Source organism: Coregonus lavaretus (genome assembly GCF_964263955.1).
Source record: "Coregonus lavaretus genome assembly, chromosome: 17".
Classification (NCBI taxonomy): Eukaryota; Metazoa; Chordata; class Actinopteri; order Salmoniformes; family Salmonidae; genus Coregonus; species Coregonus lavaretus.
Window position 1 is genome coordinate 12125800 of NC_140004.1, and position 72089 is coordinate 12197888.

General features: G+C 42.6%; 3 protein-coding genes across 4 annotated transcripts in view; 2 read left to right on the top strand and 1 right to left on the bottom strand.

Annotated features, from left to right (window-relative positions):
* Positions 1–11379, bottom strand: part of LOC311145175 (annexin A1-like) — an 18945-nt gene extending 7566 nt beyond the window's left edge. The window contains exons 1-3 of one of the 2 annotated variants that reach the window (XR_014614566.1): positions 10457–10676; positions 9688–9759; positions 9166–9256 (exon numbers count right to left, since the gene is read on the bottom strand). Coding sequence is in view for 1 of the 2 variants with exons in the window: in XM_084181384.1 (XP_084037510.1) it covers positions 9166–9256; positions 9688–9747 (151 nt within the window). In the remaining variant the exon portion in view is untranslated. Of the gene's footprint in view, positions 1–9165; positions 9257–9687; positions 9760–10456 lie in introns of both variants that reach the window. The other variant, XM_084181384.1, reaches the window with a different exon arrangement.
* A 14229-nt stretch (positions 11380–25608) lies between these two features.
* On the top strand, positions 25609–55840 carry LOC311145025 (uncharacterized protein; the record flags this gene model as incomplete). The annotated part of the gene is made up of 17 exons (XM_084181230.1): positions 25609–25711; positions 27285–27479; positions 32398–32516; positions 36942–37034; positions 37113–37235; positions 43029–43121; positions 43491–43551; positions 43626–43777; positions 44020–44202; positions 44868–45034; positions 47735–47856; positions 50355–50446; positions 50602–50701; positions 50843–51035; positions 54720–54900; positions 55221–55478; positions 55835–55840. The coding sequence occupies 17 exons, from the start codon at positions 25609–25611 to the stop codon at positions 55838–55840; spliced, it is 2241 nt and encodes a 746-aa protein (XP_084037356.1).
* Positions 55841–58248, top strand: LOC311145176 (kinesin-like protein klp-20). Its single transcript, XM_084181385.1, has 4 exons — positions 55841–55995; positions 56172–56374; positions 56872–56950; positions 57419–58248. The coding sequence occupies exons 1-4, from the start codon at positions 55879–55881 to the stop codon at positions 57467–57469; spliced, it is 450 nt and encodes a 149-aa protein (XP_084037511.1). The 5' UTR covers positions 55841–55878; the 3' UTR covers positions 57470–58248.
* The last annotated feature ends 13841 nt before the right edge of the window (positions 58249–72089 follow it).

The window sequence follows — 72089 nt, forward strand, 5'->3', positions numbered from 1 at the left end:
AGGTAACCCTGACTACTCACCAGCAAGAAACAATGAAAACACTGACCCGGACATGTTCACACTAGTGTTGTCATGATACCAGATGTTTTACTTCGATATCGATACCAGGTTTAGTATCACGATACTCAATACCGAAACGATACTCTATCCCAAAACGATACTCAATACCACGGATACCCCCGTATGGCTCAGTTGGTAGAGCATGGCGCTTGCAACGCCAGGGTTGTGGGTTTGATTCCCACAGGGGACCAGTAAAAAAGAAAAAAATAAGTATGAAAATGTATGTACTCACTACTGTAAGTCGCTCTGGATAAGAGCGTCTGCTAAATGACTAAAATGCAGAAAGCGTATTAGCTAAAGTCATAACCACTGGGCGTAATTATTATTATTTTTAAACATTGAATAATAAATAACTGGTAGAACTAAAATAACAAATAGAATATCTTCAAATTTCTTTATGCAAAACCATATGATACTTTTTTATACATATCAGGGTTAATTTGCTCATCTAGGGCCATATTAGGTCAAATGACATCCATTAGCCCAATGATTCATTATAGCTAAAATAATTGTATGTATTAAATGAATAGTTGAGTTCCAAAACGACAAACAAAAAAACACTTTGAAGCTCATTTCTGAAGCTTCTATATTGCAATAGTCTACTACACACTACAGAAATATAATGGATTTTACACAGCATACTACGATTCCCAGAGTGCATTTCACATCCCATGGTGCAATGCTCCGCCCAGGGCTGCAGTAGTCTAAATATATTGCTGTCACGTTATGAGTGCCTTTCATATTACTTTTGGGTTGTAAGCATACTATAATGCCCACATTAATGTCATGTTGAATATACTGTACACCCCTTCAAATTACTGGATTCGGCTATTTCAGCCACACCAGTTGCTGACAGGTGTATAAAATCGAGCATACAGCCATAAAATCTCCATAGACAAACATTGGCAGTAGAATGGCCTTACTGAAGAGCTCAGTGACTCAACGTGGCACAGTCATAGGATGCCACCTTTCCAACAAGTCAGTTCATCAAATTTCTGCCCTGCTAGAACTGCCCCGGTCAACTGTAAGTGCTGTTATTGTGAAGTGGAAACGTCTAAGCGCAACAGACTCAGCCGCATAGTGGTAGGCCACACAAGCTCACAGAACGGCTGGAGTGGTGTAAAGCTCACCGCCATTGGACTCTGGAGCAGTGGAAACAAGTTCTCTGGAGTGATGAATCACGCTTCACCATCTGGCAGTCCGACGGACAAATCTGGGTTTGGCGGATGCCAGGAGAAGGCTACCTGCCCCAATGCATAGTGCCAACTGTAAAGTTTGGTGGAGGCGGAATATAGTCTGGGGCTGTATTTCATGGTTCGGGCTAGGCCCTTTAGTTCCAGTGAAGGGAAATCTTAACACTACAGAATACAATTACATTTTAGAAGATTCTGTGTTTCCAACTTTGTGGCAACAGTTTGGGGAAGGCCCTTTCCTGTTTCAGCATTACAATGCCCCCATGCACAAAGCGAGGTCCATACAGAAATGGTTTGTCGAGATCGGTGTGAACTTGACTGGCCTGCACAGAGACCTGACCTCAACCCCATCGAACACCTTTCGGATGAATTGGAACGCCGACTGCGAGCCAGGCCTAATCGCCCAACATCAGTGCCCGACCTCACTAATCCTCGTGGCTGAATGGAAGCAAGTCCCCGCAGCAATGTTCCAACATCTAGTGGAAAGCCTTCCGAGAAGAGTGGAGGCTGTTATAGCAGAAAAGGGGGGACCAACTCCATATTAATAGCCATGATTTCAGAATGAGATGTTCGACAAGAAGGTGTCCACATACTTTTGGTTATGTAGTGTATGTTCATGTCATTGTCACTCAAATTATTCAAATTGAGTTGCTAGTAGACTAACGTTACAATGCAAATGTCATGTGTAAAATAGTTTGTCGTTTTGGAACTAAACCTCCTTTGCACTGCACCGCTTTATAACACATTTTTCTCAGTTGTTTCAGTGGGCTGGCCCTCGTCTGCTCTGTAAGCAAAGCATTCCAATAGTTCGCTTCTGCAGCCAGGTTTGTCAACAAGCTGCAGGCGTGGAGGTATGATGTTTTTGTTAGAAGAAGCCATGCCGTCAGCATTTTCTCTTTCCCCCTCGTTTCTTCTCAAAAGTGGCTCACGCTGTGTCAGCTGCATGCGCAAGTAGCCTGGTTAGCTACTGCCCCCTTGAGAAGATTCAGACAAATTACGAGACAGACTCGATCCTCTCAATACGTATATAACGTGAGACATTTTACAGAAATACAGAAAACAACAAAACACAGCACCGAGCCGTTTTTTCATGTTCCAATATCGGAAAAAGTACCGAAGTGTCGGTATACCGTGCAACACTATACACATGCTCACATTCCCTCTCAGAATGTCACCCTATGCTGCCTCATGTTACACACAGAGTTATGTTCAACTGAGCTGCTCTGCTATGAACAGGGGTGAAAGTAAGCCGGAACGGTTCGGTAGTACCGCCAAAATAAATAGTGGGGGTACGCATTACCGGTAAACCATGACTATCTAAGCCAGTAAATGGGGCTTTACTATTCTTAGGTAGCAGAATGACTTTTGCTTCCCTCCAAGCCTGGGGGCACACACATTCTAGTAGGCTTAAATAAAAAATATGGCAAATAGGAGTGGGAATATCGTCTGCCATTATCCTCAGTAATTTTCCATCAAGTTGTCAGACCCTGGTGGCTTGTCATTGTTGATAGACAACAATAATATTTTCACCTCTTCCACACTCACTTCACGGAATTCAAAATTACAAGGCTTGTCTTTCATAATTTGGTCAGATATACTTGGATGTGTAGTGTCAGCAATTGTTGCTGGCATGTCATGCCTAAGTTTGCTAATCTTGCCAATGAAAAAATCATTAAAGTAGTTGGCAATATCAGTTGGTTTTGTGATGAATGAGCCTTCTGATTCAATGAATGATGGAGCTGAGTTTGCCTTTTTTCCCAAAATTTCATTTAAGGTGCTCCAAAGCTTTTTACTATCATTCTTTATGTCATTTATCTTTGTTTCCTAGTGTAGTTTCTTCTTTTTATTCAGTTTAGTCACATGGTTTCTCAATTTGCAATACGTTTGCCAATCATTGTTGTGCAGCCAGACTTATTTGCCATTCCTTTTCCCTCATCCCCCTCAACCATACCATTTTTCAATTCTTCATCAATCCACAGGGATTTAACAGTTATGAACTGTAACTCAGTAAAATCTTTGAAATTGTTGCATGTTGTGTTTATATTTTTGTTCAGTGTAGAGTTCAAGAAAAACTGTAGGCTATTACACTATCATTACCGCATGTCAGTCGTGTGAAACATTTGCAAATAGACTTCAACACATGCTCTAAAATGCAATGTGGTTGTACATAACACTGACATTTTGTCAAGGCAGAGATGAGTGGCCAGAGACGCGCGCAGACAGCAGCGTACGGATCAATTCAGGTTACAAGACTGTAGGCCTAATGAATGACAATCCACGAATGTCATTCATAACCCTTTTTGGTGTTTTGAAAGTGATATCTCTTTGCATTTATCAAATGGCACTGTATGGATGCCGGAATTATTTTAGACTGGAGTAGCCTAATAGTTGGAATAGTAACTGAAGAATGGACACTGACTGTAGGCCTCACATGTAGCCTATTATAATATTAACTTCTGCAGAATTAAGTGGTCCTCGCAGTAAAATGATAGACCAAATGTAAATTGTCTCAGGAACAGGAGTGGAAATATGCGCGGTTAGGGACCTGTTGTGTAGCCTAAACGTGCAATTTCTTTCAGTGACATAAAAGCTGACAGTATTTTATTTTCAACCCAATATGCATCCAAGACTAACTGAAATACTATCAGAAACATGTTGGATCGTTTTCACAGCTTTTCATTTCTTTTAAACCAGTCAAACTGATGTCATTTGGAAATCTCCCTTGTCCCTAAACATCCTCTCTCCATGAGAGAAGCAGAGATTAAAAAACTTTAGATGTCAACTAGATTGTTGATGAAACATTGATCTTTCTCTCGATATGACATTCTGGTGAGCAAGGCTTTATTTAGTGTTCTAGACAAGCATCAAGTAATAACAGAAGATAAGCTGCATGTATCTAATTATAGACAAGTTGACAAAATAGCCTACCAAATGTCGGAAATTATAAGCAGAAAAATATCTAAATGAGGCTTCAAAACTATTTTTTTCCCCACACCCTATCGTTCAGCTGTCCCTGAGCAATGTGCTCAGGTAGCCTATGTGAGCCTTTGAAGTAATTGTTTGAAAATCAGAGACAAACATCATGACTGGTTGTGTTTATGCCACATTATAAAAGGTAGGCTAATACATTTTAAAAAGTTAAACAACAAATCTTTAGTACTAGGCCCAAAGAGATCCTATTAAGTTAATAAGGATTCTATATGCAATTCTATGATTAGGCCCATAAAATAAAACAAATATGAAAGCACTTTTTGATATTTTACATCAAGTAAATTCACAAAAGACCCCAGTCCTGCTGGCCTCACTGGATGCTGAGAAAGCGGTCGACAGGTTGGAGTGGAGCTTTCTGTTCTCAGTCTTCTAAAAGTTCAATATGGGCCCAAATGTTATGAAATTGATTAAGTCCCTATATTCTCATCCAAATGCCATGGTGTATACTAATGGTCTGAACTCTGACAGATTCTCTTTGGGATGTGGCACAAGACAAGGATGCTCGCTGTCCCCTCTGCTCTACTTGTTGGGGACATAGCCTTTGGTGGAGTTGATAAGGAGCAATCCAAGTATTATGGGTGTTTCCGAAGGCGGCCTTCAGCACTAGATTTCGTTCTATGCGGATAATGTCTTGCTCTACATATCCAACCCTGAGAAATCCCTTCCTCCTATTTTAGACAATTGCTCAGTACGGCAGGTTTTCAGGGTATGTTTGCCCTTTCAAGCTTACACTCGCCAGCTCTATGAATACACTCTGCCTGTTCCAATGGAAGACACAGGGGTTTCAATACCTTGGAATCTTTGTAACACCAGATCTGAATTGCCTTTTCAAAGAAAACTACCTCCCACTCCTGGATCGAATCATTAGTAAAGATTTTTTCAATCTTTACTAATGACATGCCACTGGCTTTGAGTAAAGCAAGAGTGTCTATGTATGCGGATGACTCAACATTATACATGTCAGCTACTACAGCGACTGAAATGACTGCAACACTTAAAGAGTTGCAGTTAGTTTCAGAATGGGTGGCAAGGAATAAGTTAGTCCTAAATATTTCAAAAAACTAAAAGCATTGTATTTGGGACAAATCATTCACTAAACCTCAACTAAATAATGTGGAAATTGAGCAAGTTGAGGTGACTAAACTGTTTGGAGTAACTCTGGATTGTAAACTGTCATGGTCAAAACATTGATACAACAGTAGCTAAGATGGAGAGAAGTATGTCCATAATAAAGCGCTGCTCTACCTTCTAAACAGCACTATCAACAAGGCAGGTCCTACAGGCCCTAGTTTTGTCAGGTGCCACAAAAAAGGACTTAGGAAAAGTATTAATAATATGCATGTAAATCTCTCCTGGCTCAAAGTGGAGGAGAGATTGACTTCATCACTACTTGTATTTCTGAGAGGTATTGACATGTTGAATGCACCGAGCTGTCTGTTTGAACTACTGGCGCACAGCTCGGACACCCATGCATACCCCACAAGACATGCCACCAGAGGTCTCTTCACAGTCCCCAAGTCCAGAACAGACTATGGGAGGCGCACAGTACTACATAGAGCCATGACTACATGGAACTCAATTCCACATCAAGTAACTGATTTAAAAAACAGATTAAAAAAAACACCTTATGGAACAGCGGGGACTGTGAAGCAACAAACATAGGCACAGACATGCATACACACACGATAACATACACACTATACACACATGTACACATGGATTTTGTACTGTAGATACGTGGTAGTGGTGGAGTAGGGGCCTGAGGGCACACAGTGTGTTGTGAAATCTGTGAATGTATTGTAATGTTTTTTAAATGGTATGAACTGCCTTAATTTTGCTAGACCCCAGGAAGAGTAGCTTATGCCTTGGCAGCAGCTAATGGGGATCCATATTAAATACAAATTATCTCTGAACCTGGATCTCCCTCCCAATTAGCTTAGTTGGTAGAATAAATGCTCTCTGTATGAACATCCTCCCTAGATTGAACTTTTTGTTTCAGATGCTCCCATGCCATCTCCCAGTTTTCTTTTTTCAAAACAACCAACCAAAGCATCACCAAATGTATATGGGATAATAAAAAAACCTAGTATCAAGTTCTCCACTCTGTCGAAACCTAAGGGTGGTCTGCCTTCAGTTGTACTATTGGTCTGCCCAAATCCGGAACATGTATCACAAACAGACAAGACTCAAAGTGGATTCAAATAGAGGCCCAATCCTGTGGTTCATTGCCCCTAAGAATTATATTAATTAATGACTTTAGTGAAGTGGGCAACATACCCAAAACCTTTGTGATTTACAACACCCTACTAGCATGGAAAGACTGCAAGAAATACCTTGGCATTTCCTCCCAGATAGGCTCTCACTCACCTATAGTATGCAAACAAGACTTGCCAAAAGCCCTGAGTGATGCCAACATTAATCTGTGGCATACTCTAGGGATCAGGATCCAGATTCACAAAACCTTCTTAAGAAGAAATGTCTTAAGTGTATAGTTAAGGAAAAAATGGCAGTTAAGAAGAAAGTTAAGCAAAGTTGCTATTCCTCAAAAAAGGTTATTGGAAATTTTCTTGCGCTAATTCTTATATTTCTCCTTAAGCAAAAAGTTAAGAAATTAGATTCTTGAAAACAAAGTTATTGGAAATGTTCTTAATTCCAAAATTGCTAAACCCTAGTCTCAAACTCAGGGCAGTGAGAGAAAAAGCTCATGAAAGCAATTGAACATGTTTAAAATCACTCAAACTTCATCTGAAAGTTTCAGTATTTATTATTTTAAACCCAAGAACATGTTTTAGAACAGTAATCTCAGTAAGAAATATGCTAACATGATTGCCATTGCAAGCTAAAACTATTGCCTAGCAACAAACATCTTAAGAAGATCTGTAAGAATAAATTTGATAAGTTCGTAATAAAATAATTACATCTTAAGATATTGTTGAGGAATTGCACTTACGAACTGTCTTAAGAAGCTTCTTACGTTTTTGCGTCAGAAGTGTTTTGTGACTCTGGGCCCATGACATTTTCAGACCTGTTTCATCAGAACACAACTACACTGAAATCCTTTCAAGAGCTCTGCAGTGAATTCAATGTACCAATATCAATTATATTTTCAAATTAGACATGTAATTTCCTCATTCACTTCCAAGGGGAGGTTTTGAGCTCAGCTCAATGAAGTTGAGACCGTTCTTGCTACAGCACAATCCATCAAAGGCAAAATCTCCCATATCTATAGGCTCTTATCCGAGAATGTGGGCTCCTCCTTTCCTCCTTCGAAAATAATCTGGGAAAGGACCTTTGTCTGACTATCAGTGATGAGTTATGGGTGGATGTTTGCAACAGGGTATACTGCTCCTCTACTAATATAAAAAATAAGAATCTAATTACACATTTTTGTACACCCCAGTGAGACTCCATGGAATGAATACAGACATTTCTCCTGATTGTAAAAAGTATTCAGACCCCTTGACTTTTTCCACATTTTGTTACAGTCTTATTCTAAAATGGATTAAATTGTTGTTTTTTCCCCCTCAATCTACACACAATATCCCATAAAGACAAAGCAAAAACAGGTTTAGACTTATTTGTAAATTTATTTTTATTTTTTAACTACTGAAATATAACATTTACATAAGTATTCAGACCTTTTACTCATTACTTTGTTGAAGCACCTTTGGCAGCGATTACAGCCTCGTGTCTTCTTGGGTATGACGCTACAAGCTTGGCACACCTGTATTTGGGGAGTTTCTCCCATTCTTCTCTGCAGATCCTCTGAAACTGTCAGGTTGGATGAGGACGTCACTGCACAGCTATTTTCAGGTCTCTCCAGAGATGTTAGATCGGATTCAAGTCCGGGCTCTGGCTGGGCCACTCAAGGACATTCAGAGACTTGTCCTGAAGCCACTTCAGCATTGTCTTGGCTGTGTGCTTAGGGTGATTGCCCTGTTCGAAGGTGAACCTTCACCCCATTCTGAGGTCCTGAGCGCTATGGAGCAGGTTTTCATCAAGGATCTCTCTACTTTGCTCCGTTCATCTTTCCCTCGATCCTGACTAGTCTCCCAGTCCCTGCTGCTGAAAAATATCCCCAGAGCATGATGCTGCCACCACCATGCTTCACTGTAGGGATGGTGCCAGGTTTCCTCCAGACGTGATGCTTGGCATTCAGGTTTCATCAGACCAGAGATCTTGTTTCTCATGGTCAGAGTCTTTAGGTGCCTGTTGGCAAACTCCAAGCGGGCTGTCATGTGCCTTTCACTGTGGAGTGGCCACTGTTCTTGGGGACCCCAAATGCTGCAGAAATTTTTCGGTATCCTTCCCCAGATCTGTGCCTCGAATTTACTTCATGTGGACTCCAATCAAGTTGTGGAAACATCAAGGATGATCAACGCAAACATGACGCACCTGAGCTCAATTTCGAGTCTCATAGCAAAGGGTCTGAATACTTATGTAAATAAGGTATCTATAATTTTTTTATTTTCAAAAATTTCTAAAAACCAGTTTTCGCTTTGTCATTATAGGGTATTGTGTGTAGTGTGATCAGGAAAAAAATGTATTCAATCAATTTTAGAATAAGGCTGTAACAAAATGTGGAAAAAGTAAAAGGGTGTGAATACTTTCCGAATGCAATCAGGGCACTGTGTCTGAATACTTTCTGAATGCAATCAGGGCACTGTAGAGAGATTACCAGATTTTGGCAATCTATACATACTGCTGCATTGACAATATTAGATATACAGTTTGATATGACCCTGTGTCTATCTTCTTAATGCTCAGCAGGACTTTGTTCTTGATACAGACAGAGAATATTTGTTTATGATTATCACATACTTTGCTACTTTCACCCCTAGCTATGTAACACACACACACATATACTTTGTTGAGTGCATGAGTGTGAGTGTGTGTGTGTGTGTATATATGTCAATCTCACCTTTGGCCTTGATGGCCTTATCCAAGATGCCTACATCTCCATCGACACTGAAATGCGGGTAAGGAGTCACAGTGCCCTGATTGGGAAAGGTCTGGGAGCGAGAGAGAGAGAACACTTAGCTGCCATGCAGTGAATTAATGAATACCTTCACAAAATCCAGAACAATAATATAGAAGCAAAGTAAGGAACAGCCCATACAAGGAATATGTTAACAGGGGGAAAGAGCAGGAATTGTGCAGTTTCAACTGTTTCTGAAGGGAAGGGCTCCTACTCCTAATTTCCTTCTATGAGTCACAAGTTAAGTATGCTCATCCCTCTCTCCTCCCATGACTTTGTATCTCTCAGACTCTGACCCTCTCTTTCTTTATCCTCAACATCATCACTTTTGCTCTCACTATTCTCTGTCCCCCCCAAATGTACAAACACGGCCTGGGAAGTTTTTCCACACATGCATTCCACAAGAGGGGGGGGGAAAAGAGCAGATTTGAGGCATTCCCTCTAGAAAGTGGAACAGAACCCTACCGAGTCATCGGGCAGGCCCAGATAGACGGTCTGCTGCAAGAAGGCTGCGATTAATGACATGGTGGCACAGGTCTGCAGAGAGAGGAATACGGGGATTCAGTAATAACCACAGTATTAATAATATCCTTTGTATTGAACACAAAGGCCTTTTGCACTTCTGAGTGTGACATGATGAGAGATTAAAGGCTCTTTCTTTGTTGCCAGAATATGCTACAGTACCAGGGCACCATATTTGGTGAAATTATATTTCAGTGGACTCATCCCCAACACAACCTCATGCACTTTTTATGCCTCATTGAATGTGGTAGAAAAAAAAGATTAGCCTATGACTGCCACCTACATAGGATAATCATCATTACATAGACTAAAAGTAAACATGCATAGAACGACTGGATAGAATTCGTGTTTATGAGGCTGGACAGATTATTTATTTGTCAATGCAGAACAATTTGCCTCCATCTATTTCACAATGGTATGGCAAAAATCTGGTGTTGACCACGCCTAGAACTGGAATCATGTGGAACTCGATCCAAAACTTTAACCATTAAGTAAATTTTACTAAATTAGTTCACAATGGTTTTCAAGACATAACAGGATTCGCGACATAAAATTATGAATCAAAATAATTATTAAATGTCCCTACTACGCCAGCCACACACACTTTGGCTACCTAAGCGACAAACAAACAATGATGTAGGCTATGTACGGTAAAGTTCCTTGATACGTTTAAAACTCCCGAAAAATAGAGAAATTAACAAATTACTGTTACCTTGGGTCGATGTCGCGGTGCTCAATTTCCTGGAGTAGGTTTATTGAATCAAAAATAGGATATTTTACCAGCTGCCCAAAGTTAGGGACTAGAAAACTTTCTCAGACTGAGCTTGCAGGGCGTTGTGAAGTTGCGCTCATGTATTTATATAGCTACAGGATAAACCCCACCTAGTAATGTGCATCCCACGCTCTCGCTACATCACCATTGGACTGGCACTACTGGTTGGACCGCGGAAAATTTTCCATGCAGTGCAATAAAGTCGTGTCAGTCAAGTAGAAAAAAACGAAAAACCTGACACAATTTGGTTAAATGAAAACAGTTGTGGAATGTTCAGTTACCCTCTTTAGTTGATGTTAACAAATTACATATTTAATTTATACACTATGAATTGAGAGGTAAAAATAGATTTCTTAAACCATGTTTCCATCCAGTGTTTTATGTGAGTAAAACAAATCAAGACAGCTCTGATGGAAACAGGAAGTTTAGGTAAAATGTTATAATTGCCGACAGATCATTTGTATGTTCAACATGGTGGGATCTGTTTGTGTCGGTAAAATTAATTATGCGAGAAATGGCGGTGGAAAGGACTTGATGCGCAACTATAATATAACAACTATAAATAATATCAAAGTAAAAGTCACGAGATGATATGGTGTGTGGTCCTTCCACTAGGACGACCACTAGGACTCGAGAAACCATGCAGTTTATTAGACTACAAATGAAGTGATGATGAACTTCAACAGTGGAGGCTGCTGAGGGGAGTACAAGTCTACAAAACTTAGTTCAGTTTGTTCATAACATATTCTAGTTTTGGGAACAGTAAACTGTATTGAGATCAAATGTTTAATCGGTGAGAAAATGTGCAGCATGTCGGCCAAAATCCATCTCATTCCATCTTCTCCCACTGCCGGCCAGTGGGCGTCACATTTTCAGGTGAAATATCTGTCTCATTGTTCTATATGCGATAACGATGTCGGTTTGATTGAGGCATTAGGCTATGAAAGTTTTGCCTCTGGGAGTGCAATTGAGCCAAAAGGGGTTTCCTTAAAGGTGCAATATGCAGAAATCACTCCGCCATTTCCTGGTTGCTAAAATTGTAATAGTTTGCCTAATTTCAGTTTATGTGACAAAACAAGCAATAAATAGTGTAAGTAATCATTGTACCATCCTAACCACTGTGAAATATATTTTCAATAACCAAAAATATTGTATTTTCAGCTATTTAAAGCTGGTGTACAAAACCGAAAGTAAAAGACGCAAAAACGAAACATAAGAATGGGAAGCATAGAAATAGCGCACATACAGTAGAACAGATCTACCGCTTCTTAGACTTGCTTTCAATGAGAATGACAGATCTATAACACACATTTCTATGTGAATTTGGTCGGGTCGCCCCAAAAGTTACATATTGCAGCTTTAAAGGGGCATTATGGGGTTGATAGTTCCATTTTTTGATTTTGTAATTAATCATATTATTACAAATTCCCTGCCGGTGACTGTTATTCACACCTCATAACCCTGAGCTGCACACTCCACTCCCCATCCCCCACGACCGGAGCCTGAGAGTCTAGTGGTTACCATAAACCTGCCTCTCAAATCAAATCAAATGTATTTATAAAGCCCTTTTTACATCAGCAGACGTCACAAAGTGCTATACAGAAACCCAGTCTAAAACCCCAAACAGCAAGCAATGCAGATGTAGAAGCACGGTGGCTAGGAAAAACTCACTAGAAAGGCAGGAACCTAGGAAGAAACCTAGAGAGGAACCAGGCTCTGAGGGGTGGCAAGTCCTCTTCTGGCTGTGCCAGGTGGAGATTATAAAAGTACATGTCCATTAAGGCCAGATTGTTCTTCAAGATGTTCAAACGTTCATAGATGACCAGCAGGGTCAAATAATAATCACAGTGGTTGTAGAGGGTGCAACAGGTCAGTACCTCAGGAGTAAATGTCAGTTGGCTTTTTTCATAGCCGAGCATTCAGAGGTCGAGACAGCAGGTGCGGTAGAGAGAGAGAGAGTCGAAAACAGCAGGTCCGGGACAAGGTAGCACAAACTCCCCCTGACTTTTGTGAGCTTTTTCAGGATATGTTGCTAGGAAGGTTGCTAGGGGGCCGGACATCTGCTCATCCTCTTGACCATACAGGTCACACAATACTTGCAGTCTCCCTCAAGCAGTGGCAGAGAGCAACGTCTATGTCTCTGCACATCAACAACTGGACTCACTCATATCTCTGGACTTGTAGGATGGTGTTTGTGCCCAAAGTGAGTTGTGTGATGTATATAGTGTTCTTAACAGTTAGTTGTTACTAACGTTGAATGCTGCCTTTGTGTATAGCTGTATTGTAATATGTGCAGGTAGACTCAATCATGGACACTCTTACTGACAGTTGTGGCTGCTTCGCGTGATGTATTGTTGTCTCTACCTTCTTGCCCTTTGTGCTGTTGTCTGTGCTCAGTACCATGTTTTGTGCTGCTACCATGTTGTGCTGCTGCCATGTTGTGTTGCTACCATGCTATGTTGTCATGTGTTGTTGCCATGCTATGTTGTTGTCTTAGGTCTCTCTTTATGTAGCGTTGTGGTGTCTCTCTTGTTGTGATGTGTGTTTTGTCCCATACTTTATTTATTTATTCATTTTTAATCCCAGCCCCCGTTCCCACAGGAGGCCTTTTGCCATTTGGTAGGCCGTCATTGTAAATAAGAATTTGTTCTTAACTGACTTGCCTAGTTAAATAAAGGTCAAATTAAAAAATACAAATAAAAGAAGAAGCTGGATGTGGGGGTCCTGGGCTGCATGGTTACACGTGGTCTGCGGTTGTGAGATCGGTTGGACATACTGCCAAATTCTCTAAAACGACGTTGGAGGCGGCTTGTGGTAGAGAAATTAACATGAAATTATATGGCAACAGCTCTGGTGGACATTCCTGCAGTCAGCATATCAATTGCATGTTCCTTCAAAACTTGAGACATCTGTGGCATTGTGTTGTGTGACAAAACTGCACATTTTAGATTGGCCTTTTATTGTCCATAGCACAAGGTGCACCTGTGCAATGATAATGCTGTTTAATCAGCTCCCAGACAAATATGATGGGTCTCCATTCAAATGCCTTGGCTTCCTACTCCAGTGCTCCCTCCATCACTCATCAGATGGGAGCTCCCACCACCGAGAGGTCCAAGGTTGCCACGGTTATTTCCCTGCTGACCGGACGGGCGTTGGAGTGGGCTACGGCTATCTGGGAGAGAGGAGGAGCTGGGTTCCTATGAGGGGTTCATGACTCTGTTCAGGGGGTCTTTGACCATCCGCTCCAACTACGGCAGGCTGGCCAGACCACGGCGGAGTAAGCGCTCACCGTTCGGACAGTAGCAGCATCCAGCAGCTGGAATGAGCCGGCGCTCTGCACCCTATTCAGAAGAGGATTGCACAAAGAGGTCCAGATGGCATTGGCATCTCGAGATGACAATTTTACCTTGGACTCACTCATCGCGATGGTCATCCGTCTGTATAACCTTATTCGGGAGCGTCAGTACTCCCATTGCCTCTCTCCCTCCTTTGTTGACTGTTCTGAATCAGAGCCTGAACCCATGGAGGTAGGGGCCACACCGTGTCGCCGGAGACCGCTCGGGCTCTGTCCCTATTGCGGCCAAGAGGGGCACTAGCTTCAGTGGTGTCGGTTACGCCTTAACCCGGGGTCCACTAGAGCAGAGGGGCGTCCCCGTGACCTTCCATTTCCCAGGGTTGGCGTGAGTAGCCCATTTTCATTTTTTTCTGCCAAACCCTTTACGGTTCCTATTACGCTGGCTGTCGCTCAAGTGTTGTCTCTACAGTCGTGGTCAAACGTTTTGAGAATGACACAAGTATTGGTCTTCACAAAGTTCGCTGCTTCAGTGTTATGAGATATTTTTGTCAGATGTTACTATGGTATACTGAAGTATAATTACAAGCATTCCATAAGTGTCAAAGGATTTTATTGACAATTACATTAAGTTTATGCAGAGTCAATATTTGCAGTGTTGACCCTTCTTTTTCAAGACCTCTGCAATCCACCCTGGTATGCTGTCAATAAACTTCTGGGCCACATCCTGACTGATGGCAGCCCAGTCTTGCATAATCAATGCTTGGAGTTTGTCAGAATTTGTGGGTTTTTGTTTGTCCACACGCCTCTTGAGGATTGACCACAATTTCTCAATGGGATTAAGGTCTGGGGAGTTTCCTGGCCATGGACCCAAAATGTCGATGTTTTGTTCCCCAAGCCACTTAGTTATCACTTTTGCCTCATGGCAAGGTGCTCCATCATGCTGGAAAAGGCATTGGTCGTCACCAAACTGTTCTTGGATGGTTGGGAGAAGTTGCTCTCGGAGGATGTGTTGGTACCTTTCTTTATTCTTAGCTGTGTTCTTAGGCAAAATTGTGAGTGAGCCCACTCCCTTGGCTGAGAAGCAACCCCACACATGTATGGTCTCAGGATGCTTTACTGTTGGCATGACACAGGACTGATGGTAGCGCTCACCTTGTCTTCTCCGGACAAGGTGTTTTCCGGATGCCCCAAACAATCGAAAAGGTGATTCATCATAGAAAATGACTTTACCCCAATCCTCAGCAGTCCAATCCCTGTACTTTGTGCAGAATATCAGTCTGTCCCTGATGTTTTTCCTGGAGAGAAGTGGCTTCTTTGCTGCCCTTCTTGACACCAGGCCATCCTCCAAAAGTCTTCGCCTCACTGTGCGTGCAGATGCACTCACACCTGCCTGCTGCCATTCCTGAGCAAGCTCTGCACTGGTGGTGCCCCGATCCCGCAGCTGAATCAACTTCAGGAAACGGTCCTGGCGCTTGCTGGACTTTCTTGGGCGCCCTGACACCTTCTTCACAACAATTGAACCTCTCTCCTTGAAGTTCTTGATGATCCGATAAACGGTTGATTTAGGTGCAATCTTACTAGCAGCAACATCCTTGCCTGTGAAGCCGTTTTTGTGCAAAGCAATGATGACGGCACGTGTTTCCTTGCAGGTAACCATGGTTAACAGAGTAAGAACAATGATTTCAAGCACCACCCTCCTTTTAAAGCTTCCAGTCTGTTATTCTAACTCAATCAGCATGACAGAGTGATCTCCAGCGTTGCCCTCGTCAACACTCTCACCTGTGTTAACGAGAGAATCACTGACATGATGGCAGCTGGTCCTTTTGTGGCAGGGCTGAAATGCAGTGGAAATGTTTATTTGGGATTAAGTTCATTTTCATGGCAAAGAGGGACTTTGCAATTAATTGCAATTCATCTGATCACTCTTCATGGCATTCTGGAGTATATGCAAATAGCCATCATCAAAACTGAGGCAGCAGACTTTGTGAAAATTAGTATTTGTGTCATTCTCAAAACTTTTGACCACGACTGTACAGCTCTAGTGGACTCCGGTGCCGCTGGGAACTTCCTCGACCAGGACCTCGCCTACTCCCTGAACTTAACCTACCCGCTCTCCTTTTCCTATCCAAGCTCTGGACACACAACCATTGGGAATAGCACAGTGATGCACATCACCTCACCCTCACCGTGGGACCCATGCACCAGGAAAGCCTTCCCTTCTTCATCACCTCCGCACCTGTACACAAGGTAATCGCCGGCCACCCATGGCTCCAATGTCACAATCACATCACATGGTCAAGTAGGAAAATGATCACTTGGGGACCAGGATGTCGGAGGACCTGCTTTCCCGTACCCTGTGGTTCCACACCAGTTGAGGGCCCAGTGAGTGTCCACCAGCCCATCAACTGGTCCTTCTGTATCATTGGCCCCGTGTGTTGGGATGTAGATGTGGACATCCGCCAGGCTCTGGAGCGGGAACCCGCTCCTGCCACCTGACCTCCAGAGTGCATCTACGTTCCCACAAGGGGTGAGATCTGCTGTTGAGCTGGGCACACACATCCCTCGCCGCTGGACACCTAGGTATAACCCTCACTATCCAATCCCTTTCTGATAAATACTGGTGGCCCACTTTGGCGCAGGACGTAGCCCACTATGTCAATTCCTGTTCGGTTTGTGCTCAATTTCTCCCCCCCCCCCCCCCCTCGCAACATTGGTTGAGAAGACGAGGTGTGGATCAATGCTCACGTGAGGCTCCAGCGCGCCATCTGCCCTCAGGAGCAGGCGGATCGCCACCGCAGTGAGGCGTTCGTGCTCCATCCTGGTGATCACGTCTGGCTTTCCACCAGGAACCTCCCGCTCTGCCTGCCCTAAAAGAAGCTGAGTCCCCGGTTTGTGGGGCCGTTCAAGGTCCTCCAGAGGGTCAACGAGGTAACCTACAGATTACAACTCCCCTCTAACTACAGTATGAAAATGTATGCACTCACTAACAGTAAGTCGCTCTGGATAAGAGCGTCTGCTAACAAAATGACTAAACTACCGGATCTCACCCTCTTTTCACGTTTCCCTTAGGCTAGTGGTTCCTGGTCCCCTGTCTGATGCCGTACCCCATGACACCCCTCTACCTCCCCTGGACATCGAGGGAAGCCCCGCCTATGCCGTCAGCTCCCTCTGGACTCCTGATGTCGTGGGGGTCGGCTCCAGTACCTGGTGGCGTGGGAGGGGTACTGTCCAGAGGTGCAGTGTTGGGTTCCAGCGGACAACATTCTGGATCCCAACGTCATCCGAGATTTCCACCTTTAATGGCCCGCTCCTCGCCCTTGGGGCCGTCCCTCTGGCCGCCATCGTCCTGCGGCTGGAGCCGCGCGTCGGTGGTACTGTCACGTCTACTCCCTCTCCGCCGTTCGCCGGTCTACTAACCACCAGTCCTGGCAACCCATCTTCACGCACACCTGGCAACCACCGTTACGCACACCTGCGTCTCATCAGTCACACCTGGACCTCATTACTCCCTGATTACTTACCCTTCTTATAGCACTTTTGTTAGTCTTCAGGTAGTATTGTTTGTTTCCATGTCAGACGCTTCTCTTGTTTTGTATCGTTCATTGTTACTAAACTCACTAACTGCACCTTCTTCCTGACTCCCTGCGTCTACGTTACACCAACACCTTATATGTTGCATTTATATTTTTGTTCAGTATACATTCCCATATTCATCATCCTCTGTTTAAATACAGTTCCTGTGTTAACTCTTGGGCTGCTTTATTCCCCTCTAACTGTGGGCAGTGTCAATTGGTCACAAACAGTAAAATACGTAGAGCCGGGTCGCTCTCTTTCAGAAATGTTGCCATACTTGAGGTATTTATAGGTTATATTCTTCATGAGCTTAGTTCAACTGTCTTACCCTTCAAAATATAAGCTTGTTTTATGCTATTGTTTGTAAACAATGTAATTGTAAACTGAAGCTTTAAAACAAGGTTAAAAGTAATTTCATGGATGGTCAGTTCTTGCATCCATAGCTCTGTCTATGAATTTGAAAGTGGATACATTTCTCCAGCCCATCCCTGTTTGCCAAAGAAGTGGTGGGATGCCAGCTTTGTCTGAATCCCAGGTTCATATCAAATCTTTTCAGGTTGCCCCTTTAATGGACAGAATAAGGGGTACACCTGCCCATAAGCAAAAGCTCAATTAACATTTTATCAGTGCATCCTCACTTTTGTTATGTTGGGCTTCCGCCCCACAGTTTGGGAACCACTGGCCTAGTGCAGTCATTTTGTAGTTCAACTAGTTATTTTGCTGTTACAGGACATACTGCAATGACTGCGTCCAAATTAACAGTTAATTTTTGTAAGGGTAGGCAGGTAACAAGGACTGCCCATGGCAATGTTTTTTTAAGTGTTGCATATTTGGTACCATATTTGTTTGTTTTATTACATCTTTACAGATTAGTGCGAGGAAACGTCCCTTTACACTGCTCTTGGTGGACTGCTTTGCATCATTAAACACCTCACATGCCTGCGCATGATGAATGAGGGGATTGCATTAGTTTATTAGGGCTGTCTCAATTACCATATAACCGTGTAACCGATGGTTATGGATGAAGACCGTCGTGAAAATAACTGTTTACATTTTTACTTCAATGTTTTTGTGGAACGAACAGCTGACTAGACAAGACGGCAGGGCAATCATGTGGTTGATTCCTTTTCTGCTGTTCTCTTCATAACAACGTAATGAAACCACCGTTTTTTAATCCAAAGGTGCAACATCGCGAGACTTCCGGGAACGCTTGCGAAACAGACCAGGCCGGGGTTTGAGAAGTCAGTGAGAGAAGTGAAAGATTCTTCCTTAGTTAATTTTCTCAAAATCTAAAGGCACAACCTAGATTCGTGTCAATGTCTTGAGTAGTTGAACATGTTATTACTTGCATCTTATGAGCGTGACAAACTGTCACATTTTTATTTTAGTCAGAAACAACTTTATATCAAAGGAGTGACTTTGATTTGATGACCTGCACATGCGCAGTTCTCCGCGAGAAGAACGTTAGACCCGATAACGTGTTTCTACACATGAGTTTAGCTAGCCAGTGGTTCCCGAACTGTGGGGCGCGCCCCCCACAATGCAGCAGCAGCACACATAGAAATATAATGAATGTAACGGGCTTGGAACCTCTAACCCTGGCAATTTGACTGGTAAACTCATGGGTACACTCGCGATGGCTACCTTTGGTGCGTTCAACAAGGGAAATAGTTCGCTAACATATTCCATTTGTTTTGTGTTAGCCGCGACCGTTCGCTAACAATAGCTAACAGTCTGAGAAGATAGTGTGCGGCGAACGTAAGTGTCTGTTCAGGGTTTAAACTGGTGCTAAAAATACTTTATACAATATTTAGTAGGAATAGTCATTTTCAGTTTGAATATTGTCGCTAAAAAGCTACAGTAATCCTTACAAAAAGTATCTGTTTGATGTTTCACCTTAACATTTTGGAATGTTCGTAAAACTGAAATTGTTACTCTGGCAACATGTTAGTTGCAAACAGAAGCCAGTTGGAACTCGCCACTGGTATTGTGATTCAATAATTTCCATGGTAATGTTGAATGATGTGGCTCATGCAATGGAATGTATTCTTTGTAATGTCAGTGGAGTTGAATCAACAAATCACAGCACATAGTTTTAGTTCCTGCTTTGCTCCTATGGGTACACTCGCAATGGCCACCAGTCCACCCATTATGCCATCATGAACGTGAATGGGGATGCCCGTTCTATTGTTTATATTTCTATGGCAGCACATGCGGTCAGGAACGGAGGAGTGCAGAATATGTGCGGCAAAAAAAATTCAAATGATTATTACGGTGACGCGGTCATTTGGCTGGCCAACCTTAATCCAAAATTCCATGACCGGCACAGCCCTATGCGTGTTGGAACCGGGCTGCCACCTGGGCGTGAACTAGGTGTCCCACTCTGGCCGAAAGCGAAGTTGACTCAGAACAAAAGTGACGTGGGTTAAGCACGTGGAGTAATGAGGATTATGTGTTTTCACATGCAAAGGTTATTAATTTTGATACAAACCTTTATCTACCTTCCCAATGAAAACTAGTTTGAAAATTCTAACATACAGTACAAGTCAAAAGTTTGTACACACCTACTCATTCCAGGGTATTTCTTTACTTTTACTATTTTCTATATTGTTGAATAATAGTGAAGACATCAAAACTTTGAAATAACACATGGAATCATGTAGTAACCAAAAAAAGTGTTAAACAAATTAAAATATATTTGAGATTTGAGATTCTTCAAAGTAGCCACCCTTTGCCTTGATGACAGCTTTGCACACTCTTGGCATTCTCTCAACCAGCTTCATGAGGTAGTCACCTGGAATACATTTCAATTAACCGGTGTGCCTTGTTAAAAGTTAATTTGTGGAATTTATTTCCTTCTTAATGTGTTTGAGCCAATCAGCTGTGTTGTGGCAAGGTAGGGGTGGTATACAGAAGACAGCCCTATTTGGTAAAAGACCAAGTCCATATTAGGGCAAGAACAGCTGCAAAGAAACCACTTCTTGGGCCAAGAAACACGAGCAATGGACATGAGACCGGTGGAAATCTGTCCTTTGGTCTGATGAGTCCAAATTTGAGATTTTTGGTTCCAACCGCCGTGTCTTTGTGAGACGCAGAGTAGGGCGGCAGGTAGCTTAGTGGGTAAGAGCGTTGTGCCAGTAACCGAAAGGTTGCTGGTTCTAATCCCAGAGCTGACTAGGTGAAAAATCTGTCGATGTGCCCTTGAGCAAGGCACTTAACCCTAATTGCTCCTGTAAGTCGCTCTGGATAAGAGCGTCTGCTAAATGACTAAAAAAAAAAAAAAAAAAAAAATTTAAAAATTGGTGAATGGATGATCTCCGCATGTGTGGTTCCCACCGTGAAGCATGGAGGAGGAGGTGTGAGGGTGCTTTGCTGGTGACACTGTCAGTGCTTTATTTAGAATTCAAGGCACACTTAACCATTATGGCTACCACAGCATTCTGCAGCGATACGCCATCCCATCTGGTTTGCGCTTAGTGGGACTATCATTTGTTTTTCAACAGGACAATGACCCAACACACCTCCAGGCTGAGTAAGGGCTATTTTACCAAGAAGGAGAGTGATGGAGTGCTGCATCAGATGACCTGGCCTCCACAATCACCCAACCTCAATCCAATTGAGATGGTTTGGGATGAGTTGGACCGCAGAGCGAAGGAAAAGCAGCCAACAAGTGCTCAGCATATGTGGGAACTCCTTCAAGACTGTTGGAAAAGCATTCCAGGTGAAGCAGGTTGAGAGAATGCCAAGAGTGTGTAAAGCTGTCATCAAGGTAAAGGGTGGCTACTTTGAAGAATCTCCAATATATATATATATATATATATTTTTTAAATTGGTTACTACATGATTCCATATGTGTTATTTCATAGTTTTGATGTATTCACTATTATTCTACAATGTAGAAAATAGTAAAAATAAAGAAAAACCATTGAATGAGTAGGTGTGTCCAAACCTTTGACTGGTACTGACACATTGACACATTGACCGTCACTGAGGAGTTCGTGGAGTTGGTGCCGATGACAGATACAACGACAGCAGCTGATATTTTCACTGCACTCGTCAGCGCGCTGGACAGGGTCGGAGTGGACTGGTCCCGCGCTGTCAGCCTGGCTACAGATGGTGCGCCCTCAATGATCGGGAAAAAAGCAGGCGTTGTGACAAAGTTCAGAGAGAAAGTGCAATCTGCAAATGGAGGACGTGATTTTTGGACTTTTCACTGTATTTTGCACCAGGAGGCTTTGTGTTGCAAGTCATTAAAGATGGATAACGTCATGAAGGTGGTTATTATTTTTATTATATTATTATTATATTATTATATTATTATTATATTATTATTATTATATTATCCAAACTGTTAATTTCATCCGATCCAGAAGCCTGAATCAACGTCAGTTTGACAGCCTTCTCAGAGAGAAAGACCACATCTATGGCCTGCCATACCACACTGAGGTAAGATGGTTAAGCCGAGGTGCTGTGCTGAGGCGTTTCTTTGATTTACGAGAAGAAATTGAACAGTTCATGGAAGAAAAGGGCAAACCAGTGTTAGAATTTCATTCCGCAGAATGGATGCAGGACCTTGCATTTATGGTGGATGTTACAGAGCACCTGAATAACTTGAACAAACAGCTGCAAGGGTGCAACAAAGTTGCCACGCAGTATTATGACAGCATACATTCTTTCAAGTTGAAGCTGTCATTGTGGGAGACGCAACTCGCCGGTGGTGATGCAGCTCACTTCCCCTGTCTGAAAAATTTGTGCGCGACCCAACATGTGGCAGACATGAAGCGGTTCAAAGATAAAATAACGGGACTGTTAAGGGAGTTTGAGCAACGCTTTCAGATTTTTGGTGAACTGGAGAAAGACTTCAACGTTTTTTGTTCGCCATTAACCGTGAATCCCTCTGATCTGCCCGTCAGCATCCAACTTGAAATAATATACTTGCAGTGTGACTCGGATTTGAAGGGCAAATTTGCCGCAGCTGGCTTGGACACATTTTATCAGAATCTCTTGCCAGGTTACCCCAACTTGACAGCCCTCGCTGCAAAACTGTTGTGCATGTTTGGAACCACATATCTTTGTGAGCAAGTTCTCTGTAATGAGCATAAATAAAACAAAGCTGCGCTCAAGGCTCACGCACAAATACTTGAATCACATCCTGAAGTTGGCTGCCACTCAGGATGTGACGCCTGATATTGATGCGCTGGTGAAAGCTAAAAGATGCCAGGTATCAGGAGTCAAATAAACTATGCAACCCCACTTAAAGTGCTGCATGAGACACCCTGTTATAGTTCTGTGATATACTTCTGTGAATCACTGAGGCATTATGTGTTTGTGTGTTGTTTGTCCTCAGAATTTCAAATAGCTTGAGGTGTTTTATGATTAATAGTGATGTTGTGCTTTTGGACACACTGTCCTCAGGCTCCAGCTTTATGTTTATATGGTTTTATGTTGATGTGCTATTGTTTTTAATTGATTTTATTTTATTTGTATATTTAACCTATTCTTGACTCTGTGGTTCTTGCACTTGTTTGGGGAACAGGATTTCATTATTTGTATCTACATTTCTGCCTGAGAAATGACACCCTGATATAGTTCTGTGATCTGTGAAACAGTTCTGTGAATCACTGAGGCATTGTGTGTTTGTGTGTTCTTTTTCTTTAGAATTTTCAAATAAACTTGAGGTGTTTTATGATTAATAGTGATGTTGTGCTTGTACTATTTTGGACACACTGTCCTCAGGCTCCAGCTTTATGTTTTATGTTGATAGTATTAAAACAAAGAAAACAATCTGAAGTTGTTGTTTTTAAGTTATATATATACCATGATTTTACCGGTCCGGCCCACTTGGGAATAGATTTTCCTCCATGTGGCCCCTGAGCTAAAATGAGTTTGACACCCCTGCTCTAGGGTGTGGTTTGCTAGTTACCTCCTGCGGTAGTCAAGGCGACACGACTGTCTGGGACCTGACGCTACCTGTAAGCTACTGCCCAACTTGTAATGTAAAACATGGACTGTTTATTCATTTTAGTCATTTAGCAGACGCCCTTATCCAGAGCGACTTACAGTTAGTGAGTGCATACATTTTCATACTGGCCCCCCGTGGGAATCAAACCCACAACCCTGGCGTTGCAAACACCATGCTCTACCAACAGAGCTACACAATGGAGATGTTTGGACAAGTTACTCAGAAAAATTAGGCTACAACCTAAGCATGCACTTATTATAGTATACCTATTTCATCATCAAAATAACTCGGTCACTTGTGTCATGGCTTAATTGACTTCATGAAAACAAAAGCCATTGAGTGTTATGAGAATCATTACCGTAGACAAAATGATCAATGATCAGTTACGATGATCAGTTATCTTAGCAGGGTTATTGTGAGAAGCTTTGTCGCTCTGGGTAACAAGACTGCATCAGAGATAAAGTGAAATAACTTTTACTGGCAGTTACACAATCAAAGAGGACAAGACTAAGATTGCTGAGGCAGCCAGGCTGATGATGGCCAAACACAACGTCCCTCAGTTGTGAACTCTTCAACTGTAACTCGCCCCGGCCCCTGGAGAGTTTAGTGCCACCCTTACCTGCAACAACCCTGGCATATGCATGGAATGTCAACTGTGAGTGACTAACTGACAGATAGGCCTGTCTCTGTCGGCCAGGCTATGGATGTCCTCTGGGCAATCTGTGTTATGCAAGCGGAAGCATGCTATTGGTCATTTCCTGCTGAGTCAGGATGTTCATTAAAAAGGCATCAAGATGGATTTAGGGCTTCTTGGGTTATAACACATGCTTTGCTGGTGCTCTTACCCTTTTTGCCTTCCAATTCAGATCATGGGATGGAGCATGGGTGGTTTCATTAATTTTTCCTGACCATGTGACCTGACCAGAAACACTCTGGGCCCTAGGTATAGCATATACACTTGATAAATGGAAATCTTACAGATTATACTTTAAAGTGAGTCACTACTGGTCATCTGACCTTCCTGTTAGCCTGGTTTCACTCTGTTTGTTTCTGCTCTGGACAAATTCGGCATGACGACCACCACAACAACAACAACAACAAAGTTGGCTAAAGCAGAAACCAAATAGCATCCAGGCTAGCTGAACATACTGCACAGTAGTTACTACGATCACTCTGTGTAAGGTCCCCCAATTATCCTACCAATACCTTTCTCATGCACCCTTGAATACTGGTGACCTACTGTAGAATACATCCCCACCCCTCCTCCACTTGAGAAGAGAAGGGTCATATTGGACAATGCTGATCCTAGACCTTGGTCCGTATTCATAAAGCATCTCAGACTCCGTAAGCTCTAGGATCAGTTTCGCCTTTTAGTGGACAATGAACAGCACTCCTACTCTGAGGCACTTTGTGAATACAAGCCCTGATCCCACCTAGACCATGGTGGTGGTGTGGGGTCTCATGGACTAGAGAGACAGCATCTAGTTACAATCTCTATCTCACACACTGGAAACCCGATGAGTGTTTGGAGCTTTTCCGCTGCAGCGAATGGGGCAAGCTAATACCCAAATGGTGAAACCCCATCTCTAAAGTTTAATATTTAAAGAGTGTTGAGAGTTTGGTTCCCCAGAAAAGCGAGCAGCGTTCCAGCTATTCCCTCTCCATACCTGGACAGCAGCAGGTCTCCGACATCGCTTTGCCACAGCAGGGATCTGATCTGAAATAAGGTGCTCATTTATAATCAATCCCATGTTTGATTTGATTGCTTGTTTTTCTTGTGGCACTTTTTAGCTTCATATCATTGATAAGCTAAATGTGTGAATGAATCTCATACTGTAGTTGAGTGACAGGTTATTGATGATAATGTTTGAAAATGTCCAATTCATAGTGTTACAAAGTGAAATCAGTTCAATGTCTGGACCAACCTCAGTGTAAAGTAGCTTAAGCAAGCTGGTGAGATAGACATGTGCACTCTCCAGAATGCTCTCTGCTTGATAAAGATGATTTAGTTTTTTTCTGCATAGACAGACAAAGAGTTGTAAAATCCTGTTTTGCAAGCGCACACGCACACACGCACACACACGCACATAGACAGTTGCAATGGTTATGAAGACATGAGTGTCTCATGTGCCACCAAATGAGGAAGTCTTTGTTTAAGAGTTTTGTGGTTTTGTCATTACTCTACATTTATCCCTGTTTTGCAGCTTTGGGACAGGGTCCAAACACTCATACATGCACAAACACACACTCATCTCATACATCATGTACGTGAATTCCTCGGGAACTGAGAATGTGTCCCTGTCTCTGACGTTTCTGGGGAAGAAAGTAGGGAGGCACTGCTCTGTCGTCCCGGCATCAAAACAACGTAAGTATGCCACCAACTCATAAACACGTGTGCACGCACGCATGCACGGACAAAGCATGCAAGCACACAAATATAGAGGGGGTTCTACCTAGTCATAAGTATAGTGATGATCCTTATTGTGATTTGTAGTTTGGATCCTTGGTGAGGAGGTACGTTAATATCCTAATAGAATAGAATAGCTTTATTTTTCCCTCAATGGAACTTATTTTTGGAGATAGTGAGGTTATGAGTGAGGATTCTAGGTAGGACCCTGACTGTGAGGTGCTAGTTCATCTGTGTCTGGGGAACTCCTGGGTTCTTCTCAGAGGAATGTGCTGGGTGTAGACAGGTGAAGACAGAAGAGGTTTAAATATTTCAGCTGCTGGGATGGGTCCATTTTCAGACATTGGAGCAATCAAATCAAATTGTATTTGTCACATGCTTCGTAGACAATAGGTGTAGACTAACAGTGAAAAACTTACTTACGGGTCCTTTTCCAACAATGCAGAGTTAAAGTTAAGATACATTTTTACAAAAATAAAATGAAATAGTGACAGTGAATAACGAATAAAAATAACATGGCTATATACAGGGAGTACCAGTACTGACTCAATGTGCAGGGGTACGAGGTAATTGAGGTAGCTACTGTATGTACTGTAAATATAGGTAGGGATAAAGTGACTAGCAGCAGTGTGTGTGTGTGTGTGTGTGGCGTCAGTATGCATATGTGTGCATGTTATGTGTGTCTGGGCGTATGTAGTGTGTGTGTATGTGTGTGTTGAGGTGTAAGTATGTGTGAGTGTGTGGGTAGAGTCCAGTGAGTTTGCAAAGAGTCAGTGCAAGAGAGTTAGTGCAGAAAAGTGTCAATTCAGGTAGTCCGTGTAGCCATTTGATTAGCAACTGCAGTCTTGCAGGGAGCTCGGCCCCAGTGATGTACTAGGCCAAGCAGTTGCCATACCAAGCGGTGATGCAGCCAGTTAAGATGCTCTCGATGGTGCAGCTGTAGAACGTTTTGAGGATCTGAGGGCCCATGCCAAATCTTTTCAGCCACCTGAGGGGGAAGAGGTATTGTCGTGCCCTCTTCATGACTGTTGGTGTGTTTGGACCATGATAGATCCTTCGTGATGTGGACACCGAGGAACTTGAAGCTCTCGACCCACTCCACTACAGCCCCGTCGATGTGAATGGGGGTGTGCTCAGCCCTCCGTTTCCTGAAATCCACAATCAGCTCCTTTGTCTTACTGACATTGAGTCAGTCTGTCAGTAGCATTCCTCTGTTTGGACCAGAGCCCTTGAGAGCCTGTGTATGTGTGTGTGTGTGTGTGTGTGTGTGCGTTTGCCCATGTGCATGTATTTCTATTCTCTTGTTTAGCAAACCTGTAGGCTGTCCTCACTGCCAGACAGACTGATGTGCTCTAGCTGCCAGCTCCACCATCTTCTGTCCAGATGTCCTGTTTATATAAACTATCAAATACCTGCTCTGTCTGCTTTATCCCTGTCATTAGGCATCTGATCTCTCTGTTGTCCTCACATATCTTCTTCTTCCAGTCTCTAATCTCTTAGTGGTTTATATCCTGTGTTGTATTTTGCTCAGGCGCTTGGGAGACGACCACCCGGTCACCATGTCCTGAGGTGTCAGTGGGGTCCTCGCGGGTGGGCCATGCCCCATTGGCAGTGTCAGTTCTGGAGGAGTTACCTGGGAGTGTTCCTGACCTGAGGGAGGAGGCCAAGCACCACCGGCCATGCCCGATAGTACACAACACACACCTGGACCAGGAGCTGGACACAGGTCAGCACAAGCAGAAACCCTTTCATGACACCATAAACCATAAAACTTTAAAGTGATAGTACATTTCATAATTAAAGTTTGTCTTCAACTTTAGCCCTAACTGTGTCAGGAGAGTAAATCTTGTTCTAAGACTCAGCCTAAATCCATGATAACTCTAAACCCTAAATAACTTTAAACATTAACAAAAGTCTCCAACAATAACCATGAATCCTACCAAAACACAGGCCCTAACACATGTAGGCTAAATGGACATGTTTAATCATAGAATGCAGCAAGCTTGTATACTGACTCCTAACCTTTCAGATAACTAATTATTTACCCTGATTCATAACATAATTTCTGTCTCTCCACAAAAAGGTGTTTCTGGGAAGAGAGTTACAACATGAGGTCATACCCAAGAGGCAGGAAGAGAGAAGGGGCGGGCGGAAATGAAAGACAGAATGAAGAAAGTATTCAAAGGCGACCATCTCAAGCAATGAACTGTGTTGCTGGTCTTTAGCCATGTTGCTGATATCGTTTCCTAAATCGTGATAATAAGCAACTAACCTCTACATAAATACTGCATATAAATAGAAAATATATTGTGGAAAACATACACCTTTAAACATATATATTCTGTAGATGTGCATCATATTAACAAAACATAAGTGATCTGAGTAACTATTCAAAGTGTTAAACCATTATTATGACAGCAACGTAGTCTCATAGCATTTCGTATTATTCTGTACGTAAATCTGAGACACTCCATTTCGTATGATATGCAAAGTTTCGTATGGTATGTGTTCATTTGTGGATGTCCATAATCAATTTCTTATGATATATTACGAATTACAATTCGTACGATATGTTACGAATTGCAATTTGTACAATATGTTACGAATTTGCAATCGTTTGATATGTTACAAATTCCAATTTGTTGTGGCTAACGTTAGCTAGGTGGCTAGGTTACTAACGCTAATGTTAAGGTTAGGAGTTAGGCTAAAGGGTTAAGGTTTGGGTTAGGGTTAGGGGAAGGGTTAGCTAAAATTGTTAAGATTAAGGTTAGGGGAAGGGTTAGCTAACATGCTAAGTAGTTGCATAGTAGCTAAAAAGTACTAAGTAGTTGCAAAGTTGCTAAAATGCTAAAGTTGTTCGTGATGAGATTTGAACATACGACCTTTTGGTTGCTAGATGTTTGCGTTATCCGCCCACACATCCACCCCGACCAACCACCCTTCTTTCGTTTTTGCCTTAAGTAACCTTCTATCTTACGTAACCATACCAAACGTAACATAGCATACTAATTTGAGTGTTTTGGTTTATGTTTATTATATTACGCCTAGTCTATGAGACCAGTCTGATCAGATCCATGTAAACTGTGTTTTAAACTAAATTAATAAAAGGTAAGCTTGACTTAAAACAATGCTGTAGTGTGTGTGTGCTTAAAAATATCCAGGCCAGTACTGTACAAATCAGTTCGGCCCTATGTTTGTTCGACCATGATAAAATTGCAGTTCTCAACAGACAAACGTTGGCCATATATCTCCAACCTTCAACTATGACCTCAATCTGAACCGCAACCATTTTTTACTTTTTAAGTGGTGGTTGAACACAAAGCATTGTGGTTGAAGAGGTGGGCTGCATTTCGACACTGGATTGGAGCTGACCACAGAAAACAGCCTGGAGGCGGGTCCATGGAGCAAGGTGCTGTATACAGACAGGGGAGAAGGATGGGAGATTCCGATTATGTCTGGATGGCAGAGAGGTCAAGCAGGGTGGGCTGTAAATAAAACAGATTACCAAAAACATCGGACGCCTCTTCACAATAGCTAAAGAAAAAAAACGTATGCGCATGTGTGGGATTCTCTACTTCCACCTCCTGTGCGTGTTTGTGAAGTTGGGAGAGTTAGCTAAGTGATAAGGATGAATTTAGTTGGAATAATTTTGGGATATAATGTTAATGCCATTTTTGGTGAAAAATCACTATAACCAAGCAACCACTCTTGTGCTTTAGCTGTCACCTTGATAAATTGGCTACGCTAGCTAGTACTTCCCTCGACGTAACGTTAAAAGAACTGTGGGAAAGCAGTGCTCGGCAGGCGGGGGTGAAGGACACTGTGTCCCAACTTGCTATGCATGCTCTACCCACTGAATAGACTGTATCCCAGTGACATCCAGATGGTTACCAATATTATTATAATATTTCTCATGAAGGCTGCTATCCTACTTGGAATAAAAAAACGTAGAGAAAAACATTTGGCCACGACACTACCGCCAGCGACACCGTCTCTGATCCTGTCTCAGCTAGCATGTCTCACAGTGTCTGTAACACACGCGCAGAACGTGATTACATTTCTTTGCTCTGGAAGAGGTGCCCGATTCGGTCACCCAGCCTCACCCTAAATAAAATGACTAAAACTGAAATTATTTAATTGTTAAGCACAACATTTGCTGCTGAACTTCCTGCTTTTCCTTCCTGGCATGGGTACACCCATCACAGAATATGACTTTGAGTCACTCTATATGGGAGTGGCAAGGGGAGTGTGTTAGTATTGGACAGAAGAGAGCGATTAGTATGTTTTGGTGATTCAGCACAACGATAATTAGGGAGCAAGTGGGTTGAAATTAAAATATGACATTATCTAGAATTCTTAGGAAAGGCTTGGCTCAGGGTCAGGAAGAGGAAGAGAATGGGTACTCACTGGGCACAAACTGGTTAAATCAACGTTGTTTCCACATCATTTCAACAAAAACATTGATGTGATGTTGAATCAATTTGGAAAACTGATTGGATTTGCAAAAAGTCATCAACGTAAAGGAATTTCGGGAATGTTTGACTTTTTTCCACCCAACTTTTAACCTAAATCTAATTAAATGGTTTATGTAAAAAATACAGTGAGCTCCAAAAGTATTGGGACAGTGACAAATGTGTTGTTGTGTTGACTCTGTACTCCAACACTTTGGGTTTGAAATGATACAATGACAATAAGGTTAAAGTGCAGACTGTCAGCTTAAATTTGAGGGTATTTTCATCCGTTTAGAAATGTCTGCACTTTTTATACCTAGTCCCTCCATTTTAGGGGACCGAAAGTATTGGGAGAAATTCACTTGTATGTGTATTAAAGTAAGAAAAAGTTAATTATTTGGTCCCATATTCATAGCACGCGATGACTACATCAAGCTTGTGACTATTGTTGTAAATAAGAATAGAATATGTTTCTAAACACTTCTACATTAATGTAGATGCTACCATGATTACGGATAATCCTGAATGAATCATGATAATGATGAGTGAGAGGCATAAATATCATTCAGGTTTATCCGTAATCATGGTAGCATCTACAGTTGAAGTCGTAAGTTTACGTACACCTTAGCCAAATACATTTAAACTCAGTTTTTCACAATTCCTGATATTTAATCCTAGTAAAAATTATTCCCTGTCTTAGGTCAGTTAGGATCACCACTTTATTTTAAGAATGTGAAATGTCAGATATAGTAGAGAGTGATTTATTTCAGCTTTTATTTATTTCATCACATTCCCAGTGGGTCAGAAGTTTACATACACTCCATTATTATTTGGTGTCATTGCCTTTAAATTGTTTAACTTGGGTCAAACGTTTCGGGTAGCCTTCCACAAGTTTCCCACAATAAGTTGGGTGAATTTTGGCCCATTCCTCCTGACAGAGCTGGTGTAACTGAGTCAGGTTTGTAGGCCTCCTTGCTTGCACACGCTTTTTCAGTTCTGCCCACACATTTTCTATAGGATTGAGGTCAGGGCTTTGTGATGGCCACTCTAATACCTTGACTTTGTTGTCCTTAAGCCATTTTGCCACAACTTTGAAAGTATGCTTGGGGTCATTGTCCATTTGGAAGACCCATTTGCAACCAAGCTTTAACTTCCTGACTGATGTCTTGAGATGTTGCTTCAATATATCCACATAATTTTCCTTCCTCATGATTCCATCTATTTTGTGAAGTGCATCAGTCCATCCTGCAGCAAAGCACCCCCACAGCATGATGCTGCCACCCCCGTGCTTCACGGTTGGGATGGTGTTCTTCGGCTTGCAAGCATTCCCCTTTTTCCTCCAAACAGAACGATGGTCATTATGGCCAAACAGTTCTATTTTTGTCTATCAGACCAGAGGACATTTCTCCAAAAAGTACGATCTTTGTCCCCATGTGCAGTTGCAAACCGTAGTCTGGCTTTTTTTATGGCGGTTTTGGAGCAGTGGCTTCTTCCTTGCTGAGCGGCCTTTCAGGTTATGTCGATATAGGACTCGTTTTACTGTGGATATAGATACTTTTGTACCTGTTTCCTCCAGCATCTTCACAAGGTCCTTTGCTGTTGTTCAAGGATGAACCATACTTGTGGAGTTCTACAATTTTTTTCCTGAGGTCTTGGCTGATTTCTTTTGATTTTCCCATGATGTCAAGCAAAGAGGCACTGAGTTAAAAGGTAGGCCTTGAAATACATCCACAGGTACACCTCCAATTGACTCAAATGATGTCAATTAGCCTATCGGAAGCTTCTAAAGCCATGACATCATTTTCTGGAATTTTCCAAGCTGTTTAAAGGCACTTAGTGTATGTAAACTTCTGACCCACTGGAATTGTGATACAGTGAATTATAAGTTAAATAATCTGTCTGTAAACAATTGTTTGAAAAATGACTTGTGTCATGCACAAAGTAGATGTCCTAACCGACTTGCCAAAACTATAGTTTGTTAACAAGAAATTTGTGGAGTGGTTGAAAAACGAGTTTTATTGACTCCAACCTAAGTGTATGTAAACTTCCGACTTCAACTGTACATTCATGTAGAACTGTTTAGAAACTTCCATTCTTTGTTACAATAAAAGTGACTCCAAAATGTAATAATACATTATTTACCATTCATTTTTATTTTTGTTAGATTGTGTGTGGATTCCTTACCTCCCATAGGTATCTCTGAATCTCTGCCCTCCAATGAGAGAGGGAAGCACCAGGAGTTTAAAGTAGAGGGGGCCATGGACGTCAAGATCTACATCCCCTACGAGTCAGCTGAACTCTGCATTACGCAGGTACAGAGTCACATCCCTAGGTCATAAAAGATCTGGGAAAATTTGAAATAGTTTTTTATCATATTATACAGTGCCTTCAGAAAGTATTCACACCCCTTGACTTTTTACACATTTTGTTATGTTACAGTCTAAATTTAAAATGGATTCAATTGAGATTTTGTGTCACTGGCCTACACACAATACCCCATAATGTGGAATTATGATTTTTTATTTTTTTAAACAAATTAATTACAACTTAAAATATTACATTTATTAATGTGTTTGAGCCAATCAGTTGTGTTGTGACAAGGTAGGGGTGGTATACAGAAGATAGCCCTATTTGGTAAAAGACAAAGTCCATATTATGGCAAGAACAGCTCAAATAAGCAAAGAGAAATGACAGTCCATCATTACTTTAAGACATGAAGGTTAGTCAATCCGGAAAATTTCAAGAACTTTGAAAGTTTCTTCAAGTGCAGTCGCAAAAACCATCAAGGGCTATGATGAAACTGACTCTCATGAGGACCGCCACAGGAAAGGAAGACCCAGAGTTACCTCCGCTGCAGAGGATGTTCATTAGAGTTACCAGCCTTAGAAATTGCAGCCCAAATAAATGCTTCACAGAGTTCAAGTAACAGACACATCTCAACATCAACTGTTCAGAGGAGACTGCGTGAATCAGGCCTTCATGGTCAAAGTGCTGCAAAGACACCACTTCTTGGGCCAAGAAACACGAGCAATGGACATTAGACCGGTGGAAATCTGTCCTTTGGTCTGATGAGTCCAAATGTGAGATTTTTGGTTCCAACCGCCGTGTCTTTGTGAGACGCAGAGTAGGTGAATGGATGATCTCCGCATGTGTGGTTCCCACCATGAAGCATGGAGGAGGTGGTGTGATGTTGTGGGGGTGCTTTGCTGGTGACACTGTCTGTGATTTATTTAGAATTCAAGGCACACTTAACCAGCATGGCTACCACAGCATTCTGCAGCGATACGCCATCCCATCTGGTTTGCGCTTAGTGGGACTATCATTTGTTTTTCAACAGGACAATGACCCAACACACCTCCAGGCTGTGTAAGGGCTATTTGACCAAGAAGGAGAGTGATGGAGTGCTGCATCAGATGACCTGGCCTCCACAATCACCCGAACTCAACCCAATTGAAATGGTTTGGGATGAGTTGGACCGCAGAGTGAAGGAAATGCAGCCAACAAGTGCTCGGCATACAGTGCCTTGCAAAAGTATTCATCCCCCTTGGCGTTTTTCCTATTTTGTTGCATTACAACTTGTAATTTAAAGGGATTTTTATTTGGATTTCATGTAATGGACATACACAAAATAGTCAAAATTGGTGAAGTGAAATTCCAAAAAATAAATAACGGAAAAGTGGTGTGTGCATATGTATTCACCTCCTTTGCTATGAAGCCCCTAAATAAGATCTGGTGCAACCAATTACCTACCTAAGAAGTCACATAATTAGTTAAATAAAGTCCACCTGTGTGCAATCTAAGTGCCACATGATCTGTCATGTGATCTCAGTATATATACACCTGTTCTGAAAGGCCCCAGAGACTGCAACACCACTAAGCAAGAGGCACCACCAAGCAAGCGCCACCATGAAGACCAAGGAGCTCTCCAAACAGGTCAGGGACAAAGTTGTGGAGAAGTACAGATCAGGGTTGGGTTATAAAAAAATATCTGAAACTTTGAACATCCCACGGAGCACCATTAAATCCATTATTAAAATATTGAAAGAATATGGCACCACAACATACCTCCCAAGAGAGGGCTGCCCACCAAAACTCACGGACCAGGCAAGGAGGGCATTAATCAGCGAGGCAACAAAGTCACCAAAGATAACCCTGAGGGAGCTGCAAAGCGCCACAGCGGAGATTGGAGTATCTGTCCATAGGACCACTTCAAGCCTTACACTCCACAGAGCTGGGCTTTACGGAAGAGTGGCCAGATAAAAGCCATTGCGTAAAAAAAAAAATTAAGCAAACACGTTTGGTCTTCGCCAAAATGCATGTGGGAGACTCCCCAAACATATGGAAGAAGGTACTCTGGTCAGATGAGACTAAAATTGAGCTTTTTGGCCATCAAGGAAAATGTTATGTCTGGCGCAAACCCATCACCTCTCATCACCCCGAGAACACCATCCGCACAGTGAAGCATGGTGATGGCAACATCATGCTTTGGGGATGTTTTTCATCGGCAGGGACTGGGAAACTGGTCAGAATTGAAGGAATGATGGATGGCGCTAAATACAAGGAAATTCTTGAGGGAAACCTGTTCCAGTCTTCCAGAGAGGTTCACCTTCCAGCAGGACAATGACACTAAGCATACTGCTAAAGTAACACTCGAGTGGTTTAAGGGGAAACATTTAAATGTCTTGGAATGGCCTAGTCAAAGCCCAGGCCTCAATCCAATTTGGAATCTGTGGAATGACTTAAAGATTGCTGTACACCAGCGGAACCCATCCAACTTGAAGGAGCTGGAGCAGTTTTGCCTTGAAGAATGGGCAAAAATCCCAGTGGCTAGATGCGCCAAGCTTATAGAGACATACACCAAGATATTTGCAGCTGTAATTGCTGCAAAAGGTGGTTCTACAAAGTTTTGACTTTGGGGGGGGGGGGGGGTGAATAGTTATGCACGCTCAAGTTTAATGTTTTTTTTTGTCTTATTTCTTGTTTGTTTCACAAAAAAATATATTTTGCATCTTCAAAGTGGCATGTTGTGTAAATCAAATGATACAAACCCCCCAAAAATACATTTTAAATCCAGGTTGTAACGCAACAAAATAGGAAAAATGCCAAGGGGGGTGAATACTTTCGGAAGCCACTGTATGTGGGAACTCCTTCAAGACTGTTGGAAAAGTATTCCAGGTGAAGCTGGTTGAGAGAATGCCAAGAGTCTGCAAAGCTGTCATCAACGCAAAGGCTGGCTACTTTGAAGAAGCTAAAATATAAAATATCTTTAGATTTGTTAAAAACTTTTTTGGTTACTACATGATTCCATACGTGTTATTTCATAGTTTTGATGTCTTCACTATTATTCTACAATGTAGAAAATAGTACAAATAAAGAAAAACCCTTGAATGAGTAGGTGTGTACAAACAAGGCACTACAGTAAAACTGCAAAAAATGTGGCAAAGAAATTAACATTATGTCCTGAATACAAAGCGTTGTGTTTGGGTCAAATCCAACACAACACATCACCCAAGAGTACCACTCTTCATATTTTCAAGCATGTTGGTGGCTGCATCATTTTTTTTAGGATAAAAAGAAAGGAAAAATCCTAGAGGAAAACCTGGTTAAGTCTTCTTTCCAACAGACACTGAGAGACAAATGTACCTTTCAGCAGGACAATAACCTAAAACATAAGGCCACATATACACTGGATTTGCTTACCAAGACGACATTGAATGTTCCTGAGTGGCCTAGTTACAGTTTTCACTTAAATCTACTTGAAAATCTATTTCAAGACATGAAAATGGCTGGCTAGCAATGATCAACAACCAACTTGACAGAGCTTGAAGAATTGTTTTAAGAATAATGTGCAAACATTCTACAATCCATGTGTGCAAAGTTCTTAGAGACTTACCCAGAAAGATTCACCGCTGTAATCGCTGCCAAAGGTGATTCTAACATGTATTGACTCAGGAGTGTGAATACTTAAGTAAATGAGATATTTCTGTATTTCATTTTCAATACATTTGCAAAAATTTATAAAAACATGTTTTTCATTATGGGGTATTGTGTGTAAAGAAATCTATTTAATACATTTTGAATTCAGGCCGTAACACAGCAAAATGTGGAATAAATGAAGGGGTATGAAGACTTTCTGAAGTGACTGTACGTTTATCATTTCTATGAAGCCACATAGTACAATATTGAGCTGAAGAGCAGTACTCATTATGGAATGTACAGAGAAGGAATGGGTTAAGATAGTCAGACGTGTGACTAAGAGACAAACCCGATGTTGATCGGTGTGAAAAGAAGCACACAGTGAGCTCATTGTTAGAGATAATGTTGTGTTCTCCTCTTTACTCACATGTCTGCTGCTCCTTCTGCCTGGAAGAGGCTGTATTGTGTGTGTGTGTGTGTGTGTGTGTGTGCACAGGGCCAGGCCTAGCCTTTTGGGGGCCCTAAGCAACAGGGCCAGGCCTAGCCCTGTGTGTGTGTGGTGTGTGTGTCTGTGTGTGTGTGCACATGCAAGTGCGTGTGTGTGTTTGTGCAGGATCAGAAGACCAGGTGCCTTTGATTTGTCAGTCTTTATCTCTATTTAATTGTTAGGCTATCATGCTGCTGTGAATTCTCTGTGTGTACAGTATATGAGTCATTAACCTTTGTCATGACATGTTATTAGATGACTGACTGATGATCTTAAGTAGTCAATTAGAATTTATTGTGTCAATATTAAGGCGTCTCATTTCTTGTGGCAACAGATAGCTGAGGACATGCAGACTATGAAAAGTAGACATCTGGAGATGGTGCAAGAGCTGGAGGAAAACTTTCAGATCGCATCACGAGAGAACCAGGTGATATGTGTGTGCATGCGTGCGTGTATTGATTAGGTGTCACTACAAGTTTAATTCAACACTTATCTGTGTTAGTAGGAGAGGACAATACAGAAGATCCGATCTCACTACCAGAACAAGCTGAATGCACTGAAGAGAATCTTAGACCTTTACCAAGAAAAGGTAGAAAAGAAGAACACACACTGGGAGGAGAGATTCACAGTGAGTTCCCTCTTACCAACCAACCATCACCATCCCTCATCAGGGAACAACTTTGTCACTATGCTATATTCTATTCAGTTCAGTAGATCTTTATTGTCCCCAGAGGGCTTTTTGAGTGTAACATAACAATAAAAAACATGAACAACATACAAAACATGAAACCATACAGTACGATACATTAAGATCGAAATCAAAATCGTGTTTGCCTCTTCATCAACAAGAAATGGTGTGTTGACTCGAGTGTAGTGGAAGTCTCGCCCGTCTTGGAATATCTGATGGTCAAATGCTGACCCTTCTACCTCCCGAGGGAGTTTTTAGCTGTTATGGTGACTGTTGTATACATTCCACCTCAGGACAATAAGAAGCTGGCACTTAACGAACTGTACGAGGATATAAACAAGCAGGAAAACTTGCACCCGGAGGCTGCTTTCCTTGTTGCCGGCGATTTTAACTCTGCGTCATTAAGACACGTGATGCCCAACTTCCATCAACACCTCTCCTTTGCCACTAGGAGCGATAAAGACCACTGTTACTCTACCCACAAGCAAGCATACAAGGCCCTCCCTTGTCCCCCATTTGGCAAATCAGATCATGACTCAGTACTCCTGCTCCATGTTTACAAACAGAAGCTCAAACAGGAAGTACCCGTGACTTGCTCCATTGAGAAATGGTCATCAGAATCAGTGATTATGCTACAGAACTGCTTTGCTAGCGATGATTGGAATATGTTCCGAGACTCTGCCGATAACATCGACGAGTTTACCACCTCCGTCACCGGCTTCATTAGGAAATGCATCAGCAACGTTGTCCCCACAGTGAAGGTTCACTGCTTCCCCAATCAAAAGCCCTGGATTAACACAGAGGATGACGCTAAGCTAAAGGACAGGGCTACTGCACACAGCGCTATCGTAGACAACCCTGAGGCTACGACAGAGGACAGGAATACGTACAAGAAGATCCGCTATGACCTCCGCAGTCATCAACCGAGCAAAAGGACAATATAGGAATAAGGTGGAATCATATTACACAGGCTCCGACGCCCGCCACATGTGGCAGGGGCTACAGTCCATTACGGATGACAAAGGAAGACCCAGCAGTGATCTGCCCAACGATGCCTCTCTACCAGACGAACTCAATGCATTATATGCACGCTTCGAAATAACAACACCGTGAGGGCCCCACCGACCCAGAAGACGGGGTGATCTCGTGCCGACGTGAGACCATGCGCAGAACAGCTGGCAGTTATATTCATGACATTTTTAACCTCTCCTTGTCCCTGTCTGTACTCCCCACGTCTTAAGCTGACCACCATCATTCCTGTTCCAAAGAACTGTAAAGCTTCATGCCACAATGACTACCGCCCTGTAGCACTCACATCTGTAATCATGAAGTGCTTTAAAAGGCTGGTTATGGCACACATCAACTCCATCATCCCAGACACCCTAGACCCACTGCAATTTGCATACCTCCCCAACAGATCCATAGACGATGCAATCTCAATTGCACTCCACTCTGCCCTCACCCACCTAGATAAGAGGAGTAGCTATGTGAGAATGCTGTTCATAGACTACAGCTTAGCGTTCAACACCATTGTCCCCTTTAGCGTTCAACACCATTGTCCCCTCCAAGCTTGGACCCTGGGACTAAACACTTCCCTCTGCAACTCGATCATGGACTTACTGACGGGCCGACCCCAGGTGGTGAGGGTAGGCAACATCACCTCTGCCACGCTGACCCTCAACACAGGGGGGACAGAGGGTGGTGCGGTCAGCCCAGTACATCACTGGGGCCGAACTCCCTGCCATCCAGGACCTCTATATCAGGCAGTGCGAAAGGAAAGCCCTGAAAGTCTCCAGTCACCCAAGCCATAGAATTTTCTCTCTGCTTCCGCTTGGCAAGCGGTACCAATGCATCAAGTCTGACACCAACAGGCTCCTGAACAGATTCTATCCCCAAGCAGCTTCATTAAATAGTACCTGCAAAACACCAGTCTCAACGTCAACAGTGAAGAGGCGACTCCGGGATGCTGACCTTCTAGGCAGAGTTGCAAAAAATAAAGCCATATCTCAGACTGGCCAATAAAAATAAAAGATTAAGATGGGCAAAAGAACACTGGACTTTTTCTTTGCAACTCTGCCTAGGTCAGCATCCCAGAGTCGCCTCTTCACTATTGACGTTGAGACTGGTGTTTTGCGTGTACTATTTAATGAAGCTGTCAGTTGAGGACCTGTGAGGCGTCTGTTTCTCAAACTAGACACTCTAATGTATTTGTCCTCTTGCTCAGTTGTGCACCGGGGCCTTCCACTCTTTCTATTCTGGTTAGAGCCAGTTTGCGCTGTTCTGTGAAGGGAGTAGTACACAGCGTTGTACGAGATCTTCAGTTTCTTGGCAATAGCCTTAATTTCTCAGAACAAGAATAGACTGACGAGTTTCAGAAGAAAGTTATTTGTTTCTGGCCATTTTGAGCCTGTAATCGAACCCACAATTGCTGATGTTTCAGATACTCAACTAGTCTCAAGAAGGCCAGTTGTATTGCTTCTTTAATCAGCACAACAGTTTTCAGCTGTGCTAACATAATTGCAAAATGGTTTTCTAATGATCAATAAGCCTTTTAAAATGATAAACTTGGATTAGCAAACACAACGTGCCATTGGAACACAGGACTGATGGTTACTGATAATGGGCCTCTATACGCCTATGATATTCCATAAAAAATCAGCAGTTTCCAGCTACAATAGCCTTTTACAACATTAACAATGTCTACACTGTATTTCTGATCAATTTGATGATATTTTAATGGACAAAAAAAAAGATTTTCCTTCGAAAACAAGGACATTTCTAAGTGTCCCCAAACTTTTGAACGGGAGTGTATAAAAAAAATACAACTGAAATATAACATTTACATAAGTATTCAGACCCTTTCCTCGGGACTTGATTAAATAACCTTTGGCAGCAATTACAGCCTTGAGTGTAATTGGGTATGATGCTACAAGCTTGGCACACCTGTATTTGTGGAGTTTATCCCATTATTTTCTGCAGATACTCTCAAGCTCTGTCAGGTTGGATGCACAGCTATTTTCAGGTCTCTCCAGAGATGTTCGATCGGGTTCAAGTCCGGGCTTTGGCTGGGCCACTCAACGACATTCAGAGACTTGTCCTGAAGCCACTCCTGCGTTGTCTTGGCTGTGTGCTTAGGGTCGTTGTCCTGTTGGAAGGTGAACCTTCGCCCCAGTCTGAGGTCCTGAGCCCTCTGGAGCAGGTTTTCATCAAGGATCTCTTTGTACTTTGCTCTGTTCATCTTTCCCTCGATCCCGACTAGTCCCTGCCGCTGAAAACATCCCCACAGCATGATGCTGCCACCACCATGCTTCACCGTAGGGATGATGCCAGGTTTCCTCCAGACGTGACGCTTGGCATTCAGGCCAAAGAGTTCAATCTTGGGTTCATCAGACCAGATAATCTTGTTGCTCATGGTCTGAGAGTCCTTTAGGTGCCTTTTGGCAAACTCCAAGCGGGCTGTCATGTGCCTTTTACTGAGGAGTAGCTTCCGTCTGGCCACTCTACCATAAAAGCCTGATTGGTGGAGTGCTGCAGAGATGGTTGTCCTTCTAGAAGGTTTTCCCATCTCCACAGAGGAACTCTGGAGCTCTGTCAAAGTGACCATCGGGTTCTTGGTCACCTCCCTGACCAAGGCCCTTCTCCCCTGATTGCTCAGTTTGGCCGGGCGGCCAGCTCTAGGAAGAGTCTTGGTGGACCTTCAGTGCTGCATAAATGTTTTGGTACCCTTCCCCAGATCTGTGCCTTGACACAATCCTGTCTCGGAGCTCTACGGACAATTCCTTCAACCTCATGGCTTGGTTTTTGCTCTGACCTGCACTGTCAACTGTGGGACCTTATATAGACAGGTGTGTGCCTTTCCAAATCATGTCCAGTCAATTGAACGTACCACAGGTGGACTCCAATCAAGTTGTAGAAATATCTCAAGGATGATAAATGGAAACAAGATGCACCTGAGCTCAATTTCAAGTCTCATAGCAAAGGGTCTGAATGAATACTTATGTAAATAAGGTATCAGCTGGTAGAGCACAGCGCTTGTAATGCCAGGGTAGTGGGTTCGATCCCCGGGACCACCCATACACAAAAAAAATTATGAACGCACGACTGTAAGTCGCTTTGGATAAAAGCATCTGCTAAATGGCATATTATTATTATTATTATTATACATTTGCTAACATTTCTAAAAACCTGTTTTTTGCTTTGTCATTATGGGGTATTGTGTGTAGATTGATGAGGATTTTAATTTTTTTAATCCATTTTAGAATAAGGCTGTAACGTAACAAAATGTGGAAAATGGGAAGGGGTCTGAATACTTTCCGAATGCATTATACGTGATAGGCCTATCTGGCTTATATGATTATGATGGTCATAATGCTTCATGACAGTGTCATAAAGTGTATTTTATTTACAATTTGATGAAAAAAACATGACTGTAAACAGAATTCATTACAACAACAACAAAGGACTTAAGAAATAAACTTTAAAAATGAAAGGAAACTTCTTGGCAGGGAAAAACATATTTGAATAAATGTTGGTTTTGACACTCTTATGTAGGTGTCATAACCAGTTATAAAGTAACGCAATATACTGTATGTCACAACAGGTGTATGCATATGGGTCATGACAGTGTCATGACCATATTATGACAGGTTATGACCAATTATGTCAGGATTTATGACATATTATGTATGGCATGGTTATGACCGTGTCATAACGTGTTATGACGCTGGGTGTCAAGTAAAGTGTTACCAAAACTTTAAACTTAAACCAACATACAGTGCCTTCAGAAAGAATTCATACCCCTTGACTTCTTCCATATTTTGTTGTGTTACAGCCTGAATTCAAAATAGATATTAATTGTAATATAATTAAATTGATATTTTTTTCTCACCCATCTACAAAATACTCCATAATGACAAAATGAAAACATGTTTTTAGAAATGTTTACATTTATTGAAAATTAAATACAGAAATATCAAATGTACATAAGTATTCACACCCCTGTGTCAATAGATGTTAGAATCACTTTTAGCAGATTACAGCTGTGAGTCTTTCTGGGTAAGTCTCTAATTATTGTACAATATTTGCCCATTATTCTTTTCAAAATTCTTCAAGCTCTGTCAAATTGGTTGTTGATCATTGCTAGACAACCATTTTCAAGTCTTGCCATATATTTTCAAGCAGATTTAAGTCAAAACTGTAACTTGACCACTCAGGAACATTCACTGTCTTCTTGGTAAGCAACTCCAGTGTAGATTTGGCCTTGTGTTTAAGGTTATTGTCCTGCTGAAAGGTGAATTCATCTCCCAGTGTCTGGTGGAAAGCAGACTACTGAACCAGGTTTTCCTCTAGGATTTGCCTGTGCTTACCTACATTCCGTTTCTTTTTTATCCTGAAAAACTCCCCAGTCCTTAACGATTACAACTATACCCATAACATGATGCAGCCACCACTATGCTTGAAAATATGGAGAATGGTACTCTGTAATGTGTTGTATTGGATTTGCCCCAAATATAACGCTTTGTATTCAGGACAAAAAGTTAATTGCTTTGCTACATTTGTACCAGTAGTACTTTAGTGCCGTGTTGCAAACGGGATGCATGTTTTGAAATATTTATGTTCTGTACAAGCTTCCTTCTTTTCACTCTGTCAATTAGTTTAGTATTGTGGAGTAACTAACTACAATGTCCATCGGGTCCAAATCTCTGTCTCATATCTTTGTCCTCTTCCATTCAGAGTGTGAGCCGGCAGAATGAGAAGCTGCAGGGAGAGCAGAGCGCTGAGAGGAGGAGGAGTAGAGAGGAGGCCCTGCAGTGGCAGAGAGAGAAGGTCTGACCATAGAGAGCCTAAAGAGATTCTGATTCTCTGCTTTGTTTGTGAGTCTTGTAGTGTGCCATGTCCCAGCTCTCACCACTGAAAGGGACTTGTGAGAGCTTGATCATTTCCAAGCCAAGGTCATCCTCTTGTGGCCACAGCAGAAACAGAGGCTTTGCTACAGCATCATTGGCTATGCTACTTATTGTACAGTAATGCACTGTTTCTGAACTGACATGGAGTGGCATAGCGAAGACACATGACTTTTGTGACATGAAACAATTTGACAGGGTATTGATTTTCTTCTTGAAATTATAGTGAAGCTCAGACTGATGATACTTGGCTCTGCTTAAATAACCTCCACATGGTTCTTCTACCCAACAGAACAAAATGATGGAGCTTTTCTCCACCAGACTAGACCTCCTCCACAGCCACCAGGCATCCAGTGAGTCTGTGTGCTTATGTTCGTGCATGTGTGTGTGTTTCTGACTGTTATAAATGGTTTATAATGGTGAATAGCGCTACAGGAGCTGCAGATGGCCAGGCAGGAGGTGGGGAAAGTCCAGGAGATGCTCAGGACCTCTCCACAGGAGAAGGGGCAAAAGGAAGCCCCTCCTACTGATGCTGGTGACACCTTAGAGAATGACAACGGTCTTGTCAAGCAAACTGAGGTGGGTGTATGTATATGTTTTCTATTGTGATCAGGTATTCACTCTTATGGAGAGTTGCTAGAAGTTGCCCCAAATCACTGAGGCTGGATCAGATTGCTTCCATTGCCCTAATTGTTAAGGTAAGGATTGGGGGTAGAGTAATCGGATCCTCGATCTGTAGTTAATGGCAATTTCTGCCATAAGCATTGTTCAGTGTTATGGGGTTATGACAGTGAGCACTGAGCAGGCTTTGTTGTCCATAGGGGTGCAGTGACACAGAGCTGCCACTGGAGGGGGCCCAAGCCTGCTTGGAGGAGTTGAAGGAGAGTCTGTATAAAAAGGAGAGAGAGATTACTGAACTCCTGGAGTCAGAGCAGACACCCATCCCACCTATCCCGGTGGCACAGCCCCCCTGTGCTGTCCTGCTCCGCGTTGTCGTTGAGAAGGTGAGGTGTTCAAGGGGCTCATTGAAACACATTGGAACACTTTGGAACTAAATGCTGAGACACCTAAACGATGCCTCACTGCATGGCCGGCCCTAGCCTTTTGGGAGCCCTAGGCGAAATTTGGTTATGGGCCCCCCCCCCCATCTCGCGGGCAAAACATTTTAGTACATTTCCTGCAATTCTACACATTTTGCCATGGGGCATAGAGAAGATGCTGCAGTTTTTTTTTTTTAATTCAGCAATTCTACACGTTGCCATGGGGTATAGAGAAGATGCTGTAGTTTTAAAACAAGTTTTCAGCAATTCTACACATTTTGCCATGGGGCAGAGAGAATATTTCCGTACCAGGTCGGTAATTTGGCAGAGTTTAGATAGCTGGCTAGACTAATTTACCAATCTGGGCTAATTGAGTAACTGTCAGTGGCTGACATAGGAAGAGGAAAACAGCTGATGCGCAAACACATTTCGAAATTGCACCTTGTCTATTCTACTATTCTCACTCTCGACTGAGTAAAACATGTTTTTAAAGAATGTGTCGCTTATGCCCAGGGCCGGCCCTGCCTCACTGAAATTGTTATATTATTTCACAGCTACTAGTCTAATGTTTAGTGAAGCACACTGTTCAAACTGTAAAAGAGTCACATTATTGAAACAATTTGTCTTAGGCCCATGATATCTGTAGCGAAGTGAGTGAGGCGAGGCTCCTTGTTGACCACATGTTCGAGGAGAACCGTGTGGCCTTGGCCCAAGCAAGAGAAAAACTTGACCATATGTCACAGATGACCGCAGATGATAACAACCGCAAAGAGGAGGACAACTCTGACCCAGAATGGTCAGTATACAAACTACAAAGCCAATTTCCTTCCCATTGAACATTTATTTGACTTACTGTAGCTTCCTTTTCTGCCATATAACTGGAGGGTCCCATCCTTCAGCTTTAGGTGGAATTGTACTTATTCAATCTTGGTCTGAGGGCATCTTTGCCTCGAGGGCAGATACAAATGCGATTGTGTTTAGGCAAGTAATCCTAATTGGTTAGGGTTAGGGTAAGGGTTGAGGCAAGGGTTAGGGTTTAACCAAATATATGGACATGAAGGTAGGGTTAGGGGTTAGGGTTAGTGTTGAGGCTAGGGATAGACTTGAACCAGGATATGGACATGAAGCTAGGGGTTAGGGCTGAACCAGATGTGGACATGAAGCTAGGGGTTAGGGCTGAACCAGATATGGACATGAAGCTAGGGGTTAGGGCTGAACCAGATATGGACATGAAGCTAGGGTTCAGGGTTAGGGTTAGTGTTGAGGTTAGGGTTAGACTTGAACCGGGATATGGACATGAAGCTAGGGGTTAGGGCTGAACCAGATATGGACATGAAGCTAGGGGTTAGGGCTGAACCAGATATGGACATGAAGCTAGGGGTTAGGGCTGAACCAGATATGGACATGAAGCTAGGGTTCAGGGTTAGGGTTAGTGTTGAGGTTAGGGTTAGACTTGAACCGGGATATGGACATGAAGCTAGGGGTTAGGGCTGAACCAGATATGGACATGAAGCTAGGGGTTAGGGCTGAACCAGATATGGACATGAAGCTAGGGGTTAGGGCTGAACCAGATATGGACATGAAGCTAGGGTTCAGGGTTAGGGTTAGTGTTGAGGTTAGGGTTAGACTTGAACCGGGATATGGACATGAAGCTAGGGGTTAGGGTTAGGTTTGAGGCTAGGGTTAGGGTTGAACCAGATACAGTGGGGGAAAAAAGTATTTAGTCAGCCACCAATTGTGCAAGTTCTCCCACTTAAAAAGATGAGAGAGGCCTGTAATTTTCATCATAGGTACACGTCAACGATGACAGACAAAATGAGGGAAAAAAATCCAGAAAATCACATTGTAGGATTTTAAATGAATTTATTTGCAAATTATGGTGGAAAATAAGTATTTGGTCAATAACAAAAGTTTCTCAATACTTTGTTATATACAATTTGTTGGCAATGACACAGGTCAAACGTTTTCTGTAAGTCTTCACAAGGTTTTCACACACTGTTGCTGGTATTTTGGCCCATTCCTCCATGCAGATCTCCTCTAGAGCAGTGATGTTTTGGGGCTGTCGCTGGGCAACACGGACTTTCAACTCCCTCCAAATATTTTCTATGGGGTTGAGATCTGGAGACTGGCTAGGCCACTCCAGGACCTTGAAATACTTCTTACGAAGCCACTCCTTCGTTGCCCGGGCGGTGTGTTTGGGATCATTGTCATGCTGAAAGACCCAGCCACGTTTCATCTTCAATGCCCTTGCTGATGGAAGGAGGTTTTCACTCAAAATCTCACGATACATGGCCCCATTCATTCTTTCCTTTACACGGATCAGTCATCCTGGTCCCTTTGCAGAAAAACAGCCCCAAAGCATGATGTTTCCACCCCCATGCTTCACAGTAGGTATGGTGTTCTTTGGATGCAACTCAGCATTCTTAGTCCTCCAAACACGACGAGTTGAGTTTTTACCTAAAAGTTATATTTTGGTTTCATCTGACCATATGACATTCTCCCAATCCTCTTCTGGATCATCCAAATGCACTCTAGCAAACTTCAGACGGGCCTGGACATGTACTGGCTTAAGCAGGGGGAAACGTCTTGCACTGCAGGATTTGAGTCCTTGGCGGCGTAGTGTGTTACTGATGGTAGGCTTTGTTACTTTGGTCCCAGCTCTCTGCAGGTCATTCACTAGGTCCCCCCGTGTGGTTCTGGGATTTTTGCTCACCGTTCTTGTGATCATTTTGACCTCACGGGGTGAGATCTTGCGTGGAGCCCCAGATCAAGGGAGATTATCAGTGGTCTTGTATGTCTTCCATTTCCTAATAATTGCTCCCACAGTTGATTTCTTCAAACCAAGCTGCTTACCTATTGCAGATTCAGTCTTCCCAGCCTGGTGCAGGTCTACAATTTTGTTTCTGGTGTCCTTTGACAGCTCTTTGGTCTTGGCCATAGTGGAGTTTGGAGTGTGACTGTTTGAGGTTGTGGACAGGTGTCTTTTATACTGATAACAAGTTCAAACAGGTGCCATTAATACAGGTAACGAGTGGAGGACAGAGGAGCCTCTTAAAGAAGAAGTTACAGGTCTGTGAGAGCCAGAAATGTTGCTTGTTTGTAGGTGACCAAATACTTATTTTCCACCATAATTTGCAAATAAATTCATTAAAAATCCTACAATGTGATTTTCTGGATTTTTTTTTCTCAATTTGTCTGTCATAGTTGACGTGTACCTATGATGAAAATTACAGGCCTCTCTCATCTTTTTAATTGGGAGAACTTGCACAATTGGTGGCTGACTAAATACTTTTTTTCCCCACTGTAAGTACATGAAGCTAGGGTTAGGGTAAGGAGTTAAATGTAGAAAATGTATGGGATTGGTTAGGTTTAGGATTTTGTATGGAAGCACTGAAGAGACCATAGAGCACCTATTTTACATAGTGCCCTTTAGATATGGTGCCAAACAAAATCATCACCCCTCTTGTTATTGAGTGAATAATGTTCTGTACCACAGGTTGGACTCTTCCGATGAGTATGCATCTAATGTGCTGTTGCTACAAGAGACACTGAGGGAATGTGAGATTACCCAGATGGCTTTGGACTGTATCAGAGTCGGGGACAGCCCTTCTCTCTCTGGTAATGTAATGTAATGTAATGTTGTGTGTGTGTGTGTGTGTGTGTGCGTGCGCGCGCGCGTGTGCGTTGTTGCTACTACGCATGTTTACCCATGTGTGTCTGTTTCTATTTGTGTGACTGAACATTGTAGTGGGATTGAGGGTCTAAATTGTATTAAATGTTGTATTTTCCTGGATATGTGCAGTGTAATCACGTGACATGTACAGTGGGTATCATAAGTATTCACCCCCTTGGATTTCTTCACATTCTATTGTGGTCCTCTGTAGCTCAGCTGGTAGAGCACGGCGCTTGTAACGCCAAGGTAGTGGGTTCGAACCCCGGGACCACCCATACACAAAAATGTATGCACGCATGACTGTAAGTCGCTTTGGATAAAAGCGTCTGCTAAATGGCATATTATTATTATTATTATTATTATTATTACAAAGTGTGATTATTGTTGTCAATGATCAACACAAAATACTTTAATGTCAAAGTGGAAAAACAATTATATATATATTTTTTTTATGAAAATAAAACAACACTATACCTTGATTAGATAAGTATTCACCACACTGAATCAATAAATGTTAGAAACCCCTTTGGCAGCGATTACAGCTGTGAGTCTTAGGTAAGTCTCTAAGAGCATTGCACACCAGGATTGTGCAATATTTGCCCATTATTCTTTTCAAAATTCGTCAAGCTCTGTCAAGGTGTTGGGGATCATAGCTAGACAGTCATTTCCAAGTCTTGTCATAGATTTTCAAACAGATTTAAGTCAAAACTGTAACTTGTCCACTCAGGAACATTCACTGTCTTCTTAGTAAGCAACTCCAGTGTTTTAGGTAATTGTCCTGCTGAAAGGTGAATACCTCTCCCCCTGTTTGGTGTAAAGCAGACTGAAGCAGGTTTTCCTCTAGGATTTTGCCAGTGATTAGAGCGATCCTGTTTCTTTTTATCCGGAAAAACTGCCCAGTCTTTGCCGATGTCAAGCATACCCATACCATGATGCAGCCACCACCATGCTTGAAAATAAGGAGGCAGTTACTCAGTGATGTGTTGTGTTGGATTTGCCCCAAACATAAGACTTTGCATTTAGGCCTAAATGTTTATTATTTAGAAGTGTTTTGTTGTTGTTGCAGGATTACTTTAGTGCCTTGTTGCATACAGTATCCGTGTTTAGGAATATTCTGTATATCGTTATTCTTATTTTCTCTGTCATTTAGGTCATTATTGTGGAGTCACTACAATGTTGTTGATCCATCCTCAGTTTTCTCCCATCACAGCCATTGAAGCTCAGTTCAGAAGGACAACTGATGGACTGAGGGACCTTACAGATGTTGTATGTACAGAGGAAACAGGTCAACCCCTATTATTTCACACATAGCGAGTCCATGTAACTTATGATATGATTTGTTAAGCCACATTTTACTCCTGAACTAATTTAGGCTTGCCTAAACAAAGGGGGTGAATATGCAACAACTATATTATAATGATTACATGTATTTGCAAAAAATATCTAGAATTTTCTTTTCACTTTGACATTATGGAATATTTCCAGTATTATCGTCTAGATCAATGACAAAAAAATCCCACTTAAATAAATCCCACTTTGTAATGCAATTATTATTATTTTTACTCCACGGGTGGTGAATACTTATGATACCCACTGTAAACTGCATATTTTTCATTTGTTTAATGCACTACAGCAGGGTTGGTGTCAATTTGAATAGAAGCCAGTCGATCTGAAATTCCAATTCAATAAATTGAAAAGAAATGCTTTTTATTCTCATTAGCTATGTTTCCATTAACTTGTCCAGTGATGTTTTTGTCGACATTTAGAAAGTTTGCATAGAAAATATATTTGACAATTGCCTGCTATGGTGCGTTTCCATTTAACTATCTTGTGTAGATAAAAACAGCTGGACGTTTGACGGCACACCTTAAAACAAAACTTTTTCGCAAAAACCTAGTGTAGAATAAAAGTGGTTGAAGTGTTTCCATTACCCATTTAGGCAAATTGCACATTAATAAATTGGCGACCGCCTGTATGCCCTCCCACCTATCTGTTTCATGTCACAGGTAGTAGCCCGCAAAAACCAGCATGGATAGAATGCAAGAATTGACTAATATATGGCATATTCTAATAATTCTCATGTGCCAACGTATCTCCACGGTCTGTGCCATGACGAAACCTGTAATTGGATGGTGAAACTTGCATCCAGCCAACCTGAAAAGCAAGTCGAAGCAATTCAGCCATTCTTGAAAGTCAGGACGAGGATCCTGCAAAGAAACTATATTTTTATAGTTGGAAAATAGATTTAGCAGGCAGTTGGCATTTAGAATTAAATCTATATCTGCCATTTCCATTACACATGTCACAAAGATTTTTTGGGTGACATTGCTTTTGTTGAATAAACCTGGATTAATGGAAACCTGCCTATAGACTTCTTCTATTCGACTTGACCCCAACCCTGCACTACAGCACCCATACTGTGCTTTCCTCTCCACTCTCTCAGACTGTGACACAGCTCCAGAGTTGGATGAGATGTTGGGGAAAGGTGAGGGAGTGAAAAGCGTTGGCCAGCAACTTTTATTGCTGCAAGACCAGGTGAGCTGTCCAAACAGGGACTTGGACGTGGTGTGACTAACTAGCCGATAGCTAGCTAGCTAGGACATGAAGTAGAACCTTCAATGTACACAATCAGCATTTCTCGATGCTAAGGGCCTTGACGGGACAACCATGTTTCTATCCCCTGCTGACAGCTGAAACAGGTGAGAGAGGAGAATAGGAAGGTCGTAGAGAACTACACTTCAGAGAGGACCATGAGAAAGAAGTACTACAACATGGTGGAGGACATGAAAGGTAGTTATCTATGTAATTGACTAGGTTTGAACACGGGTCTTCTGCATGCCACAATACTATTTTAGCTGAGCTAGCGTAGGTGCAAGTTGTGGGGTCAGTGGCGTCACTTGACCTTTGCAGTGGTTTTGTCGTGTGGTGCAGGTAAAATTAGAGTGTTCTGTCGGATACGACCAATGAGCCGCGCCGAGGCAGCTCAGGGAGGGGCCATCGCCGTGGGGTGTCTGGACGATTACTCTGTTACTGTGGAAACCCCAAGGGGGCCGAGAGAGTTCCAGTTCGACCGGGTATTCAGTGGCAAGAGCTCCCAGGAAGATGTGTTCCAAGACACCAACAGGTGATACTGCCAATCTTAAGATCCTTTTATTGGCTCAAATGGTTCATTTTGATTTGACTTGGGAAGCAGAAATGTTAATATCTGAACCAAAGGAAACAGGAAAGGAGGTATCCAGCCCTTTCAAAGCTTCTGCCAAAGCCCATCCTTAGACCCTTTTACCCCTATCTCAGATTCAACAAGTCTGTCACAAAATACACTACAGAGTACTGTGATTGATACATTGGTTTGGTGGAGGTGGGGGAACTGGAAATGTATTCAAAGGTATTTTTTAAATGTAGAGTTTTGTGTGTATTGTAAGCACCGTTGTAACTAAACTAGGGTTGCAAAGGCAGGCTATATTACTGGAAACGTCAGTAAACTACCATAATTTGGGTATTTTTCTTTTTGTGAACAATTATTTATTCGTTTTTCTTGCATGTCCTAGACAAGATATACATATGTACAGTTCAATAGGGGGAAAACAAACACATTTAGATATCTTTCAAGGATTTTATGTAATCCAACCTATCATAAAATATCTAGTGGTCCTTTTGGGTACTTCAGATTATCACAGTAATTATCTCTGGCCCTCTCTCTGGCCGTATCACATGTAAAATATATGAAATAATTAAATAAGATGATTTTAAAATAAAAAAATAGAATGACAAAGCTGTAAAACATTATCCTAAATATAAACCATCAACTTAGTGAGTACCATTGGTGTTTAAAATGAGGGTTTCAGCATGAAATATCTTTATATAATTTTTTTTTACACTTTTATTCATTTTACTATGTCAATATGTATTTATTGTCAATGTCTTGGCGTCAAACTGGTGGCAGTCGTGAAAGAAGTGAATAGTTGGACGAGTTGCAGAGGTAATTGAAAATAGTGCCATTGTTGATTAGATGCTTTTTGCATTAATTAGGCTATTTTCTCTTGAACCATATGGTCTATCTACTAGAAACTCATGGATAATATGAACACAGATATACAAAAATGAATAATATACAGTGCTTTCAGAAAGTATTCAGACTCCTTCCCTTTTTCCACATTTTGTTACGTTACAGCCTTATTCTAAAATGGATTACATAAAACATGTTCCTCATCAATCTACACACAATACCCCATCATGACGAAGTGAAAACAGATTTTTAGAAAGTTTTGCAAATGTATATATATATAAAAAATGAAATACCTTATTTACATAAGTATTCAGACCCTTTGCTATGAGACTCGAAATTGAGCTCAGGTGCATCCTGTTTCCATTGATCATCCTTGAGATGTTTCTACAACTTGATTGGAGTCCAACTGTGGTAAATTCAATTGATTGGAAAGGTAACCTGTCTATATAAGGTCCCACAGTTGCAAAAACCAAGCTATGAGGTCGAAGGAATTGTCCGTAGAGCTCCGAGACAGGATTGTGTCGAGGCACAGATCTGGGGAAGAGTACCAAAACATTTCTGCAACATTGAAGGTCCCCAAGAACACAGTGGCCTCCATCATTCTTAAATGGAAGAAGTTTGGAACCACCAAGACTCTTCCTAGAGCTGGCCACCCGGCCAAACTAAGCAATCGGGGGAGAAGGGCCTTGGTCAGGGAAGTGACCAAGAACCCAATGGTCACTCTGACAGAGCTCCAGAGATCCTCTGTGGAGATGGGAGAAACTTCCAGAAGGACAACCATCTCTGCAGGACTCCACCAATCAGGACTTTATGGTTGAATGGCCAAACGGAAGCCACTCCTCAATAAAAGGCACATGACAGCCCACTTGGAGTTTGCCAAAAGGCACCTAATGGACTCTCAGACCATGAGAAACAACATTCTCTGGTCTGATGAAACCAAGACTGAACTCTTTGGCCTGAATGCCAAGCATCACGTCTGGAGGAAAGATGGCACCATCCCTACGGTGAAGCATGGTGGTGGCAGCATCATGCTGTGGGGATGTTTTTCAGCGGCAGGGACTGGGAGACTAGTCAGGATCGAGGGAAAGATGAACGGAGCAAAGTACAGAGAGATCCTTGATGAAAACCTGCTCCAGAGCGCTCAGGACCTCAGACTGGGGCGAAGGTTCACCTTCCAACAGGACAACGACCCTAAGCACACAGCCAAAACAACACAAGAGTGGCTTTGGGACAAGTCTCTGAATGTCCTTGAGTGGCCCAGTGCGAGCCCAGACTTGAACCCGATCGAAAATCTCTGGAGAGACCTGAAAATAGCTGTGCAGCAACGCTCCCCATCCAACCTGACAGTGCTTGAGAGGCTCTGCAGAGGAGAATGGGAGAAACTCCCCAAATACAGGAGTGCCAAGCTTGTAGCTTCATACCCAAGAAGACTTGAGGCTGTAATCGCTGCCAAAGGTGCTTCAACAAAGTACTGAGTAAACGGTCTGAATACTTCTGTAATTGTATACTTTTTTATATTTATATATATACACATTTGCAAACATTTCTAAAGGCGGTATATATTGGGGTATGTATGGGGTATTGTGTGATGAGGATTTTAAAAAACAAAAAAACTATTTAATCCATTTTAGAATAAGGCTGGAACGTAACAAAATGTGGAAAAGTCAAGGGGTCTGAATACTTTCCAAATGCACTGTATATGAATACATTTTTTGGTATATATTCAAGTATAAATTACCGAAGTTATGATAGATTGCCAAAGATTTGCTGTTAATTACCAAAATTACTGAAGATTCTGGTAACTTTGGTAAAGTACAGGTAGCTTTGCAACCCTAAACTAAACACAACTCCCTGGTCTTGATTGTTGTTGATGTTTTTGCAGTAGCTCTTGTGGACAATGCAGCCATTTTTATTTTATCTCAATATCAAATCATTTCCGGGTAACAATTAATGACCTTACTGTGATTGTTTCCAATTAATACTTAAAAGTCTAAGCTGACATATGGAATTGTTTTAAGATGGTCATACTATGGATAATTTAGCTATTTGACCCCTTTAGGTATCCCCCCCAAATATTACCAAATTATTTGATAAAATATTGAATTTGGCCTTTACTACTATAGCCCAGAGAAACGCATTGAATAACACATTCATAAATGGCAAAAAAAGACAGTCAAAAAATAATTAATAAGAAACAAGGTTTTGAAGTGTTTGTCCTATACTGTATCTAGGAGATTTTTACACATATTTAACCCTTTTTTGGGGGTAGGAACAAAACTAATTTCATCCTTCCATGAAAATGTTTAAACCAGTACCAATTACCTTCAGATGAGTCCTGTGACACTTGTGGGGGTAGTTGAGCAAAACGGATACCACCATCGTGCGAATCTCCCCTTTCCATAGAGAATATTGTTTGTAGGTCAAACCGTTCGGACGCTACAGACGTTTTCGTGAGAAGAGCAATATTTGGGATGTATCATGGTCTGACAAACACCGCTCTAGCTCTACCACCTTTCACCGTAAATTCGGAAGTGCGATATCGGCAGATGCAGTGCGATATCTCTAGCTTAAACTGACAGATTTTGATGGGGATTTTTTGATTATGTTACTTAGATTGACTCACTGGTGCGTCATTCGACTCTAGGGGGTTAAAGTGGTCAAAAAGAAACACAAATTATCATAATTTTCACTATATCACAGTATTATTCCAACCTCATAGTGTGGAAATATATATATATATATAAACGTTTTTCACTGCACTGGGCCTTTAAGCATGCCTGTTTGAACCAGTCTCTTTTCCAGGCTGATCCAGTCAGCCATCGATGGCTTCAACGTGTGTATCTTTGCGTACGGTCAGACAGGCTCCGGAAAGACCTTCACCATGGTGGGTGACAGAGACCAGAAAAGCCCAGGCATCATGCCTAGAGCGTTCAATGCCATATTTGACATCCTCCAGGAGAATGCCACCAAGTTTGACTTCAAGGTGAGGGCTGCGAAGTCTTTCTGAGCCATGAGAAATAATTTCCTATTGTATATCAGTAACAAGAAGCAAATACACTTTATAGTAAACATAAAAGGACTCTCCTCTCCTCTATCCTGTAGTCCTGTGTAGTTCATTTGGTAGAGCATGGCGTTTGCAACGCCAGGGTTGTGGGTTCGATTCCCACGGGGGGCCAGTATGAAAATGTATGCACTCACTAACTGTAAGTCGCTCTGGATAAGAGCGTCTGCTAAAATGTAAAATGTATCCTGTCCTTTTTGTTCCTTTCATCTCGTCTCCTCTCTGTGCTACTCTCTTCCTAGGTCTCGGTCAATATGTTGGAACTGTATAATGACCGGCTCCAGGACCTCTTTTTGAGCGGGGCCGAGGCCCAGAGCAGGCGGGTGGAGATTAAAAGGAACAGAAAGGGGCTTGTGTTTGCCCAGGGAGCAGAGACAAAGGAGGCCTCCAGCGCTGGGGAGCTCTTCGCCATGTTTCAGCAAGCCTGTGCCAACCGCCATATCGCAGCCACCAGTATGCCCAAACACCCACTCCCCACTTCAAAAGCGCCCTGTTTAATGGTTTGGATTAATTGGTTTAGTCACAGTCAGATTGACTGGATGGTAGGTACATCATTACAGACCCGGGCTCAGAGAGAGAGAGAGCTGCTAAGCAAGCCATACGTAAGAGGAGATCGTGGCGTCTTAACAAAATGTCTGGCTCTTTCATTTACTTCAGGGGTTAATGTGGCAACCCTGATATCATACTTCACAATTCTACCTTAATGTCATAATGCTGTTTTGCTGACAAAATATGATACAATTAGAAAATAGGAATAAAGTAAACGGGAAATCAATCTATATAAAGACATTTAAAACTATTTTAGGAGTGTCAATTTAAAAAGGCTTACTTCTTTTACTCTGTGTGGTTGTTGCAGAGATGAATGTGGAGAGCTCTCGTTCCCACCTGATCATTGGGATCATGGTGGAGAGCAGGAATCTGACCAATGGGAGTGTGAGCTTTGGGAAGTTGAGTCTGGTCGATCTGGCAGGGAGCGAGAGAGCAGCCAAGACTGGGGCAAAAGACGACCAGCTCAAGGTAATTAGGTTACCCTGTTAGAATTCAGGCTTAAAGCTTTATATATCGCAGTCATTTATGTGTGTGGGCTGTTTACAACTAACAGTTTACGTTTTACCCCATGGATATCATTGTTGAATAATCCTCCCTCTCTCTCTCTCTGTCTCTCTCTCCCTTCCTCCCTCATCTTTCTATAGGAGGCTAACTCCATTAACAAGTCTCTGAGTGCTCTGGGAGATGTGATCTCGGCCCTGTCCTCGGAGCTGCCGCATATCCCCTACAGGAACAGCAAGCTCACCCAGATCATGCAGGACTCGCTGGGCGGCAACGCCAAGACGCTCATGGTCGTCAACGTCTCGCCCTCCGACTGCAACCTGGACGAGACGCTCACCTCCCTTATGTGAGAGAGATTTCCCCAATACACACACCCCCTAAAACACACAACTCAAACCCTAAACACCCGGCCCAGACAAACACTTATAACAAACTCTGCTATAAGAAGAGAAACTAATGTCTAAATTACCCATGCCCATCGTACAAAATGCTGAAATCACATCCCTCCATCCTTACCAGGCTGGAGCTCCAGGACATGGTTAAAACTGTAGTACTAAGCCCCCAAGATGCACCCTTGTGCACTATAGGGAATTGGGTGCCATTTCAGAGTTGCCCTTGCTTGGATTGTTCTTGTTTGTGTGATTTTGTTTGTGTGATGTGTAGTGAAACGTACCATGCATGTAACTCGTACCATAATGTGACACGTACCATCTCTGTAACACGTATGTAACACGTATGTAACGCGTACCATAATTTAACATGTACCATCTCTGTAACATGTATGTAACACGTACCATAATGTAACACATACCATCTCGCCGTTTCATACTATTAATCCTCTAGTTATGCCACTCGAGTGAAGACCATAACCAACATTGCACAAAGAAACCTGGAGAGTAAAGAGATCGCCCAGCTCAAAGAGGTAAGGTTTATTTTCTTCACACTACCCTAACTGTTTTGCAGTATGTAGCTAAAACTCCTCTTCATGAGGACGTAATGTCTGGGATATTAATTGACTAATGGCCCAAGACGACTATCATACAGAGCAATATATTGGCAAGCTGAGGAACCTGAGGCATGCCATTGTAACATGCGAGAAATGATCCTGGGTCTACCACGGGAGAAACCAACGCCTTGACCATTAGACCAAGAGGAAATTCCCTCTTGGCCTAAGGGTCAACACTGATTTTGATGTCGCAGGCGGCGTTACCCATCACGTGACCATGAGCAATCATGACCGACTCATGTCCTCAACACCATCACACATGCACACACACACCAGTTTTAATCTGACAATGAAGAATTCTCTGTCAAATCAAATGTTCAGAGTACAAGCCCCACTCATGACCCTTCTCTCTCGTTTACTCCTTTCTTTCTCTATTTCTGGCAGGTGATCATGAAGTTGAGGTCTGGACAGCCAGTGGAGGATGAGGAGGTCTAATTCTAAGCTGTGGGAATTTGATCTACAGTACTTTCAGAAAGTATTCATATCCCTTGACTTATTCCACATTTTGTTGTGTTACAGCCTGAGTTCAAAATGGATTAAATATTTTTTTTATCTCAGCCATCTACACAAAATACCACATAATTACATTTTAGAGAATTTATTGAAAATGAAATAGAGAAATATCTCATTTACATAAGTATTCACACCCCTGAGTCAATACATATAAGAATCATCTTTGGCAGCGATTACAGCTGTGAGTCTTTCTGGGTAAGTCTCTAAGGGCTTTGCACACCTGGATTGTACAATATTTGCACATTATTCTTTAAACAACTCTTCAAGCTCTGTCAAGTTAGTTGTCGATCATTACTAGACTGCCATTTTCAAGTCTTGCCATACATTTTCACGCCGATTTAAGTCAAAACTGTAACTAGACCACTCAAGAACATATAATGTAATCTTGCTAAGCAACCCCAGTGTATATTTGGTCTTGTGTTTTAGGTTATTGTCCTGCTGAAATGTTAATTTGTTTCCCAGTGTCTGTTGGAAAGCAGACTGAACCGGGGTTTCCTCTAGGATTCTGCCTGTGCTTAGCTCTATTCCGTTTCTTTTTATCCTAAAAAACTCCCTTGCCGATGACAAGCATACCCATAATATGATGCAGCCACCACCATGCTTGAAAATATGAAGAGTGGTACTCAGTGATGTGTTGTCTTGGATTTGCCCCAAACATAATGTTTGTATTCAGGACATTAAGTCAATTTCTTTGCAACATTATTTTGTAATTTGACTTTAGTGCCTTATTGCAAACAGGATGTATGTTTTGGAATATTTTTTATTATGTACAGGCTTCATTCTTTTCACTCTGTTATTTAGGTTAGTATTGTGGAGTAACTACAATGTTGTTGATCCATCCTCACCTTTCTCCTATCACAGCCATTCAACTCTGTAACCATTTTAAAGTCACCATTTGCCTCATGGTGAAATCCCTGAGTGGTTTCCTTCCTCTCTGGCAACTGAGTTAGGAAGGACGCCTGTATCTTTGTAGTGACTGGGTGGATTGATACACCATCCACAGTGTACAGTTGAAGTCGGAAGTTTACATACACCTTAGCCAAATACATTTAAACTCAGTTTTCACAATTCCTGACATTTAATCCATACACTCAATTAGTATTTGGTAGCATTGCCTTTAAATTGTTTAACTTGGGTCAAACGTTTCGGGTAGCCTTCCACAAGCTTCCCACAATAAGTTGGGTGAATTTTGGCCCGTTCCTTCTGACAGAGCTAGTGTAACTGAGTCAGGTTTGTAGGCCTTGCTCGCACACGCTTTTTCAGTTCTGTCCACACATTTTCTATAGGATTGATGTCAGGGCTTTGTGATGGCCACTCCAATACCTTGACTTTGTTGTCCTTAAGCCATTTTGCCACAACTTTGGAAGTATGCTTCGGGTCATTGTCCATTTGGAAGACCCATTTGCGACCAAGCTTTAACTCCCTGACTGATGTCTTGAGATGTTGCTTCAATATATCCACATAATTGTCCTTCCTCATGATGCCATCTATTTTGTGAAGTGCACCAGTCCCTCCTGCAGCAAAGCACCCCCACAACATGATGCTGCCACCCCCGTGCTTCACGGTTGGGATGGTGTTCTTCGGCTTGCAAGTACCCCCTTTTTCCTCCAAACATAACGATGGTCATTATGGCCAAACAGTTCTATTTTTGTTTCATCAGACCAGAGGACATTTTTCCAATGTCCCCATGTGCAGTTGCAAACTGTAGTCTGGCTTTTTTATGGCAGTTTTGGAACAATGGCTTCTTCCTTGCTGAGCGGCCTTTCAGGTTATGTCGATATAGGACTTATTTTACTGTGGATATAGATACTTTTGTACCTGTTTCCTCCAGCATCTTCACAAGGTCCTTTGCTGTTGTTCAGGATTGATTTGCACTTTCCGCACCAAAGTACGTTCATCTCTAGAGACAGAACGCATCTCCTTCCTGAGCGGTATGATGGCTGCGTGGTCCCATGATGTTTATACTTGCGTACTATTGTTTGTACAGATGAACGTGGTAAATTCAGGCATTTGGAAATTGCTCCCGAGGATGAACCAGACTTGTGGAGGTCTACAATTCTTTTTCTGAGGTCTTGGCTGATTTCTTTTGATTTTCCCATGATGTCAAGCATAGAGGCACTGAGTTTGAAGGTAGGCCTTGAAATACATCCACAGTTACACCTCCAATTGACTCAAATGATGTCAATTAGCCTATCAGAAGCTTCTAAAGCCATTACATCATTTTCTGGATTTTTCCAAGCTGTTTAAAGGCACAGTCAACTTAGTGTATGTCAACTTTTGACCCACTGGAATTGTGATACAGTGAATTATAAGTGAAATAATCTGTCTGTAAACAATTGTTGGAAAAATTACTTGTGTCATGCACAAAGTAGATGTCCTAACTGACTTGTCAAAACTATAGTTTGTTAACAAGACATTTGTGGAGTGGTTGAAAAACGAGTTTTAATGACTCCAACCTAAGTGTACAGTGAGGGGAAAAAAGAATTTGATCCCCTGCTAATTTTGTACGTTTGCCCACTGACAAAGACATGATCAGTCTATAATTTTAATGGTAGGTTTATTTGAACAGTGAGAGACAGAATAACAACAACAAAATCCAGAAAAACGCATGTCAAAAATTTTATAAATTGATTTGCATTTTAATGAGGGAAAGAAGTATTTGACCTCTCTGCAAAACATGACTTAGTACTTGGTGGCAAAACCCTTGTTGGCAATCACAGAGTTCAGATGTTTCTTGTAGTTGGCCACCAGGTTTGCACACATCTCAGGAGGGATTTTGTCCCACTCCTCTTTGCAGATCTTGTCCAAGTCATTAAGGTTTCGAGGCTGACGTTTGGCAACTCGAACCTTCAGCTCCCTCCACAGATATTCTATGGGATTAAGGTCTGGACACTGGCTAGGCCACTCCAGGATCTTAATGTGCTTCTTCTTGAGCCACTCCTTTGTTGCCTTGGCCGTGTGTTTTGGGTCATTGTCATGCTGGAATACCCATCCACGACCCATTTTCAATGCCCTGGCTGAGGGAAGTGTCACGCCCTGGCTCTGGGGACACTGTTATGTTGAGCCAGGGTGTGTATTCTATGTTTGTATTTCTATGTTGGCCTGAGTGACTCCCAATCAGAGGCAACGAGTGTCAGCTGGTTGTCTCTGATTGGGAGCCATATTTAACTGTCTGTCTTTCACTTTGTGTTTGTGGTTTCTTGTTCGTGTTGGTTTGTGTTTAAACCATAGACGTCACGTTTTTCGTTTGTTGTTTTGATCGTGTGATCATTAAATAAATATAAATATGTTCACCTTCAACGCTGCGCATTGGTCTCTCCCTGACGATCGTGACAGAAGAAACCACCAAAACTGGACCAAGCAGCGTGTCCAGGAGCCATTGCCTGGGGAATCGCTTGCAGATCTCCGTGGCAACCTCGACTGGGTCCAGCCTTGTAAAGAGCAGAGTGGATGGACTTGGGAACAGTGGAGGAAGAGTTTCGACTGGGTCAAGCCTAATGAAGAGCAGAATGGCTGGAGTTGGAGACAGAGGAGCGAGAGTTGGGCGAGAACGATAGAGGCCTGGCCCACGGGGAGGAGAGACCCCCAGAAATTTTTTAGGGGGGGGCTCACGACGTCGGGGCAGCAGGAGGCTGCGATAGAGCGGTCCAGCGGGTTGGCAGAGGAGGCCGCCAGGTTACGGGGGCCACTGGTCGAATAGGGGATGGAAGGTGGAGAGGCACGGCGAGAGGTACTGGGGTGTGTTACCAGTCCGGTCTGGCCCGTTCCAGATCCCGGTGTAGGGCCAGTGGTGTGTGTCCCCAGTACGGTCCGGTCTGTTCCTGCTCCCCGCACCAAGTCTGTGGTGCGTTTCGTCAGCCCTGTCCGGCCCGTTCCTGCTCTCCGCACCAAGTCTGTGGTGCGCGTCGCCAGCCCAGTCCGGCCCATTCCTGCTCCCCGCACCAAGTCTGTGGTGCGTCTCGTCAGCCCGGCTCGGCCCGTTCCTGCTCCCCGCTCCAAGTCAGTGGTGCGCTTCGTCAGCCGGCTCGGCCCATTCCTGCTCCCCGCACCAAGTCTGTGGTGCGTTTCGTCAGCCCTGTCCGGCCCGTTCCTGCTCTCCGCACCAAGTCTGTGGGGCGCGTCGCCAGCCCAGTCCGGCCCATTCCTGCTCCCCGCACCAAGTCTGTGGTGCGTTTCGTCAGCCCTGTCCGGCCTGTTCCTGCTCTCCGCACCAAGTCTGTGGGGCGCGTCGCCAGCCCAGTCCGGCCCATTCCTGCTCCCCGCACCAAGTCTGTGGTGCGTTTCGTCAGCCCTGTCCGGCCCGCTCCTGCTCCCCACACCAAGCCAGTGGTGTGCGTCGTCAGTCCAGCACGGCCCGTGCCTGTTCCCCACACCAAGCCAGTGGTGTGCGTCGTCGGTCCGGCACGGCCCGTGCCTGTTCCACTGGTGCCTGGTCCGGCACCGGTCAGATGCGTTACGCCGGAGCTAGAGCAATCCGCTCCATCAGAGTGCAGTCCAGCTCCGGCCAGCGGGGCCAGACCGGACCAGGGGTACTTTGGGGGGTTGGATAGGGAGTGGGGATCAGGCCCGGAGCCGGATCCGCCGCCAAGGCAGAGTGCCCACCCGGTCCCTCCCCTGTGGTATTTAGTTGGCGCGGTCGGAGTCCGCGCCTTTAGGGGGGGATACTGTCACGCCCTGGCTCTGGGGACACTGTTATGTTGAGCCAGGGTGTGTATTCTATGTTTGTATTTCTATGTTGGCCTGAGTGACTCCCAATCAGAGGCAACGAGTGTCAGCTGGTTGTCTCTGATTGGGAGCCATATTTAACTGTCTGTCTTTCACTTTGTGTTTGTGGTTTCTTGTTCGTGTTGGTTTGTGTTTAAACCATAGACGTCACGTTTTTCGTTTGTTGTTTTGATCGTGTGATCATTAAATAAATATAAATATGTTCACCTTCAACGCTGCGCATTGGTCTCTCCCTGACGATCGTGACAGGAAGGAGGTTCTCACCCAAGATTTGACGGTACATGGCCCCGTCCATCGTCCCTTTGATGCGGTGAAGTTGTCCTGTCCCCTTATCAGAAAAACACCCCCAAAGCATATTGTTTCCACCTCCATGTTTGACGGTGGGGATGGTGTTCTTGGGGTCATAGGCAGCATTCCTCCTCCTCCAAACACGGCGAGTTGAGTTGATGCCAAAGACCTCGATTTTGGTCTCATCTGACCACAACACTTTCACCCAGTTCTCCTCTGAATCATTCAGATGTTCATTGGCAAACTTCAGACGGGCCTGTATATGTGCTTTCTTGAGCAGGGGGACCTTGCGGGCGCTGCAGGATTTCAGTCCTTCACGGCGTAGTGTGTTACCAATTGTTTTCTTGGTGACTATGGTCCCAGCTGCCTTGAGATCATTGACAAGATCCTCCCGTGTAGTTCTGGGCTGATTCCTCACCGTTCTCATGATCATTGCAACTCCACGAGGTGAGATCTTGCATGGAGCCCCAGGCTGAGGGAGATTGACAGTTATTTTGTGTTTCTTCCATTTGTGAATAATCGCACCAACTGTTGTCACCTTCTCACCAAGCTGCTTGGCGATGGTCTTGTAGCCCATTCCAGCCTTGTGTAGGTCTACAATCTTGTCCTTGACATCCTTGGAGAGCTCTTTGGCCTTGGCCATGGTGGAGAGTTTGGAATCTGATTGATTGATTGCTTCTGTGGACAGGTGTCTTTTATACAGGTAACAAACTGGTCCTCTGTAGCTCAACTGGTAGAGCACGGCGCTTGTAACGCCAAGGTAGTGGGTTCGATCCCCGGGACCACCCATACACAAAAAATGTATGCACGCATGACTGTAAGTCGCTTTGGATAAAAGCGTCTGCTAAATGGCATATTATTATTATTATTATTATTATAAACTGAGATTAGGAGCACTCCCTTTAAAAGTGTGCTCATAATCTCAACTCGTTACCTGTATAAAATACATCTGGGAGCCAGAAATCTTTCTGATTGAGAGGGGGTCAAATACTTATTTCCCTCATTAAAGTGCAAATCAATTTATAACATTTTTGACATGCGTTTTTCTGGATTTTTTTGTTGTTATTCTGTCTCTCACTGTTCAAATAAACCTACCATTAAAATTATAGACTGATAATTTCGTTGTCAGTGGGCAAACGTACAAAATCAGCAGGGGATCAAATACTTTTTTCCCTCACTGTATGTAAACTTCCGACTTCAACTGTAATTAATAACTTCACCATGCTCAAAGGGATATTCAATGTCTGCTTTTTTTTTTTTTTTACCCATCTACCAATAGGTGCCCTTCTTTGCGAGGCATTGGAAAACCTCCCTGGTCTTTGTGGTTGAATCAGTGTTTGAAATTCACTGCTCGACTGAGGGACCTTGCAGATATTTGTATATGTGGGGTACAGAGATGAGGTAGTCATAAAAAAATCATGTTAAATACTATTCTTGCAAACAGAGTGAGTCTATCCAACTTATGTGACTTCTTAAGCAAATGTTTTGTCCTGAACTTATTTAGGCTTGCCATAATCAAGAGATTTTAGCTTTCATATTTAATTAATTTGCAAAAATGTGTAAAAACATAATTGCACTTTGGCATTATGGGGTATTGTGTGTAGGCCAGTGACACAAAATCTCAATGTAATCTGTTTTAAATTCAGGCTCTAACACAAGAAAATGTGGAACAAGTCAAGGGGTGTGAATACTTTCTGATGGCACTGTATGTCTATGTAAGTAAGCAGTCAGATAGACTTTCTCTTCAATCAATGTGTTTGCAGCTTTTTTTTTTACTGCCACTTTCTAAAAAACAATGTCATCACTGGTGAGGTTGATTCCACTGGTTTCCCTTCCACTTGTTTCTCTTTCACTTATTTCTTACTTTTTCTGGTGTTAAATGTGTTGAATATACAGTGTGTCCCAGCAGGTGTGAATAAAAAGTATTTTAAATACAAATTCTAATTCAAAATGGGCTTCTCTGCTGTTGAGTGTAACAAGGTAATTTTGTTCCCCTAGTTATATACTCTGGTTGCATTCTATTTTGATACAGAGTGATCTTAGAGTGGACTGGGCCAATCAGGTCACTTTAGGGCTTATTCTGTTTCAAAATTAATATTCTACTGGTGTTGTTGCTTTATCATTTTACCACTTGATTATTTTATCATAATGTTTGTGTGTCTTATTTCTCAAATACATATAAATCTGTCATGTCATCTGAGTTTAGCAGAGCTGGTACAAGAAAATATGACGATCAAGAAAATATGACGATCAAGAAAATATGACGATCAAGACTAGAATGGTTAAGTCCATTTCCCATGTTCTGTCTTCTTCTCAGTCCTCTACATGTTGTTCTGCTCCGCTAATTCTATTAGAAGTGTTTCAAATATCACCCTAGTTGTAAAGTATGTTCTCTGTTTCAAACTTTATTAATTGAGTCGGAGTTCTGGTTGTTTTAGAACGTTATCTGTACAACCTCAGTGGAATGTTCACCGTAATGTTGAGCACGAGCTGCTAGCTCTTAGTGTTGTTTTTTGTATTATGCTAGGGTCAGTGCTATCCGAGACGTCCCTACCCTAAACCCTAACCCTTACTCTAACCTTAACCATTTAAAATGTCAACTTCAATGGGGTAGGGACGTCCCAAGGATCCCAGACAGCACGGATCATTATGCTAGCTATGTATCCTAGCTAGCATGTTAGTATTTCAACTATCGGTATGCTGTTATTTCAAGTAAAAATAACTATGCATTGTACTCTCACCATTGAGGCACTAAGCGTTATTGCTTTACTCAGTCACTCCAGGATTTTGCAGCGTTCTTTTGTGATAGTTGCAGGCCAAAATGCTTGATTTTGCTGCAGCAATAATTACATTTTGCATGGCAATGATTTTGTCCAATTTGTCACGAAAATGCACTGACGAGGGAAAAAGTTTGTTGACATGTTGCATGATTGAACAATTTTTGCGGTAAAAGTGTGGTGATTGGTTAAAGTTTGCATTCCCTCACATAATGTGTGTATTTGTTAATTTTGCTAAACATTTTGCTATCGCAGAATCGCAAAATCCTGGGTGGACTGTTTACTGTCCAACAGGCATGGATGCAGTTGATAGACATTGAACTGAATACCTCTGTTTCTATAGCTAACTCTCTATGCATGTATGGTATCTTATTATGTGAGCATGAAACATGAGTTTTTATAATTGTATTTTCAAATTATAATATGCTACTGTATGGTGTATCTAAATTGTGGAGCCACATGCACATGCGTGTGACACTCTTAGAAAAAAAGGTGCTATCTAGAACCTAAAACGGTTCTTCAGCTGTCCCCATAGGAGAACCCTTTCAAGAACCCTTTTTGGTTCCAGGTAGAACCCTTTTGGTTCCAGGTAGAACCCTATTGGGTTCCATGTAGAACCCTTTCCCCAGAGAGTTCTACATGGAAACCAAAAGAGCTCTACCTAGAACCAAAAACAAAAAAGGTTATCTTATGGGGACAGCCAAATAACCCTTTTGGAACCCCTTTTTCTAAGAGTACAATCGGAGAAGGCGGGGATGCAGTTAAGACACATTGAACTGTATGCCTGTTGCTCTCTTTTTCTAAAGCTCTATGCAGGCGTAAAATACATGTTCAGATCCTAACAGACAGAAGTTGTGGTGTCATCTTTAAACAAACGATGAAGAGTGAAACCTGTTACTTGAGGTTGAAACAACATATCTGCGTTGCGTGAGTAAATACCTATCTGATGAGTAGGATAAGTGTTCATAGGTCGTAGGGACCAGATGTTGGAGCAGCCTTAAGGGCAGTAATTAGCAGGAGGCAGCAGGATCAGGTGCAAAATAGTGTCCAGTTTATTAACATTGAAAGGTGGTTCCAGGTAAATGACGAAAACCAATGAATATTTACATAATCTACAAAGGTATTTACAAAATAAACAGACACTCAAAATACAGCTTTGAATAGAAATCTAAAACCTAAGCCTCAATCAGGCCTACCCTGCCAAATCAACTATAGCAGGGTGGGGTATACCAGGCTATGGAAAGACTCACATACCAGAGCTAGAACATGAAATCAAAGTTTATTGGTCTCGTACACAGGTTTGCAGATGTTATCGTAGGTGCAGCGAAATGCTTGTGTGCAGTAATAATACCTAGCAATACAAAACAATACTCACATAATCCAAAAAGCAAAAATAAATAAATAAATATCAGAACGAGCAATGTCAGAGTCTGGAATATAATCACGGATTATATATACAGTGAGAGAAAAAAGTATTTGATCCCCTGCTGATTTTGTACATTTGCCCACTGACAAAGAAATGATCAGTCTATAATTTTAATGGTAGGTTTATTTGAACAGTGAGAGACAGAATAACAACAAAAACATCCAGAAAAACGCATGTCAAAAATGTTATAAATTGATCTGCATTTTAATGAGGGAAATAAGTATTTGACCCCCTCTCAATCAGAAAGATTTCTGGCTCCCAGGTGTCTTTTATACAGGTAACGAGCTGAGATTAGGAGCACACTCTTAAAGGGAGTGCTCCTAATCTCAGCTTGTTACCTGTATAAAAGACACCTGTCCACAGAAGCAATCAATCAATCAGATTCCAAACTCTCCACCATGGCCAAGACCAAAGAGCTCTCCAAGGATGTCAGGGACAAGATTGTAGACCTACACAAGGCTGGAATGGGCTACAAGACCATCGCCAAGCAGCTTGGTGAGAAGGTGACAACAGTTGGTGCGATTATTCGCAAATGAAAGAAACACAAAAGAACTGTCAATCTCCCTCGGCCTGGGGCTCCATGCAAGATCTCACCTCGTGGAGTTGCAATGATCATGAGAACGGTGAGGAATCAGCCCAGAACTACACGGGAGGATCTTGTCAATGATCTCAAGGCAGCTGGGACCATAGTCACCAAGAAAACAATTGGTAACACACTACGCCGTGAAGGACTGAAATCCTGCAGTGCCCACAAGGTCCCCTGCTCAACCCGTCTGAAGTTTGCCAATGAACATCTGAATGATTCAGAGGAGAACTGAGTGAAAGTGTTGTGGTCAGATGAGACCAAAATGGAGCTCTTTGGCATCAACTCAACTCGCCGTGTTTGGAGGAGGAGGAATGCTGCCTATGACCCCAAGAACACCATCCCCACCGTCAAACATGAAGGTGGAAACATTATGCTTTGGGGGTGTTTTTCTGCTAAGGGGACAGGACAACTTCACCGCATCAAAGGAACGATGGACAGGGCCATGTACCGTCAAATCTTGGGTGAGAACCTCCTTCCCTCAGCCAGGGCATTGAAAATGGGTCGTGGATGGGTATTCCAGCATGACAATGACCCAAAACAAACGGCCAAGGCAACAAATGAGTGGCTCAAGAAGAAGCACATTAAGGTCCTGGAGTGGCCTAGCCAGTCTCCAGACCTTAATCCCATAGAAAATCTGTGGAGGGAGCTGAAGGTTCGAGTTGCCAAACGTCAGCCTCGAAACCTTAATGATTGGAGAAGATATGCAAAGAGGAGTGGGACAAAATCCCTCCTGAGATGTGTGCAAACCTGGTGGCCAACTATAAGAAACGTCTGACCTCTGTGATTGCCAACAAGGGTTTTGCCACCAAGTACTAAGTCATGTTTTGCAGAGGGGTCAAATACTTATTTCCCTCATTAAAATGCAAATCGATTTATAACATTTTTGACATGCGTTTTTCTGGATTTTGTTGTTGTTATTCTGTCTCTCACTGTTCAAATAAACCTACCATTAAAATTATAGACTGATAATCAGTCAGTGGGCAAACGTACAAAATCAGCAGGGGATCAAATAATTTTTTCCCCTCACTGTATATATACACACTACCGGTCAAAAGTTTTAGAACACCTACTCATTCAAGGGTTTTTCTTTATTTGTACTATTTTCTACATTGTAGAATAATAGTGAAGACATCAAAATTATGAAATAACACATATGGAATCATGTAGTAACCAAAAAAGTCTTAAACAAATCAAAATATATTTTATATTTGAGATTCATCAAATAGCCACCCTTTGTCTTGATGACAGCTTTGCACACTCTTGGCATTCTCTCAACCAGCTTCATGAGGTAGTCACCTGGAATGCATTTCAATTAACAGGTGTTCCTGTTTTTTTTGTGGAATTTCTTTCCTTCTTAATGCGTTTAAGCCAATCAGTTGTGTTGTGACAAGGTAGGGGGGGTATTCAGAAGATAGCCCTATTTGGTAAAAGACCAAGTCCATATTATGGCAAGAACAGCTCAAATAAGTAAAGAGAAACGACAGTCCATCATTACTTTAAGACATGAAGGTCAGTCAATACGGAAAATCTCAAGAACTTTGAAAGTTTCTTTAAGTGCAGTCGCAAAAACCATCAAGCTTTATGATGAAACTGACTCTCATGAGGACCGCCAGAGGAATGGAAGACCCAGAGTTACAGTTGAAGTCGGTAGTTTACATACACCTTAGCCAAATACATTTAAACTCAGTTTTTCACAATTCCTGACATTTAATCCTAGTAAAAAATACCCTGTCTTAGGTCAGTTAGGATCACCACTTTATTTTAAGAATGTGAAATGTCAGAATAAAAGTAGAGAGAATGATTTATTTCAGCTTTTATTTCTTTCATCACATTCCCAGTGGGTCAGAAGTTTACATACACTCAATTAGTATTTGGTAGCATTGCCTTTAAATTGCTTAACTTGGGTCAAACGTTTCGGGTAGTCTTCCACAAGTTTCCCACAATAAGTTGGGGGAATTTTGGCTCATTCCTCCTGACCGAGCTGGTGTAACTGAGTCAGATGTTGCTTCAATATATCCACATAATTTTCCTTCCTCATGATGTCATCTATTTTGTGAAGTGCACCAGTCCATCCTGCAGCAAAGCCTCCCACAGCATGATGCTGCCACACCTGTGCTTCACGGTTGGGATGGTGTTCTTCGGCTTGCAAGCATGCCCCTTTTTCCTCCAAATGGTCATTATGCCCTTAAAGTTATATATTTTTGTTTCATCAGACCAGAGGACATTTCTCCAAAAAGTACGATCTTTGTCCCCATGTGCAGTTGCAAACCGTAGTCTGTTTTTTTTTTTTATTATGGCGGTTTTGGCGCAGTGGCTTCTTCCTTGCTGAGCGGCCTTTCAGGTTATGTCGATATAGGACTTGTTTTACTGTGGATATAGATACTTTTGTACCTGTTTCCTCCAGCATCTTCACAAGGTCCTTTGCTGTTGTTCTGGGATTGATTTGCACTTTCCGCACCAAAGTACGTTCATCTCTAGGAGACAGAACGCGTCTCCTTCCTGAGCAGTATGACGGCTGCGTGGTCCCATGGTGTTTATACTTGCATACCATTGTTTGTACAGATGAACGTGGTACCTTCAGGCATTTGGAAATTGCTCCCAAGGATGAACCAGACTTGTGGAGGTCTACACATTTTTTTTCTGAGGTCTTGGCTGACTTCTTTTGATTTTCTGAGTTTGAAGGTAGGTCTGAGTTTGAAGGTAGGCCTTGAAATACATCCCAGGTACCCCTCCAATTGACTCAAATGATCTCAATTAGCCTATCAGAAGCTTCTAAAGCCATTACATCATTTTCTGGAATTTTCCAAGCTGTTTAAAGGCACAGTCAACTTAGTGTATGTAAAGTTCTGACCCACTGGAATTGTGATACAGTGAAATATAAGTGAAATAATCTGTCTGTAAACACTTGTTTGAAAAATGACTTGTGTCATGCACAAAGTAGATGTCCTAACCGACTTCCCAAAACTATAGTTTGTTAACAAGAAATTTGTGGAGTGGTTGAAAAACGAGTTTTAATGACTCCAACCTAAGTGTATGTAAACTTCCGACTTCAACTGTACCTCTGGTGCAGAGGATAAGTTCATTAGAGTTACCAGCCTCAGAAATTGCACCCCAAATAAATGCTTCACAGAGTTCAAGTAACAGACACATCTTAACATCAACTGTTCAGAGAAGACTGTGTAAATCAGGCCTTCATGGTTGAATTGCTGCAAAGAAACCACTACTAAAGGACACCAATAAGAAGAAGAGACTTGCTTGGGCCAAGAAACACGAGCAATGGACAATTTTGCCTTTGGTCTGGAGTCCAAATTTGAGATTTTTGGTTCCAACCGCCGTGTCTTTGTGAGATGCAGAGTAGGTGAATGGATGATCTCCACATGTGTATTTCCCACCGTAAAGCATGGAGGAGGAGGTGTTATGGTGAGGGGGTACTTTTCTGGTGACAATGTCTTTGATTTATTTAGAATTCAAGGCACACTTAACCAGCATGGCTCCCACAGCATTCTACAGCGATACGCCATCCAATCTGGTTTGGGCTTAGTGGGACTATCATTTGTTCTTCAACAGGACAATGACCCAACACACCTCCAGGCTGTGTAAGAGCTATTTTACCAAGAAGGAGCATGATGGAGTGCTATATCAGATGACCTGGCCTCCACAATCCCCCTACCTCAACCCAATTGAGATAGTTTGGGATGAGTCGGACGGCAGAGTGAAGGAAAAGCAGCCAACAAGTGCTCAGCAGGTGAAGCTGGTTGAGAGAATGCCAAGAGTGTGCAAAGCTGTCATCAAGGCAAAGGGTGGCTATTTGGTTACTACATGATTCCATATGTGTTATTTCATAGTTTTGATGTCTTCACTATTATTCTAGAAAATAGTAAAAATAAAGAAAAACCCTTGAATGAGTAGGTGTCTCCAAACTCAAGTCCGGGCTCTGGCTGGTTCACTCAAGGACATTGAGACTTGTCCCGAAGCCACTCCAGCGTTGTCTTGACTGTGTGCTTAGGGTCGTTGTCCTGTTGGAAGGTGAACCTTCACCCCAGTCTGAGGTCCTGAGCGCTCTGGAGCATGTTTTCATGAAGGATCTCTCTGAACTTTGCTACTTTCATCTTTCCCTCGATCTTGACTAGTCTCCCAGTCCATGCCGCTGAAAAACATCCCCACAGCATGATGCTGCCACCACCATGCTTCACTGTAGGGATGGTGCCAGGTTTCCTCCAGATGTGACGCTTGGCATTCAGGCCAAAGAGTTCAATCTTGGGTTCATCAGACCAGATAATCTTGTTGCTCATGGTCTGAGAGTCCTTTAGGTGCCTTTTGGTAAACTCCAAGCGGGCAGTCATGTGCCTTTTACTGAGGAGTGGCTTCCGTCTGGCCACTCTACCATAAAGGCCTGATTGGTGGAGTGCTACAGAGACGGTTGTCCTTCTGGAAGGTTCTCCCATCTCCACAGAGGAACTCTGGAGCGCTGTCAGAGTTACCATCGGGTTCTTGGTCACCTTCCAGACCAAGGCCCTTCTCCCCCGATTGCTCAGTTTGGCTGGGCGGTCAGCTCTAGGAAGAGTCTTGGTGGTTCCAAACTTCTTATATTTAAGAATGATGGAGGCCATGGTGTTCTTGGGGACCTTCAATGCTGTAGACATTTGTTGGTACCCTTCCCCACAGCTGTGCCTCGACACAATCCTGTCTCAGAGCTCTACGAACAATTCCTTCGACCTCATGGCTTGGTCTTTGCTCTTA

Bases quoted from the DNA above. Each gene is read 5' to 3' on its own strand.
- LOC311145176 (XM_084181385.1), top strand. From the start codon at position 55,879: ATGGTGGAGAGCAGGAATCTGACCAATGGGAGTGTGAGCTTTGGGAAG. The intron at 55,996-56,171 runs GTAATTAGGTTA...ATCTTTCTATAG, and splicing joins CAAAAGACGACCAGCTCAAG to GAGGCTAACTCCATTAACAA. The intron at 56,951-57,418 runs GTAAGGTTTATT...TATTTCTGGCAG, and splicing joins AGATCGCCCAGCTCAAAGAG to GTGATCATGAAGTTGAGGTC.